Below are 72,089 nucleotides of genomic sequence, written 5' to 3' on the forward strand. Positions count from 1 at the left end.
GCGCGCTGAAGGAGGAGCCGGCGCTGGAGGGCGCGCTGAAGGAGGAGCCGACTCTGGAGGGCGCGCTGGAGGGAGGAGCCGACTCTGGAGGGCGCGCTGAAGGAGGAGCCGAGGGCTCTGGAGGGCGCGCTGGAAGGAGGAGCCGACTCTGGAGGGCGCGCTGAAGGAGGAGCCGACTCTGGAGGGCGCGCTGAAGGAGGAGCCGACTCTGGAGGGCGCGCTGAAGGAGGAGCCGACTCTGGAGGGCGCGCTGAAGGAGGAGCCGACTCTGGAGGGCGCGCTGAAGGAGGAGCCGACTCTGGAGGGCGCGCTGAAGGAGGAGCCGACTCTGGAGGGCGCGCTGAAGGAGGAGCCGACTCTGGAGGGCGCGCTGAAGGAGGAGCCGACTCTGGAGGGCGCGCTGAAGGAGGAGCCGACTCTGGAGGGCGCGCTGAAGGAGGAGCCGACTCTGGAGGGCGCGCTGAAGGAGGAGCCGACTCTGGAGGAACAGACTCTGGAGGGCGCACCGGAGGGCGCGCTGAAGGAGGAGCCGACTCTGGAGGGCGCGCAGGAGGAGGAGCAGACCCTGGAGGGCGCGCAGGAGGGCGCGCTGAAGGAGGAACAGACTCTGGAGGGCACACTGGAGGGCGCACTGGAGGGCGCACCGGAGGGCGCGCGGGACAGAGCTCCGGCTCTGGAGGGCGAGCTGGACAGGGCCCCGGCTCTGGACGGTGGGCTGGACAGAGCTCCGGCTCTGGAAGGCGGGCTGGACAAAGCTCCGGCTCTGGAGGGCGAGCTGGACAGGGCCCCGGCTCTGGACGGTGGGCTGGACAGAGCTCCGGCTCTGGAGGGCGAGCTGGCCAGGGCCCCGGCTCTGGAAGGCGGGCTGGACAGGGCTCCGGCTCTGGAAGGCGGGCTGGACAAAGCTCCGGCTCTGGAGGGCGAGCTGGACAGGGCTCCGGCTCTAGAGGGCGAGCTGGACAGAGCTCCAGCTCTGGAGGGCGAGCTGGACCCCTCCCGGGCTGAGCGTGCCACTGCGTCAAGGACAGGGACCTGGGGAGAGCAGGGATAGAGGAGGTGGACAGAGAAAGGGGATAAGCAGAGAGTTCTGGAGTTAACGCCGCCTCCCTATGAGGTTCTACAGCCTGGGCTGACACCTCAGGAGGCATTGGTGCGGCTTCTCCGGCGGACGAGGTCTCTGGGAAGAGTTGGAGCTTAGACAAGAGCTCTAACTCTGGAGGGTACATGGGGGAGAACTTCATCTCTGGAGGATGTACTGGAGGTTGCTCGGGCTCTGGAGTGTGTGTTGGGTCTTGACTTGATTCTGTTACAGCAGTTGGCACTTTAATTGACACTGGAACAACAGCAGCAGCTTGACTTGATACTGGGACCGCATCTGCAACTTGACCTGACACAGGAAATGCAGCTGTAACTTGACTTGCCTCAGTAGACGCAGCAGCAGCAAGACTTGACTTTGGAAACGCAGCTGTAACGTGACTCGACTCAATACACACAACTGCAACTTGATTTGACGCCGAAACTTGACTGGACTCAGTAGGCGCAGCCACAGAGTGACTTGACTCAGGAGATGCACCAGGAACTTGACTTGGCTTGACTGGAGATGTGGCCGTGACGTGACTTGACTCGACTCAGCCGTGGCGGGATTTGACTCAGCCGTGACGGGACTTGACTCGGAAGTTTGACCGGACTCTGGAGCTTGACCGGACTCTGGAGCTTGACTTGACTTGGAAGCCTGACTGGACTTGGGAGCTACAGCCGTAACTTGACTTGATTCAGGAAACGCATCTGAAATTTGACTTAACTCAGGAGATGTGGCCGCAGCTTGACTTGACTCAGCGGAAGCAGTTGAAGTTTTATTCAACACAGGAGACGCAGCTGCAACTTGACTTGACGCAGCTGCAATCTGACTTGACTCGGGAAACTCAGCTGCAACTTGACTTGACTCTGTAGATGCAGCTGAAACTTGACGTGCCTCAGGAAACGCAGCGGAAATTTGACTTGACTTATGAAACACAGCTGCAACATGATTGGACTCAGGAGACGCACTAGGAGCTTGACGTGACTCAGGAGACGCACTAGGAGCTTGATGTGACCCAGAAAACGCACTGACCGCTTGACTTGACTCAGATTCGGCCGCTTGACTTGACTCAGATTCGGCCGCTTGACTTGACTCAGATTCGGCCACTTGACTTGACTCAGATTCGGCCGCTTGACTTGACTTGGTTCAGGGAATGCAGCTGCAATTATACTTGACACGGGAAACGCAGCTGCACCTTGACTTGACTCGGGAAATGCAGCCGTAACTTGACTAGACTCAGAAGACGCTGACTCTGGCGTGGCAGCCATCTTGTGTGCAGACTCTGGCGTGGCAGCCATCTTGCATGCAGACTCTGGCGTGGCAGCCATCTTGCGTGCAGACTCTGGCGTGGCAGCCATCTTGCGTGCAGACTCCGGCGTGGCAGCCATCTTGCGTGCAGACTCCGGCGTGGCAGCCATCTTGCGTGCAGACTTTGATAAGGCCGGAGGTACTGGGCTGAGGACCATCGTGGAGCTATGGATGACTTGAGGACACGCGGGAGACAAGGAGGGTGTGAGGTCGCTGGAGTGATATGCGGAGGGCCCTGGCTGTTGGTGAGATGGGGCGACTGCATGTTTCCAGTTGGGAGGAGAATTTCCATCCTCCACCATGACTTGGAACGGGGAACCACATAAATCGAGAACAAAATTTATAAAATCAGCTACAGGACGGTAGCAATCATTAGGACTTCATTTGACAGACTATCATCTTTGAGTCCCATCTGGAAACATGCGTTAACCATCTTGTCACTCCATCTCACCAGATGGTAAACGCTCAGAAACTCCTCCACATACTCCTCCAGCGAACGCTCACCTTGTTGCAGGTTCAATAGGAGGTCCTCAGCCCAGGTCATCTTCTGTTTTGGTTGGTGTTTCTGTCACGGTTGTCGTTGTGGTGTGCGTGGAATGAGCAGGAGGAGAGCGGAAATCCAATAACTGCAGTTTATTAAAGTAATCCAAAATGTACATGAACCAAACACAGGGAAAAAACAGCAGGGAACTAGCAATGACGACAAAACGAACTGAATGACAATATAAACACCGACAAGACACCAAGGGGACAACCAAACTTAAATACAAGAAACAGACCAATCAGAACAGGACAGGTGACAATGACGTAACAACGAGGACAGGAAGAGGAAAACCAAATATGGGCAAACACTGGGAAAAAAAAACAAAAACAGTCAAAATGGCACACACAGGTCTGACAGCCATATTTGCCAAAAAACATTAAAATCTGCACAAAAAACAGCATCTTGTAACAGTTTCTTATTAAAATGCCAATATGAACCCACTCTACATTGCTTTGACAATACACAATCTACAGTAATCATTTTATGATCTGAAATAATAGTAGGCGTTATACCAGCATTACAGATTCTATTCCTTGAATTATTTGAAACATAGAATCTGTCTAATCTTGCTGCATAAACCTGTCCTTCAGCGACTTTCACCCACGTATACTGTTTTAATGATGGATTTTCCATTCTCTATCTCTATTTCTTCTATCTCTAAGGCCATTTACATTTAAAGATGCTATACGCAATGGCTCCATGAGACAGAAAAGCAAGAAAGAACAGAACAGAGTCTTTTGTGGCCAATATCACCACACTCAAAGCACCGTAAGCTTTCGGTGCTCCCATATAACACATAGGAACTATCTCCATCGCTAACTCTGAAAGATACATCCAGAGTTTTATCCTGAGAATTTAAAAACATGTGAACTTGTCTTCTGAATGACAATACATGTTTCAGTGCTGGATTTTTACACCCTAAGGGTACCATCTTTACCGGACTAACTACTTTCCCGAAATGAGACAATTCTTTAACGATTACTTCATTTTTGATAAACGGAGGAACGTTTGAAATCGTGACTTTAGTTGCCGGTGCAAACAACGGAGTCACCGGCACAAACATTCCTTTCACCCAAAGTCCACTTTCAATTATTTGATTAGCAAGCTGTTCAGTTTTTAAAAAAACCACAACGGCTTTATTAATTCGCGATGCTGAATTTATATTTTCATGCCCAACCTGATTGCCAACTACAACTAGCACGTCCTCAATCGAAGCGGTGGCCTCCGGTACACACCTAAACCCATTCCGGAGGGAAAACGGCATGGTTCCCCCCGTGGGAGAGGCCATGCGGACGCCAAAAAAGCCACACGCGAACCCCTCCTCTAACTAATTAAAGTTCTCAAACTAACAAAAGTAAATAAATAAAACGTAAGAAAAAAGAAACACACTTTCAGTATGTTCTGAAAATAGAATTAAAGTAAAAAAAAACAAATATATAACAAGTAGAAACGCTCTCACACACATGCACTCACGCAAACCCACTCCATCAGAGAGAGAGAGAGAGATTAAAATATTTAATCAATCTGAATGCTCTGATTACACCAACAGTGATTATTTATAAGACTGCTCATTTCTTGAGGTAACTGCACATTTTCACTTTATACAGGCAACAAAAATCATTATAATCTGCTCTAGAGCCGGAGCTCTGCCCAGCTCGCCCTCCAGAGCCGGAGCTCTGCCCAGCTCGCCCTCCAGAGCCGGAGCTCTGCCCAGCTCGCCCTCCAGAGCCGGAGCTCTGCCCAGCTCGCCCTCCAGAGCCGGAGCTCTGCCCAGCTCGCCCTCCAGAGCCGGAGCTCTGCCCAGCTCGCCCTCCAGAGCCGGAGCTCTGCCCAGCTCGCCCTCCAGAGCCGGAGCTCTGCCCAGCTCGCCCTCCAGAGCCGGAGCTCTGCCCAGCTCGCCCTCCAGAGCCGGAGCTCTGCCCAGCTCGCCCTCCAGAGCCGGAGCTCTGCCCAGCTCGCCCTCCAGAGCCGGAGCTCTGCCCAGCTCGCCCTCCAGAGCCGGAGCTCTGCCCAGCTCGCCCTCCAGAGCCGGAGCTCTGCCCAGCTCGCCCTCCAGAGCCGGAGCTCTGCCCAGCTCGCCCTCCAGAGCCGGAGCTCTGCCCAGCTCGCCCTCCAGAGCCGGAGCTCTGCCCAGCTCGCCCTCCAGAGCCGGAGCTCTGCCCAGCTCGCCCTCCAGAGCCGGAGCTCTGCCCAGCTCGCCCTCCAGAGCCGGAGCTCTGCCCAGCTCGCCCTCCAGCCCCAGCTCCAGAGCCGGAGCTCTGCCCAGCTCGCCCTCCAGAGCCGGAGCTCTGCCCAGCTCGCCCTCCAGAGCCGGAGCTCTGCCCAGCTCGCCCTCCAGAGCCGGAGCTCTGCCCAGCTCGCCCTCCAGAGCCGGAGCTCTGCCCAGCTCGCCCTCCAGAGCCGGAGCTCTGCCCAGCTCGCCCTCCAGAGCCGGAGCTCTGCCCAGCTCGCCCTCCAGAGCCGGAGCTCTGCCCAGCTCGCCCTCCAGAGCCGGAGCTCTGCCCAGCTCGCCCTCCAGAGCCGGGGCTCCTCCTTCAGCGCGCCCTCCAGAGCCGGCTCCTCCTTCAGCGCGCCCTCCTGAGCCGGCTCCTCCTTCAGCGCGCCCTCCTGAGCCGGCTCCTCCTTCAGCGCGCCCTCCTGAGCCGGCTCCTCCTCCAGCGCGCCCTCCTGAGCCGGCTCCTCCTCCAGCGCGCCCTCCTGAGCCGGCTCCTCCTCCAGCGCGCCCTCCTGAGCCGGCTCCTCCTCCAGCGCGCCCTCCTGAGCCGGCTCCTCCTCCAGCGCGCCCTCCTGAGCCGGCTCCTCCTCCAGCGCGCCCTCCTGAGCCGGCTCCTCCTTCAGCGCGCCCTCCTGAGCCGGCTCCTCCTTCAGCGCGCCCTCCTGAGCCGGCTCCTCCTTCAGCGCGCCCCTCCTGAGCCGGCTCCTCCTTCAGCGCGCCCTCCTGAGCCGGCTCCTCCTTCAGCGCGCCCTCCTGAGCCGGCTCCTCCTTCAGCGCGCCCTCCTGAGCCGGCTCCTCCTTCAGCGCGCCCTCCTGAGCCGGCTCCTCCTTCAGCGCGCCCTCCTGAGCCGGCTCCTCCTTCAGCGCGCCCTCCTGAGCCGGCTCCTCCTTCAGCGCGCCCTCCTGAGCCGGCTCCTCCTTCAGCGCGCCCTCCTGAGCCGGCGCTTCATCCAGCGCTCTCTAGGGCTGGCAGTACTGTAAATTCCCCCAAGAAAATTTTGGGGGGGGGCTACTCCCCTGTTCAGCCATGGCCTCCTGGACTATCTGCCCGGCCATGGCCTCCTGAGCCCCCAGACCCGCCATGGCCACCTGAACTGTTTACCCGGCCATGGCCTCCTGAGCCCCCAGATCCACCATGGCCTCCTGGACTATCTGCCCGGCCATGGCCTTCTGAGCCCCCAGACCTGCCATGGCCACCTGAACTGTTTACCCGGCCATGGCCTCCTGAGCCCCCAGATCCGCCATGGCCTCCTGAACTGTCTGTCCGGCCATGGCCTCCTGAACTCCCTGATTCACCATGGCCTCCTGAACTGTCTGTCCAGCCATGGCCTCCTGAACTCCCTGATCCGCCATGGCTCCCTGATCCGCCCTGGAGGCTTTCCCTAGCTACTATGTTCCTGTCCCGTATCAGCCTCCAGGGCGCCCGCCCTCCCTCCCCAGTTGTATTGTTACGGTGCGGGACGCACATAAATTGCTGTCTGTTTGTCATCTGTATTTCGTCTCGCCCATCCAGCACGCAGCAACCTTAACATTACTATTTCTGTCTGTTTGTCATCTGTATTTATATATCCTTTATCAAGTTTTTTCACTCTTTCAAGGTTCAAGAGTCTCTCCATGTTTTATTACATTTGTTATGTTGAGCACCTCCTGGAGGAATATAATCTATATTTATTTTTTATAAATTTTAATTTATATTTAATTTATATAAATTTTAGGATGTTGTTTACATTTTTAAAAAATATTTTAAACATTATTATTAAATGTTTACAATATTATTAGCTTATTAATTTTATTTTTGTTTTTCTATACACATGACTAAACAAACGTCCCCCCAGCTTCTCCTTTAACCTGAGAAAATACTGAATTGTGAGATGTTATAATATACTTTGAGAACACAGTAAAATACATAAACACAACAAGGACAACTGGAGCTCACAACACAGTCCAGAGGCGTTACAACATTTTTTTGTACATACCGTAACGTATATATCAACACAAGAGAGTGTTGTCGTTCAGCAAGCAAAATCAACATGTAGTGAAACTACTGTCAGCTAAAATAACTGCACATCTTTAAACGCTAATGTATGTGACTGTCTAGCTCTTTCTTTGTTGATTATTTCACACTCTGAACATTAACACTTTGAGTTCCAGTAGGCCTCAACCTCCAGTAGATCAGTGTCGTCTCTTTCAACAGAAATAAACTCACCCATAACATTTAGGTAAATCATCTAGTGTGCACTCAGAGGATTGCAATGTTAAAAATCAACTGAAACTGTCATTAGGTCTGTGGTCTCCCATGGTTGTAAAGTCAGTTAAGATTTGAAAATTGTCTAGTGTGTCCCAGGCCTTACTCCGGGGATTTTGCTCCATGAAAATATCTGAGGACACTTTCATAAACAGTTCTAGCAGGTGAGCAGCTCCATCAGTCTGAGAGGAGAAACAACTGAGACATTTGATAAGAAATGAAGAACAAATTAGCTGAAGACGGTTACTGAAGAGAGCAGAGCCAAACACTCTCAGGATGAACAGATCAAATGACTGCTTTAAGACACTTTTAACATGTTATGGGTGAGTTTATTTCTGTTGACAGAGACACCATTGATCTGCTGGAAGTTGAGGCTTATTGGAACTTAAAGTGTCAATGTTCAGAGTGTGAAATAATCAGCAAAGAATGTGCTAGATGGTCACACCCATTAACACTTGTGCACAGTTATTTTAGCGGACAGTAGTTTCACTGTATTTTACTACAAAGCAGCTTCACATCAGCTCATCTGTCATTTTATTACTGAACCAGTTTTGAAGAGTTTGTCTTTTCATATTTGTGGACTGAAACCGTTGAAGATGTTTCAAAGATTTTCATTCTGTTTGTGTTTGTGGCGTCTGGTTGGTGAGTCTGAAATGTGTTTTTGACTTCAGTTGTTTCTGTTCTGGTACCATGTAATAAATTACTGGTTGAATTAGTTAAGATTGATATTCACTGTGAACTGTGATTTTACATCAAGTTTAAATTCAGGTCTAATTAGTGATGGATCTCTGTCATTTATTTATATCTTAGTCTTTGTGGTGCTGCAGAATAGTATTCGCCTACCACTTAAATGATTAAAAGTAATTTAGTAAGCTTCATCAAACCAAAATAAAGCTTTAATCTGTGATAAACTCTGATCTTCAGGAGTATTTGCTTTTAGTATGCGGTCAGTGTCCATCCACAAGGGAAATTCAGTCACTCTAAATCCTCATACTGAAATAAGGGATGATGATCTGATTCGGTGGTGGTTTTATAACACGCAAATTGCTAAAATCAACATAACAGCTGACAGCATCACTGTATATGATGATGTTCTTGATGGGAGATTCAGAGACAGACTGATCCTGGACAAACAAACTGGATCTCTGACCATCACAAACACTGCAAATGAAGATGCTGGATTTTATCATGTACAGACCAACAGTGTGAGTCTGTACATGATGTCACTGGTGCGTAATTATTTTTAACTTGTTTTATATTGTGGTCATCACAAAGATACAATTATTAATCCTAACAACATTTTGCTTCTGTTGTTTTATGATATTCATTTTAAATGTAAACATTAAACTATTTATTTTTGTTTGCTCACTGTGTGTTTGGTCTTACAGGAGTGGAGACAATATCAGTAAAGAAGGGAGATTCAGTCACTCTACACAATGATCTTACTGAAATCAAGCATCGTAGTCTGATTCAGTGGACTTTTGAACATGGTCCTAAAATAGCTGAAATCAATAAACAGACCGACAGCATCACTGTATATGATGATCACGTTTATGGGAGATTCAGAGACAGACTGAAGCTGGACAATCAAACTGGATCTCTGACCATCACAAACATCAAAAACAGAGATTCTGGAGTTTATACACTAAAGATCAGCTTTTTAGTGACAATTTTCATTTTCTGTGTCTTTGGTGGGTTAAACATCACTTTTTGTGTTTTATATTTTAACTGAAAGTTGCAATTATTAATCCTCACAACACTTTGCTTCTTGTTTGCTTCTTTTTTGTCATCATATTATTTATTTGAACACATTCTGTGTCTGTTTGATGATACAGATGAAATATCAGTGATGGAGGGAGATGGAATGGTGGATGATGATCGAATTCAGTGGGAGTTTTTAGGTGCTTTAATAGCTGAAATCAATAAACGAGCCAACAGATTCAGTGTATATGATTATGTTTTTGATGTGAGATTCAGAGACAGACTGAAGCTGGACAATCAAACTGGATCTCTGACCATCACAAACAACTGGACATGCTGGAGATTATCAACTACAGATCAATGCTTTCATCACACTTTCTGTACGTCTTACTGTTTCACCTTTTTTATTAATTACAGATAAAGTTAGACAATAGTTAAAATGACTAATTAGCTTAATTTATGTTACATTGATTGCATACTGGTTTTTATTTAACTTTCTGTATCAGATTTTTTAAAAATGTTTTTAATCAGTCTTGGTTCCTAAATTTCTTCATTTATCCTAATTTCTTTATTCCAGTGCCTATTCCTGTAATCAGCACAGACTGGCCTTCATCATCATCATCATCATCATCATCATCAGGACCTTATCCCAATCCCATCAGAAACCACACTCAACATCTGAACATCACTCAGTTCTGTCACACATGTTCAGGTATGACAGCTCTTATAATAGCGGAGCTGATATTAAAGGAGAAGTTCACTTCCAGAACAAAAACAATTACAGATAATTTACTCACCCCCTTGTAATCCAAGATGTTCATGTCTTTTTTTCTTAAGTTGATAAGAAATTATGTTTCTTGAGGAAAACATTTCAGGAATTATCTCCATAGTGGACTTTAATGGTGCCCCCAAGTTTGAACTTCCAAAATGCAGTTTAAATGCAGCTTAAAATGGCTCTAAATGATCCCAGCCGAGGAATAAGGGTCTTATCTAGTGAAACTAAAAAAAAAAAAAAGTGTATATATATATACAGTACTGTGCAAAAGTTTTAGGCCACTAGTATTTTCACCAGCTAAAAAATGGTTTAAAGTAAGTTATTTCTATCTTTTGCTGTAGTGTGTCAGTAGGAAACATCAGTTTACATTTCCAAACATTCTATTTGCCATTAATTGTAATAATCTAGTGAGATTTTTGTTTGCACAAGGAGTCTGACAACAGCCAGTGCTCCACACAGAGATTTGATCTCACCATCATCCAGTCTGTCTTTGGAATGACATGAAGAAACAGAAAAACTGAGACAGACTAAATCCAGAAGAACTGTGGCAACATCTCCAAGATGTTTCAGTTACTTGGTTACCTACCTGCAAAGCTACCTGAAAAACTATGCACAAGTGCACATAGGGCAAAAGCTGCTTTAAATGCAAAGAATGGTCATATCAAATACTGATTTATGTTAGTTAATAGTTCTTTGATAAAGAAAATCTATTTATGACATTGTTTTTGACAGCATCCTCATTTTATGTGTCTAACTGCCTAAAAAATTTAACAGTACTGTAGCTCAGTAGGTATAGGTCTCTTAAAGCATCTTGGAGATGTTGCCACAGTTCTTCTGGATTTAGTCTGTCTCCATTTTTTCTGTTTCTTAAGACAGACTGGATTGAATGATGAAGAGATCAGATCTCTGTTTGCACAAGGAGTCTGACAACAGCCTGTGCTCCATACAAAAATCTCACTGGATTATTATAATTAATGGCAAAATGAATGCTTAGAAATGTAAACTGTTATTACTGACACACTACAGCAAAAGACCGACTTTAACTGACTTTAAACCATTTTTTAGCTGATGAAAATACTAGTGGCCTAGGACTTTTGCACAGTACTGTATATATATATATATATATATATATATATATAATTTTCAAAACAAATATACATTTCATATACTTTTTAATCTCAAATGCTTGTCTTGTCTCATCTCTGCGATGCGCATTCATAGTCTGTGTAATCTGCCGAGAAATAAGGGTCGTATATACACTTTTTAACCTCAAATGCGCATGCGTAATCTGTGTAATCTGGGTCAATACAGTTAGGGTATGTCGAAAAACTCTTGGCTCGTTTTCTTCTTTAACGTCAAAATCGTCCTACATCGCTGTTTTATATTTTTTTTTTTTTGTAAAGGCTGTTTGATCTACTTTGCATGTTCACTTTGTAAAATGGGTCGGTACTTCTGCAGTGATGTAGTATAATTTTGAAGTTTGGGGAATAAAACAAGATGGGAGTTTTTCGACATACCCTAATTGTATTGACCACAATGACCCGGAAAAAAAAAAAAAAAAAAAACAAAAAAACAGAGTTCACGCAGACCTAGACAAGACAAGCATTTGAGGTTAAAAAGTATATAAATTGTCAATTTGTTTCAAAAATAGCTGATCATTTTGCTAAATAAGACCCTTCTTCCTTGCATTTAAACAACATTTTGGAATTTCAACTTGGGGGCACCATTGAAGTCCACTATATGGAGATAATTCCTAAAATGTTTTTATATATTCATTTGCTGGTATTTATGTGGCTCATTTTCAAATCCTCATATACATTTAAAGTATCAAATGTAATTGTTTGTCATGATAAATACTGAAGAGTATCAAAGATGCTCACATTAGATTCAGTATAACAGGCTTTACTTTTTAACTCTTTTTAACCTTTTAATGCATTTGCTTGCTTTTATCAATAATTTGTGAAAAAAAAAGTCTGCGGAAGCGTGTCATCACAGTCTGTGAATGTTTCTCTTCTCGATGGTTTATCCAACAGGAGGCACTACAGAGGCTTTTGTTGGCTTATTGAAGACATTTGTGCACTTGAAGGATGACTGTTATGAGTGTATTTTATTTAAAATCCTTGTTGTTGTTACGTACTGAACAGTTAAAATATGAGAATTATTGTGTAAACCCATCATAAATTAAACTTGAATTTCAGGAAACATTTCTCCAGGCCTTTACACTTCTGTTTTACACTTTCCAGAAAAAAAGACCAAGGTAAAACTCTTGTGTTCCACGTGTTTAATTACAGATTTACCAAAATACCAAAGTCTGCAAGCAAAATCCAATGTTATTGCTAATGTTATTGTAAAGTCAAACTGGAGTTTTGGTTTCACAAAACCAGCTAAAAGCCATCTCGGTCAAAAATGAGATAATGATACTGAGTGACCGCTCCTGACACATATTATAGGCCTCAGCCCCAGGGGCGGATCTAGAAAATATTTTTTAGGGTCACAAAGGGGTGGCATAGGGTCTATGAGGGGTGGCAACACCAAAGAAAGCCCTCATGCATAGTTTTTGGGGATTTACTGACATACACAGTTGTGTTCACAAATATTGCATTACAATTAAGTAATCATCTATACCAGGGGTGCTCAACCCTGTTCCTGGAGAACTACATTCCTGCAGAGTTTAGCTCCAACCCTGATCAAACACACCTGTCTGTAATTATCAAGTGCTCCTTCAGATCCTAATTATTTTGTTCAGGTGTCCTTGATCAGGGTTGGAGCTGAACTCTGCAGGAAGGAAGATCTCCAGGAACAGGGCTGAGCACCCCTACACTGTCTTGTTTAAAATTAAAAATAAATAATAACATTTCAATGTCCATCATGGCACCAAGTCAATAAACAATATAAAAAAAACTTCAACAGGTTATACAGTAAATGTTTCTGAGCTTGTATCACTAAAGAAGACATGCAATTCTATTTAATCATTACTTAGATGGTATAAATCACATTTTAGTGCAAGTTTAAGATGTTAATGTCGATGATTTAATGTTAATTTCCTAACATTCGAAGGAAATATTATAATATCAAAGCACTGAAACTGGATCAGTTTTGGAAACAATGTTTGATTTTCTGTTATTAACAGAATTGGGAATGTCTGAAATCATAACACGCTATCGACCATATAATCTAGCAACACCCCAGCAACTGGATAGCAAGAGCCTAGCAACCACCCAGAATATCCTAGCAACCAACTAGCAACACTTCACCAAACATCTAGAACATCTTACTGAACAAACTATTTAAACTATGTTTTTAAACAAGTCTTAAAACAAGCCAGCATAAATTTCTTTCATACATTTCAATCTAGTTATTACAGGTTGTAATGATTACACACAATTCAAATACAACGATGGCTCTCCCACCCAGTGAACACTCGGCAGAACAATAACACTAACAAAAAACTCTTATTAGGAATTAATTTGCAACTCATTGTCTATTACAGTAAACAATGTAAACTAAATTACAGATTGCTAATTCAGCAATTAACTTTTGGGAAAAAAAAAAAAATAAAAAATCATTTTACTACTGTAAAGTAATCTTGCAGCAGATGAAAAGCACTAGAAAAGTTAAAATAACAAAGAACTCTATATGAACTTGGTATGCACCACAATACATTACAGTACAAAATAAAAATTATTAAATTCAGCATCCTCTGCACATGTGGATGATTTCATTACAGTATACAGTACTATTTGGTCTGCTGACACAAGACCAGTGGTGGGCAGTAACGAAGTAGTTGTACTTCGTTACTGTACTTAAGTACATTTTTCAAGTATCTGTACTTTACTGGAGTAGTTTTATTTTGAGTAACTACATTCCAAAGCGTAAGATCGTACTTTTTACTTCACTACATTTCATAAACATATCGTTACTCCTTATAATATATCACGTGCTCTGAGATGCACAAGCAGTGTCTGATTCATGAACAAACTGATTCTTTTCAATGAACCTGTTAAATTGATTCGCCAGTCGCACTAAACGACTCATTCACGAATTGGAATGATCCGATTGCAGCTGCTCTCGAGTCGACAACCCATTGATTCAAATGATCCATTTAGAACAAGTCTCCAGTCAACTGAATTCACAAGTAAGAACCGGGAGATCTTGTGCGCGCACGACTGATGCTGCGAAAAGTAAGCTACTAATGTCGAATTTTAGTTTTAATTAATTATTAGGTAACGCTTTAGATTACAACCCGCAAAGAACTACGTAAGTAAACTGAATTTACGGTGTATGTTTCTGTAATTATAGTGTACCTATAAAGTACGTACATGTAGGTATAAGGGAACAATATGTTATATTTGGGTAATAAGGGGATAACAAACCAGATATGCAACCTGCAAAGAACTACATAAGTATACTGAATTTACGGTGTACGTTTCTGTAATTATAGTGTACCTATTCAAGAACGTACATGTAGGTATACGGGAACAATATGTTACGTTTTAGTAATAGAGAGTAACAACCAGATATACAACCTGCAAAGAACTGCGTAAGCAAACTAAAGTTAGGGTGAATGTTTCGTATTTATATTGTACCTACGTGTAAGTATAAGGGAACAATAGGTTACGTTTGGGTAATAAGGGGGTAGCAAACAGATATACAAATAATTCATAATGGATTAATTAAAAAAAAAAAAAAAAAAAAAAAACTTAACAGGTACCTATTCTATTAAATAGTACGTCTGGTGTATCTATACGTAAGCTTTTTAAAATTACTGGGAAATTATACTCTTGTTCCATGTAGTTACAGGGTAATTGTGCCCTCTGCGGGCTGTAAATTAAAGTGGCGATTGTTCCCCTCTTGTTCAACGAAGTTACAGGGTAGGTTCAATACATAAACAAACAAACTGAAAATATATCTAAAAATATTTTTTATAGTCGCTAATCCCACTTCTACCTCTAAACCCAACGTTAACTATGACTGAACAGTAATAAAAATATAAAAAACAGGAAAGTGCAATCACAATCATTTATTTATTGCAAGAATGTCAGCAGCCATACAAAAAAGTAATCCAAATAACGATGCGTTTGCAGCCGCAGTCCTCTCTGGCGAATACAGTAGGTTTGAGGTGCTGTAGGATGAGAGCAGAATTTAAATTGTTAATCGCTGAAAATATTATCCAGATTATTGTCTTGATCCACTCCTCGAAGGCGCCCGCGCGTCATTCCAACACATCTCACCAGAAACACCCCAGCAAACACAACAACGTTATAAAAACGTTTTTTTCACGTTGTAAAAAGGTTGTAATAACGTTTTTTTCCGACGTATTTAATACGACAAATGTCGGGTTTTTTAAACGTTATAAATACGTTTTTTCACAACGTTGCAAAAACGTTTTTATAACGTTTTTAAAACGTTGGAAGGAGACGTTGTAAAAACGTTTTTGCAACGTTGTGAAAAAACGTATTTATAACGTACTTACCACGTCCAAACTGGTACTTTACATGCTGCCATCAAAATGTTTTCTTTACAGTGTTAAATCTGACTATTGATCCTAAAAGCACTTATTTACATTTCACCTTACCTTGTAGCATTGCTGACTTTGTTGTTTTATAAGGCTAGGTTAACATATGTAGGCCTAATAATTTATACTACACAAAAATTATCACTCGTCGTATTTATTCACAAAATATAAAAAGTAATGTGATATGGGTAGTTCACAAAAATAAATAAATAAGCCAATAAACAAGACAAATGCATGAACATATACCAATAAAGCATAATGGTTTCAAATAAAGTATAACATATGAAAATTATGCAATGACTGGCAAAGTTGAATATGAGTACGAAGTCCAAGAAATTTCAATGCATATTTTAACAGAAAAAAGCAACATTTCATTTGTAAAATGTATTCAATTTCAGCTAGTTACAAATTATTTTATTGCAGTTATAATAATAATCACACTGCAATCTTATTACTCGTTTGCACTAAAACTAATGATTATATTGTTAGAGATTTATTAGCACAAATTACAGGTATATGGCATCCAATTTAGAACTTGTTTAAATAATATATAATACATACAGTTTATAATGGCTATTGTTGTTCAATTAATAATATTTTATAATACTGGAATACCTGAGATTTTGAAAAATGTATTTAGGTAGCGATTATTCAGTGCTTTAATTGTAAGTTACATTGTTTTGCCACTAGGTGGCAGCAAGAGACCGTCTTAATGACTTAGTTAGAAAACCATTCTTTTAGTGCTGATTCATTCAGTTGCTGAATTCTGTGACACACCAAATTATATGACTCTAGTGCCGAGGGTAGTTTAGAAACATTTAAAAAATTTTATGGTAACCACAAATTAATAATGGTTTTGCTACAAAAACATAGTTTTAACTATGGTTATACAAATGGTAATCAATATGGCAAAAAATGGTAGGACTAGAGGGTTGGGTTTAGTAGTAGGTCAGATTAGCTCACTGCAGTGCCTAGGTTCACAAAATTAGGTGGGTCACAGAATTCAGTACAACCCCAAAAAGAAACAAGGTTGTAAAGAAGTGAATTATCTAAACCAGGGGCCGGTTGCATAAAACTGTTTTAGACTGGTCTTACAAGTTAGTCATCTATTTTTTTTCTTTAAGACTGGTCTTTACTTTGTAAGCCAGTTGCATAAAATCTTAGACTGGTCTAATTTAAGACCAAAAAGTTAGACTGATTACCCCATGGCTAACTTTTCCTTACAATCTATGTTGCCATGGAAACCAACTGTCAGCTGTGACAGATTTTTAAACAGCGTAGACTTTTGTTTGTCTTGTGCTATGGCAAATTTTAATCTTTGGGTTTATGAACATGCAATAAGAAGAGAAAGGTTTTTCAAAGACCGATCAAATCCACTGGAAGTTCTCTCTGAAAAGGAACTGTTTGAAAAACTGAGATTTCCAAGACATGCGATTCAACAATTAGCATTTGACTTGGAGGAGCAGCTGAGGCCTGAAACTTCAAGAAATTGTAGCATCCCTCCACTGCTACAAATATGTCTAGCGCTACGCTTCTTTGCCACGGGATGTTTCATTAACGCAGCTGCAGACATAATCGGCGTACACAAGTCTACAGCATCAAGAATCATTCATAGAGTTTCCTGTGTGCTGTCAGGCAGACTCCCACTGTTTCCGACTGATGTCTCTACCTTGAATAAGGTAAAGGTGGATTTTTCAACATTGCCGGATTTCCTAATGTAATAGGGGCCATTGATGGAACACACATTAGGACTCAAGCACCTTCAACCCATGAGCCACTGTTTGTCAATAGGAAAGGCTACCACAGTATTAATGTGCAGGCAATCTGTGATGCCAAACTCAGGGTGCTCAACTGTGTCGCTCGCTGGCCAGGATCAACCCATGACTCAAGAATCTTGTTGAATTCCCAAATTCATGATGCATTTGAGAGAGGAGAATTGCAAGGGGTGCTTTTAGGTGACTCTGGTTATCCACTAAAACCCTGGCTTCTCACACCCTTCTTGAATCCAGTCACTGCAGCTCAAACTCGGTATAACACAGCCCATGCCAAAACAAGGAATGTCATTGAAAGGTGTTTCGGAGTCCTGAAACGAAGGTTTCATTGTTTGCATGGAGAGCTCAAAATGAAACCAGAGAGGGTTTGCAACATAATCTGTGCATGTGTTGTTTTACACAACTTAGCAAGGTAATAAATAGAAATTTAGGCATAGTTTAAACTCCTAGCTACATTTATCCAATAATTTTAAATAATAGGATTAATAAATCACTTTATTTTAATAGAGATCTTGCACTCCCAGACCTGGAAGAAGACCAAATGCTTGAGGAACCTGCTATGGAGATCAATGAGGCAAGAGATGAAGATGGATGTGGGCGTTACATTCGCCAAATGATTGTAGAAAACATTTTCTCTGTTTGATTGAGAAAAGTGAAAGAATGAATTTTGAAATGCACTTGACAAATTTTAATTTAATCAAACCAATATTTAATAAAAAAAAAAAAAAATACACAGGATCAGTAGTAACTTCTGAAATACAATATAATCTTCAAATCACTTAAATAGAACTACACTAATATTTACTTAAATACATGTCAAATCTATTAAATACACCTAAAGTTATTTGTATAGAAACATTGCTTTCATTTACCTGTATAAGTCAGCTAGAAAATCTCAGGAATTAAGTAGTTAACTGATTAATACTTCAGTCAATGAGATCTAAAGTTCATGTCCAAGCTTCTGTATCTCCAGTGTTAGCTTAGTTTTCTCTAATTCCAGTTTTTGTATTTCTAATTTTAGTTTTGCTTCCTCCAGTGTTAATACTTCATATTGTTTTTCCAGTATATGGTTCATGGTTATTTTGCTTGCAGTGCCTTTCTGTGACTCTGTGTCTGAGCCACTTCCTGCAGGTGCCACTTGGGTGCTGTCCAAATCTTCTCCTTAAAAAAAAACAAAAAAAAAACAAAACAATATTAGCAATGTTAATGAGTGACATTTTAGAGCAAAAAATACATTCTGTTTTTTATTTATTTTATTTTATTTTATATGGGAATGGTGGGTGACGATGCATTTTGTGGCATCGACTATATGTACACAGACAAACACTGTAAACATGATTCGAAAAGGCTAGGTTACAGGTAACAAAATGTTTTGTTTTGCTTGGTTTAAGATAAACTGTAACAGAAATACAAAGGCTGAAACATCAAATTAAAAAAAAAAAAAAAAAAAAAAAGGTTATAACTCGTAAAATTGTCAAGTTTTTCAAAGTTTTTACATACACCTCAAAGAATATGAAAAATTATTAATTATTTTACCAAGATACGAGGGATCATACAAAATGCATGTTATTGTTTATTTAATACTGACCTGAATAAAGGTATTTCAAATAAAATACATTTACATATAGACCACAAGAAAAATAATAGCTGAATGTTAAAAAATTCAAAACGGTCAACAAAACTGCTGAAAAATCAAAGAATTTGAGCTGAAGGATTTTTTCTGAAGAACAGTGGGCTGTTTAACTGTTTAGGACAAACAAGGGACTCATGAACAACTATCAACAAACTAAAACACAGCTGTGGATTACTCTGGTAAGAATCAAGTGAATGTAAACTTTTGAATATGATCATTCTTATAAATTCTAGTGGACTATATGTAAATGTATTTAATGTGAAATATTATGTTTAGGTCAGTACTAAATAAAAAACAACATGCATTTTGTAAGATCCCTCTTATTTTAGTCAAATAATTAACATTTTGCAGAAACTGCAAGGTGTATGTAAAAATGTTACTTTAACTGTAAAGGCCCGTTCACACCAAGCACGAAAACTATAACTATAAAGATAACGTTCTAAAAATCGATTTTTTTTTTTTTTTTTTTACAGCTGATGAACGATAAAACACTGACAGCTAATTAGACTTCATTCACATTTAAAGGGATTGCGCATTTGAAATAGCAATGTAACAGAAGCAAACAGACAGCAAACAGAGTAACATAAAACATAAAATTACCTCAGACATTCGGCACAGGGTTGGACAACATTGTCTTGCCTCATTTGAAGGTGCAGTAGAAAAATAATCTGTATTATTTATATATTTATAAATTATATATTATAATTTATATATTTATAAATTATATATTATATTATTATGTTATAGATCAGATAGTTTATGCTAGATTCACTGTTTAGATGCACTTGAAATGTGCTGAGGACTTGAAGTGGTGTAAGTGCAACAAAAACATACAGTTATCGTTCTCTGGTGTGGACGCAAATATAGTTATCGTTGTATTTATAGTTATCGTGCTTGGTGTGAACGGGCCTTAACTGTTATGTTTTACCTTGTGTTGTTTGGTCCTGACTTGTCACTGGCGCTTCTTCAGTGACCAACGTTAACGTTACCTCGCAATCAGCTAAAAAAAAAAAAAAAAAAAAAAACACAACACATGGTACTCAATCCAAGACAGCAGAATAGTATACAGAATAGCAGACTTAAAAATCAATCACTTTCAAAAACACTACTACTTACGAGACTGTCCAAGCGACGCTGATGCAACAGCTGTGTGAGGCGATGTATTTTCCCCAGCAGCAGGTGAAGTCACGCAGGAAACTCCGCTCTCCCTCCCTCCAGGGATTCCCCAAAACATTGGTGATTCATCGCCATATATTTCAATGATAATTTCTGTTGTTTTTTTTTAATTTTGCACTTGGTCCTCCTCCCGTTGCTGGTTTTTTTTCGTTTGAATATTTCCTTCTTTGCTTCCTGCACCATGTTTTTAAACCGTTTCTGTACATCTTTGACGGTCCGCGGGACAGAAGGATTTATACTATTAACTTTATCCGTTATTGTGGACCAAGCCTTGTGTTTTTTATTGTTGGCATTGTAATCGCTAAATTTGTTCATTAAAATCGATTTTGCAGCATTGTATTCCTCCAATATGCAAATATTTTCAGCAAAGGAAAACTGCGACGAGCGCCCACTGTCGGCCATTTTGTTTAAGCTGTTTAGCGTCTTACTTTTCCCACAATGCAGTGCAAATTAGACTGTCTTACTAAAGACAACCATGAACTTGTTTTATGCAACAGTCTTTGCCCACTGACTTTAGTTGGTCAGGCTTATTCTTAGACACAGTCTTAAGATAATGGCTATGTTTATGCAACCGGCCAATACAATTTTAACATCAACAATGATTGTTATAAATATAAAATGAGTCTCTTACATTCACAGTGCTCAGTACTTTTTTTTTTTTCTGTTATTATTATTAGCTGTGTCTTGTTTTCTCATTACGTTGGGCCCCTCTGTAGGTTGCTGTATACCAAGTGTCCTTAATGAGTTAAACGAGATGGCCTTGTAGGACATACAAGATAAAAAAGTATATTTAATGGATATATACTTAAAAAAAAAACAAATAAATGATAATGTATGTTTGAGGTTTTACTTTCTAGTCAGATGGTTCATAGCACATTGGAGATGCTCTTCAACAGGAGGTCTGCTCCAACTCTACTGCAGTACTGCCATCAGCATGGAAGAATCTAATGTTAGAAACATAAACAATTTGTCACAGAGCCAACAATATGTAATATACAAAGTCAGCATTATTAGAAATAAACAAACTGGAATATGTGAAATAGGTAAAATGCAGAAAAGAGAACAATATGAAGAATTTTTCAATCTAGTAATCCTTATACAGTATCACATTACAGTTTGTTTGGAAGTCAAATCCTTCTTACATAATACATAACTTACTGACGCTCCTGAAAGGAACTATAACTATAAAAAAACTGTCATCTACACATAATATGTGACTAAAAGCGAAAACTTTATGAAATAAGAGCTAAACTCTACAGTTAGCCTACATCTTATAGTTAGCCTGAGGATTGAGATGCTAACGGACTTTTCCCGAAGACACTAAACCATTTCTATGAAGTAAATATTCAACAGAAACGTGTCTATTATATGTAAGAAAGTGTTAGGAACCGTTGTATGTATTATTTTTGTCTTATTAGGGACAAAACTTACCATAAAGCAGTGTGACAGACGGAGACTCGCCGCTTGTCAGTTAAGCTGCTTCCCCGTTTCCATGGTAACTCTCTCCGCTCCAGTTTAAATACAACTCGAATGTTCAAAGCGCGTGCCCGTTTAAAATGTAGCGTTTACATAAATATATACATGAACTACAACAACGTACAGATGTAGGTAATCAAACTGTAAATGTAATGAGAATATAAAATCATATTAGCAGAGAATGTAAAACATTTTTTGAAGTCAGTTTATAACAGGTTATAATATATAATATAATATAATATAATATAATATAATATAATATAATAATAGGTTTGGAAATTTTATTTATTTACTTTAACTACCTAACGAAAAAACATACCAGGAATTGTAAACAAAGTGTAGAATAAAAGTAATCTATCTATAGCAAAACACATTAAAAACAAACATCACGTACAATGGGAGTTTTGGCATGGTTGCATACTGTCATGACGTTTGTAATAAATAAATAAATATTTTTACCAACCAATCATTTCTGTTCATCTGTTAATACCTCTCTCCCACCTTTCCATAGACTGGTTTACACACTGAGCTGTTAGCTCCTGATATATGAATATACGGTATTATTAAATGAGCAAAGACAACTGAAAGTAAGGATTACATATTACTTCTAAGTCCTTTTGATATTGCTCAGACTATCTGGTACTCAGTCACTAAATCGAGTTAATGTTAAAATATCACTTATTTTACTGATATTTTTACACAAACAGAACAGTTTTGCAAGGTTGTATTTTGGGTACTTTTATGACGTTTTTAAAAGGTCTTATTCCAACGTGCATATTACGTTATTTTAACACCTGAATAAAACGTCCCCCGAAAGTTGTAGTTTGGTCTGGTTTCATTTTCGTAGTAGACGAACGTGATATTTACGTTTTTTGAAAGTAAGACTACTTAAAGAAAAGATTGTTCCAGGTTGGTATTTTTATAACGTTTCTAAAACGTTTTATTTTGGTTACATATTTTTTTATTTAAAAAAAAAACGTTTTTAAAACGTTTTTAAAACGTTGTACTACAACATTACCTAATTGCAACCAAAATACAACGTTGTGAAAAGTTGTAAAAACGTTTTGTGTTTGCTGGGACGGCATGTCGTAATCTGTGACGAATGCAGGCGAGAGCCAATGAACGTCCGATTTTCCTGTCGCAAAATGCACTTTAGCATGGATCGCGGAACCGGGGGGGCCGCCCGGGCCTGGGCCCGGGTAACTTTTGAGGTCTAGTACAAATTATGACATACAAAAATACATAGGCTATAGATTCATATGGATCAATCATTAAAAGATTGCCATCTCGATTCAAACACACGTAATCTTATTGCTATATGATGATAATTTCTCCACGTCTATAAAACATTTGAAATCACAATCACATCGGAATATTTAAACCTGCTTTCGCGCAACCGCTGATTCAGATAGAGCTCTAAACTCCCAAGTTAACACATATTGAACGAACATTGGTCAGGACCCCTTGAAACGCTTTTACATAGGGTACCCCTTCAGCGTAATTTTTCGACGCACAGGGTTCTCCATTGTTTTCAGTTGTTTGTCTTAATTTAATGGTTTGCATGCATTTGTAAAAATATAAATTATTTTATATAAATATATACGTACATTGGAGCACCTAACCCCACCCCTACCCTAAACCTACCCACTTCTGAACAATATGAAACACGCAACAGGCAAATATAAGTAAAGTCACAGGTATTTATTGCAAAACTGACCATAAACAAGCAGTATAAAAACATTACAAACAAGTCCTGTTGCATTCCGAGTCTTCTGAAGCCTTACGATATCTTTATGCGAATAACAGAAGGTTTTAATCGCTGAAAATGATCCCGCTCCGTTAACGCGCTCACATCTCATTCAAGAAGATACACCTTAGCATGACACAATCAGTCACGAGACACATACGAGCCAATGGCATTTCACAACAGCATGACACAATAGGTCACGAGACACCCAAGAGCCAATAGCAGTTCACAACCAAGGCTCGCTTCTTCTGGCGGCATTTTTTTGAATTCGCGCACAGACTGAAGCAGCACAGAACGGCGATCCCGTCTATTCTTCTCACAAATCAATCGTTTTGCTTCGGAAACCTTGGAATATTAATACTTTTTGAATAAATTATGAATATAGTTGTAATTGCCTTTAGGAGCAGAGGTTGGGTTCGGTGTGTTAATAGTGTAATATAAATTAAACTGTTTTGACAGTTCGCATTGAAAAAAAAAAAAAATTACACCCCAACATATATATGCAATAATAGCAATATTATTACCCAATATATAATTTAATCATGACGATAAAATTCCCCGTGCCTTTCGCGTCAGCACATTGACGCCAAGGGTTTCTTATGTTAAGTACTGGAGGACCCTGCACGTAGAAAAATGACGCTAAAGGGTTACCCTGAGCGTCCAGAAGTGACGCCAAAGGGGCCCTGCCCGATCGTCAATATGTGACGAGTTGGGAGTGAGAACGTGTTGGAACCGAAACTCAGCAAATACATACCTCACAGACATGATACACATATCTATAGAAAGCTTGAAATTATTACATAACGAAATAAATCAAATACTCTTTCACAAAAACAAAAATTCTTTCAATATGTAATCTGTAAAGAGGCGAGGCGAGGCGCATCCAAAGAGAAGATAACTTCATCTTTGCGACACTGACTCAGAAAACACTGGTTTATTAAGAAATAATTGAAATATCTCCGTACTATTTCCCCCCGACATTGTAATTACTTTTGCCAGTGCTTTGTGGCAAGTTTCAGCCTTTTGAAACTTCAGCCTATAGCGCTTGAACACGGATCTCTTCTAGCTGCGCTGATTTGCTGCTGCTGCTGGCAGAGACACTAAACGCTTTCCAAGCCGGTCTCGAAAATGAAAGCGAAAGTCTCATGTTGTTTCCACCAGCGCTGAAATTTGTTTTCATCACCATAATTGGTGTATGTAATAACGTAATGAAAAAAATTATAAGGAGAAGCCTAAAACAGGCCCGAAGCCCTGCCTGTCTTAACTATGACGTGAAAATTAAGCTCGGACTCATTTATAACATTTTAGACATTTATAAACGGATTCATTTATAATGTTAACAAAATAATTATAACTAATAACTATACTATTAAAATTAAAATAGTTTTTAATATTAAAATGTAGACTAGCATGTAAAATGTATAATCTTACATATTTTATAGACCCCCCCCACACACTTCCCGGGCCCCCCCCCTTCTTTTGGTACGTTCCGCGATCCATGCACTTTAGCACGGGTTTATGGCTGTTGCTGCTGGACTCGCTGCTGGAGATGGAGATGAAGATCGCCGGACAAAGCCTTGAATTTGGTTCTGGTCCTCGCAAATCGTGTGGATTCTGAAGATCTGGGTTACAGCACACAAATAAAATTGTTTAATTTGTAATTTTGATGCGTGTTCGGTGTATTTTATGGTTCCATTGTTAGTCACATCATGTTAGAGAAAAGGCCTTTGTGTTCCACCACGGCAAACGAAGTTAATATTACATGAATGATTAAACGATTGCAGAAATATTATTTATTTTAAGGGTTTACCGTGTAGTCATGATAACATTATGTAGACCTATTCTTGGAAACGAGCTGGCAACAGAAATGACACAGAACAGAATGAAATGTTATAATTTCATATTAAGTAAACGTTAAATGTTTAGATGATGTAAATATGTCAGTATTGTACATTTAGTGTCTGTAAAAATGTAAATAAATGTACATTTTGTAGAACCACATTTTACGTCGCGTTGTTATGTTTTGTACCTAACCTGTAACTTCGTTGAACAAGAGGGGAACAATCGACACTTTACAGCCCGCAGAGGGCATAATTACCCTGTAATTACATGGAACAAGAGTATATTTTCCCAGTAATTTTAAAAAGCTTACGTATAGATACGGTCGCCATGATTTTGCCAAGTAAGACATGTTCCTGGATCAACATGTTTTGTTGATCCTGGATCAACATTACTGTACAAAAATACAGACTTAACCCAATCCCTACCCCTAAACCTAACCATAACCACAATTTATTCCTAAAATCAGAAGGAAATGATAGCTAATTAAAAAAAGGTGTAGCATCAAACTGTTATTCTAAGTCTAAAACTAATATTTCCTGAAAAGTTATATCTCAATTGTTGATCCAGAACCATGGTGTACTTGGCGAAATCACGTTCACCGTATAGATACACCAAACGTACGATTTAATAGAATAGGTACCTGTTAAGTTTTTTTAATTAATCCATTATAAATTATTTGTAGGATATCTGTTTGCTACCCCCTTATTACCCAAACGTAACCTATTGTTCCCTTATACTTACACGTAGGTACAATATAAATACGAAACATTCACCCTAACTTTAGTTTACTTACGCAGTTCTTTGCAGGTTGAATATCTGGTTGTTACTCTCTATTACTAAAACGTAACATATTGTTCCCGTATACCTACATGTACGTTCTTGAATAGGTACACTATAATTACAGAAACGTACACCGTAAATTCAGTATACTTATGTAGTTCTTTGCAGGTTGAATATCTGGTTTGTTTACTCTCTATTACTAAAACGTAACATATTGTTCCCTTATACCTACATGTACGTTCTTTATAGGTACACTATAATTACAGAAACATACACCGTAAATTCAGTTTACTTACGTAGTTCTTTGCTGGTTGTAATCTAAAGCGTTACCAATTATTATAACTGAAAATCATATTTAGGTCAAAGCTGTCCGTTGTTTGTGATTTACATCTGCTGTAAAAGGTGATCTGTTTAAGCGTACTGAAATGCTTGAATTCAGACACATCGAAAACGAAAAAAATAAATAAACAGCTTTATTTAATCAGCTTAAATAAAATAGCTCATGCACGTTCATATTCCTCGCTGATGTAACCTTAGCAGTTTTATTAAAATGCTACGCATGTAGCCGTACTTGACGTCTGTTTTTATACTGTTTAGCAACAGTATACATTTCTTATATTGTTTGGATCAGCTAGAGTAGACAGATAAGAATGTTTATTCAACTATACTGAAAATAAGTAAATATTGTTAGCTGATGTTAACTGTCCAGCTACTTGCTGGTGCTAAGTTGAGATAATTTTTAGATATAAAGTCCACATATTTTTATTCAACCACCTAGATAGATTACATCTGAGGGAAAAAGGAAAGGATGTGATGTTCAGATCATGGTAACAAAGTGGAAAGTGATGCCCTCTGGGGCATTGCCATTTGGCCAGGGGTGTTTTTACACAGACATATTTGAAAGGAAAAAATCATTATGTAAATATTTCCTTAAAATGTTCTTGCTAACTTCAGGCCTTATTCTCATGTCATATATAACTGTGATGTTATGCAAAACAAGCTTTAAAACACCTTTTTCTTACTGTTGAAAATATGATTGTCAAATCTGTTTTCTCTCAGGTACATTGCAGTGTAAGCTTCACATTGAATATTACTATATCACTCTCGTCAACATAGTCCATATCAACAACAAAAATGTATTTTTTGGGAAAATCCCAGGTATTTTGAGCAGTAGAATTATAAAAAAATATGTGCTAAAATAAAATTAAATTAGCCTTAAGTAGCCTATATAAAATTGCTAAATAAATCTATCAGTAATTTTTTACTTAAGCACTTAAAAAATCGGGTACTATTGTACTTTCACTCAAGTACAATTGAAAGAGGAGCACTTTTACTTTTACTGGAGTATTATTTTATTATACATATCTGTACTTTTACTCAAGTACTCAACTTGTGTACTTCGTCCACCACAGCACAAAACTATATCTCTAGGTAGTAATTTCTCAGTTCTGCAAAAATGCAGTAGGCTACACATAAAAAAATGGTTACAAATAAAATTTGACAGTCACACTTTTGAAGGTGTACAACATGTACTACAGTTTACTGTACATATACACTGCCCTTCAAAAGTTTGGAAATGCCCTAGAAAGTGGACAATATTGGCATGAATCCTTTTTAATTTGTGATAATTTTACACTAAGGGACAACACAAACTACAAAAACATATTTTATTACATAAACATTTTATACACAGAAAAAAAAAAAAAAAAAAATTATCAAAATATCCAGCATTAGCAGCTATTACAGCTCTGCATAATGTGGGCATAAATTCATTGTATTCTAAACTTAATTGACAATCAATTGTTGAAGCTATTAAGATGTGCTGACCCAAAAATCTTTTAAAAACCCGGATCAAGTTTCAACCAGTAACCAGCCATCACAGCTGGCAAAGGGGCATGTCTGACTTGTATGTATGTGTATGTACATGTATATATTGCCATTATTATGTAATCAAAATGAAAATTATTATTGCTGGTCTTCAATGATAGTGTCAAGTTACTTTAATGTATTTGCACCAAAAAAATTATAAGGATTTTTGATGATATTGTCCAAAACCACACTTTGCCAGGGGTGTTTCCAAACTTTTGGAGGGCAGTGTAGAATAGTGAAATTTCCATCATCTAATGTACTGGTACTGTACTATGTAATTATACTGTATGTGTAAGTATAATACCTATGTAAAAGATTAGTTAATTTCTCTCCTCTCTCCGTTGTTGGATGCAGAGATTCTGATTGGTGTGTCATCAGTTTTGCTACTTAATGTTTAACTTACTTATTGTTAAACTTTTTGAGAAATGTGTCTTGTTTTTAGCTCTAAATGAATGGTTTGGGAATATAAGCCAACTAACATAAGTCACGTGGTGTTAATCGAGAAATCTGCAATACGACCAGATGCTAACTCTGTCACTCCGTGATCGGCATCTTCTTATTAATTTCAAGCTATTGTTGTTTCGTCGGATATGGCAAAAGGGCCTATATCCATGATGAACATGGTGTGAGTGGTCAGAGAATCGGATCACCAAACAATTACGCGATAAATCTCAGACGGGATTAGATTTCTCAGAGGACTTCTGAGTTAGCCGAGAAGCAGTAATCATCTGATTCACGAACAAATGTAAAACAATTCGTCAGTGAACTGATTTTGTTTACTCATTATTTTGTTTCAGCCTTGTGTTTTTTACTCTGAAAAGAACCAGTTCATAAGAGTCAATTGTCATGAAGTCGAATACACTGAGCGTGCTGCGTGCGCGTGCAACTATCGTGCACATTTTATTGAAAGACGTGTTTTTGCCATTATTTTGCGTTACGCTGTCAATGCTGCAGCTGAAAAGTAGCACGTGAAACACTGCTTACATTTATATTTTGTGCTGTGATAATTCTGGTGTGGCAGGTGGGGTGGCACAGCTTTTTCTTAGGGTGGCAGTTGCCACCCTGTGCCACCCCGGTGATCCGCCCCTGCTCAGCCCAATCAGAAGTACCGGTACTTAGAAACCTATACAAAGTAGCCAGAAATAAATGCTAATTTTAAAGAAATACATCTCTTCAACTTTTCTCATAAAATTGGCCCAAGGCAAAATATCACATCAAAATACTTATTTTACTCATTATTTTGTTTCAGATGAGTAAATCAGATTTACAGGCAACTTTTCACATTTACTTTTACTGTTTGTTGTAGCAGCACTGGCAAAAATGGTCATTTACTGAATGTAGTGTGAGAAGCTCAATTTGTGTGTTAAACCTGTTGTGGTCTGATTTTTCTACATCTAATATGGTTTGATCTGTTGGTGGACAAACAGCTTCTGCATCAGTGTGTCTATTTTGAGATAAATGAGGTCAGTGGTTTGTGGCTGAAAGCATTTCTTTATTTTGTTCTCCTGCTTATATGAACCAAACAATCTGAATTTCACTACATACAAAACATATTTACAGTTACAAAATATGAATCCATTAACAATCAATTACGAAATCAAATGTTATTCTTATCATGCATCTAAAGGTAAAAATCAGTTTATCTTTTGTGATGTTAAAGGAGACGGATATGTGAACGGAAACTAACTGAGGTTTGGGGAGGATTCAACCAGATAAAACCACGGTTCACTCTTGAGTCTTTTCAAACATGTTAAACATCACTATTGAGGACTTTTCAGTGAACCGATGAAGAAAATGTTTCTCAAATTAGTTTTGTTCTGTTTGTGGCGTCTGGTTGGTGAGTTTGAAATGTGTTTTTATGGCTTCAATTGCTTCTGTTCTGGTACCATGTAATAAATTACTGGTTAAATTAGCTATAGAGGATTAACATTCACTGTTATTCTCATGTAGAAATAATTTAATTGTGATTTAACTGTGAGAACATGTTTGAATTCATCTCTATTCAGTGTGGGGCATTATAGCAGTAGATTCATTCATTCAGCCTGTTTTATGACTTTTAAAATTGTTGTTTGTGTTTCATCAGTCAATGAATGTTTCCCAACCATAAGAGTTTTCATTTCAGGTACACAAAAAAAAACACCACACAGATCCAGTTACTGATGTGTATAAATTTCTCCTTAATTTTAGCATTTTTGTTTCTGTACCACTGAAGAACATTATTCAGATACTTTTAACTAGATCTAGTGCTAGTAACGGCTTTCTTAAACCAGCATAGAATAATTACATTGAGGCTTTAATCTGTGAAAAACTGTTCTTTAGGTGTGTTTGGTGAAGAAGTGAAGTTTGTGAAAATAGGAAATTCAGTCACTCTAAACTCTGATCTTACTGAAATAATGGATGGTGATTGGATTCTGTGGAGATTTAAATATAAACAGACTTTAATAGCTGACATCAATGTAACGGACAACATCATGACTGTATATGATGATGTTCTTGATGGGAGATTCAGAGACAGACTGAAGCTGGACAAACAAACTGGATCTCTGACCATCACAAACACGAGAATAAAACATGCTGGATATTATGATCTACAGAGCAACAATGTGAGCAAGGCTTTCTTTCTGTATGTCTATGGTGAGTTACAGTAAATATTTGCATTTGAAATTCCTAATTACACTGAACAAAAGAGAGTTCACAAAAACAGAAACCATGCAATAAAACAATAAAGCTAAAATCTCTAGACAAAATCATGAAGCAGAAACACAGGAAATCATCTGCTCACCTTTCAGTCTGAATCTTTAAAATCCTTGAAACTGAAGGACCACAAATGAACAGAGCCTAAACAAAACTAAAATTATTAATAATATCAGTTTAAATTTTAGAGGTATTTGAAATTGGCCTCAGATTAACAATGGAATTATAGTCAAATTGAAACGTCTCGGTTACGTATGGTAACCCTCGTTCCCTGATGGAGGGAACGGAGACGTTGTGTCTCCCATGCCACAACTCTGGACCGCCTCTGAGTGAGTTGAGACGCTCGGCTCCTCAGATCAGAACGAGTGAGCAGATGCACAGGCTGCCCTACTTGTACCCGGATGGCCGGGGCGTGGCCAGCTGTGAAATCTGCACACCCAATTTCATTGGCCTGTTTTCTATACTGTCAGAGGTGTTTGGGCTCTCAAGAGCGACCCCTAGTGTCGTACACTACTCGACACAACGTCTCCGTTCCCTCCATCAGGGAACGAGGGTTACCATACGTAACCGAGACGTTCCCTATCTGTCGTACATGTCGTACCTGATGTGGGGAGACTCACGCTAGGGGGAGACTACCAAATTCAGATCCTAGAGACAAACCTGTCATTAGGGGAAACACCGCACCATAGAGAGTTATAGGTGGAATTACACATATGGGGCCACATAAGGAGCCACTACATACGGGGCACAAATCCGACCAAGAGTTAGTAAAGTAACCATACCTTGTGTTGGGATTTTGCAGCGAGTTCCTCCGCCGAACTCCGCCACGTCCAGAAGTGCCAAGTGATGGAGAAGGTGTCCAGGGTTCGCGTCAGGAAACCTACTGAACTTAGAAGCGTAATCACCATTTTAGGGGAAGCGCTTAAGCAAGCTCTACACCCGACCAGAGCTTGCGATTGAAACTCTAGCTGACACTGGTTCCATGCGCAAACTGGCAAGTAATAGGTGTAGCCCAACCTGTAGCTCTTGAAGATGTCTGTTAATGAGGCTGCAAGGTAAGCCTCATTAACAGTGGCTGTACACGGACCCTGATGTAGAAGCAGAAAGGTGCCTATTCAGGCCTCCTTGGAGGAGGGATAGCACAGATTTGATGCCGCAACTCCGTGGGTTCTACCCTTAGGAAGAACCTCTGCGCCAACCCCAGGGCATGCCACCGTCTGGCTCAATCCTGTATAGGGTGCTTCCCACTGTGGGTGGAAGGTTTCTGGAGGCTTCCTGGTCGAATTTAGGGACCAAAGAAGAAGCTCCAGAAATCTGGGCGCAGGTGCCAGATTGTGCCCCTCCCCTGAGGAAGGAGGTTCCTTCTCAGGGGGGTGTGTCAGGAAGGCAACGATGGTAGGAGCACGCGCTCCGAGAACCAAGTTCCGTTGGGCCACACCGAGCTACCAAGAGAATCCATTTCGAAACCTTCCTGACATTGCACCGTGTCTGTGCAACAAGGCTTACTGGGGAGTAAGCCGTACGGTCTGCTGAGTATTAACGGACCTGAACCGAGGGAGTCCTTGGTCAGGCCGTATACCCTACTGCAATGAGTGGATTCCGGTGAGACACAGAACCCCTGTGCCTGGCCGAATCGACTCTAAAACAGCCGGACCGTCTGAGGGTGGAGACCCCCCACTCACCTCGGGGCGAACCTGTCACCCGGACAGTGAGTGGCGCACCACAGCCTGAGGCTCCAGGGCAAGAGATGGCGGGTGAGTTGTGATATGTGAAAGTAGCGTACACCATCCTAGTGTATGCCACAGTCACTGTGTTGTCAGCGCCGACCAACACACGTTTGTCATGACCGAGGCCGAATCCCTTCAGGGCCCAAGTATTGTCAACAACTCCAGGCGATAGAATGCCCAAGCAGCCGAGGGCCCAACCGAACCCTGAGGCTGCATACCCGTTGCACACGGCACCCCAGCTTGACTTGGAAGCAACTGTTGCGACACAGCGCGTCTAGACACCTGTCCCAGGGGCAACCTGCCCGCAGGACTAGCTTGTCCCCAAGGGCTGAAGGTTTGCAACACAAAGTGTGACGTACACACGATGTGAGCTTAGTGCCGCGTCCATCTCGGGACTCGGTATGAAGTCAGTGCTACAGCGGTTTCATATGGATCAGGTCAGCGGCGTAACTGCGGCTGAAGCTGCCATATGTCCCAGGAGCCCTGGTACATGAGGGAGACCGCTGTGGTGAACCCGGAGTGCACCCACGCACAACAGCACTGACTGTACACAGTCCTAGGCAAACGCGTAGAACAGTGACCGAGTCTATATGGAGAAAAAGGCAACCCGCGTCCTTCAGGTCTATGGCCACAAACCAATCTTGAACCTCAGATCCAAGATTGGTCTGAGACCGCCACCTTTCTTGGGTACAATGAAGTAGGGGCTGTAGAACCCCTTCTTCATCTCGGCTGAGGGGACAGCCTCTATCGCACCCTTCGCCAGAAGGACTGCGATTTTTTGCTCGAAGAACCGTGGTGTTGGGGCCCTGAACTGACATAGTGAGAACACCACGGAACTTGGGTGGACGCCATCCCAGAAGACCTGAAGTCCCAATCCAGCCAGGTGGTTGAGAACCACATCCCTGAGAGTGCAAACCGCACCTCGTGAGTGTGCTAAGACAGCCAGTCACAGAGATAACTGAGAAAGCACATGCCCCCTGACCTTCGTAAAGGTGCGGGACGATAGGGATAGGCTGCAGGGGGAACCTTGTACTGATGAGCCCGCCCTTGAAGACAGAGTCTTGGAGGGAAAGGCATGACAGTACGCGTCCTTCAGGTCCAATGCCACCGACCAATCTTAAACCCTGACCACACAAGAGCTATGCTAGCCCTATATCCAGGGCTAACATTTGAATGGGCGCCTGAAGGGGGCCCGATTCAAAAACTCTTGTTTCAGATTGGCATGCGTTGACCACCCATCCTGGTACAATGAAGTAGGGGCTAGAACCCCTACCCTCATTTTGGCTGCCGGGGTAGGCTCTATCGCACCCTTCCCAGGGGGGCTGCGATTCCTGCTTAAGAACCACAACATTCTCGCCCTTCTCTGAGTCGATATTGAGAGAATGCCATAGACTTCAGCGGGTGCCTTGCAACCTGAGTTGCTTAGCCAAGTCAGTTAGTTCTTGAGAAGCTAAGGGAGGGATCACACCCACGTAGGGACTCAGCTAGCAGTCTCAGTGAACTATACCCGACGTACCAGGAATGGGGATGTCGCTGAATAAGGCAAGGAGCATCGTGCTTGGAGAAGAAGCCCCAAGGACACGGTGTGTCTTTGCCAACACGCAGAAACCAGGTAAGTGCCCAACGGACAATCAATGGAGGGCTATTGCTGCAAAATCACCGGGATAACCGGGCCTAAATGACCTTTATGCTGAATACCTTTTGGTTGTGTTGTTGGGTCAGTGGTTGATCCTTACAGAATCAGTACAAAGACATTGTTGTTAATCCAAATGTTGTCATTAATTTCATATTTAAATAACTAAATATTTACTTTGGTAAAACATGAAATAACACTGTGATGAACCCTCTTTCGTGTGTGTTTGGTGATACAGATGAAATACCAATGATGGAGGGGGATTCATTCACTCTAAACTCTGGTCTTACTGAAATAATGGATGATGATTAGGTTCGGTGGAGTTTTTTTAACACTTTAATAGCTGAAATCAATAAACGAGTCAGTAGATTCACTGTATATGATGATGTTCTTGGTAGGAAATTCAGAGACAGACTGAAACTGGACAATCAAACTGGATCTCTGACCATCACAAACACCACACCTGAACATGCTGGAGTTTATCATGTACTGATGAAGCATATGAGCATGTTTTTCCTTCTCACTGTCTATGGTGAGTTAAATATTTGTTCCGCCTGTTTTATTTTTTCATCACCAGATACAATATTAATCCACCCACTATTTTCCTTCTTTTTTGTTTGTTCTGTTATTTTGTATTATTATTCATTTGAAACTTATTTTTTAAACTAATTACTTAAGTAAACAGACATGAAGTATTTAAACAGTATTCAATTGTGACAAACCCTATTCTGTTTGTTCTCTGTGTGTTTTTGGTGGTCCAGATGAGATATCAGTGTTGGAGGGAGATTCAATCACTCTAAACTCTGATCTTACTAAAATAACACAGCATGAGATTCAGTGGAGGTTTGGAACTGAAATTACTTTAATAGCTACAAACTCTAAATGGGTCAACAGCATGAATGTATATGATGATGTTCTTGATGGGAAATTCAGAGACAGACTGAAGCTGGACAATCAAACTGGATCTCTGACCATCACAAACATAAGAATAGAAGATGCTGAATATTATAAACTACTGATAACTGGATCAAAATCGTCACTAAAATCCTTCTGTATTTCTGTCTATGGTGAGTTGAGGTCTTTTGTCTTGCCTTTCAAATATTCGATGGACTGTATAAACACTTTCTCAACACATTAAACATTTTCTGCCTGTTCCTGTCATCAGCAGTAACTCTTCAAACTGTTCATCTTCATCATATTGTTCACTGGTGTGTTCAGTGGTGAATGTGAGTGATGTGACTCTCTCCTGGTACAAAGGAAACAGTTTATTGTCCAGCATCAGTGTGTCTGATCTCAGCATCAGTCTCTCTCTACCTCTGGAGATTGAGTGTCTGGATGATTCCTACAGCTGTGTTGTGGCTTATTCATTCACCAAAAGACCACACATCTCAACACTGAACTCTGTCACACATGTTCAGGTACAGCAGCGCTGATATTAGTTGATGTCGGTGCTCATGTTAACGTTTATTGACTGAGCAGTTTGATGTGTTTATTCCGCAGACTCTGTCCACTGTTGTGGTTCTACTGAAGCTGTGATCCGACTGGTCCTCTCTGCTCTGGTGGGCGTGGCTACTGTCATTCTTCTGATTTGTGACATCAGATCCAGAGGAGCTAAACAAGATCAAGCACAAGTTGACACATGAGGCATCTGATGATATAATTTCTCATAAAGCTGTTTCATCTATTGTTTATTAATCTTCATTTATTTGTAATCGTTTTGTATTTTCACATATTGGCATATATGTTTACTTTAGGTGGCTTATTTCCATTCCAGAAGATGATCTGATGATGATCCAACACCAATGTATTCTCTCATTACCTTTAAAAAGTAAATGTGAGTGCTTGTCATAATAAATACTAATGATAACCAAATATTTAATTTCTTATGCTAGATTAGTTAATATAGGCTAACATGTTTTCCTTTTCTTTTTTTTTTTTTCTTTTCTACAATATAATCTTTCGTATTTGATTGGAGACTTTTAAAATCACCTCAAATCATATTTAAGGGTAGTGTAATGTTGTTCATATTATTGTGTATATCAGACGTCTCTAATATTGATGCTCTTCTACTGGCTGAATAAGAATACAAATAAGAATTCAGAAATCCAGTTTGAAAAACATATTGTTCATATTTTCTTAGATAAGACACAAAGATGTCACGTCACTACTGTGTCCATTTGCTGTTTGTATTTGCTTGCATTTATCAATCAAGTTTTCTCACTCTGAGGTTCAAGAGTCTCTCCATGTTTTATTACATTTATTATGTTGAGCGCCTCCTGGAGGAATACTAACTAATATGTTTGATAGTTTTGCAGTGCACCACATATAAAGATTTACATTGCTAAAACATCATTTGCAAATGTTTGTAAATGTGTAAATGTTGTGTAGACAGAATTTCCGTTTTTGGACACAATAATGTCTGGAACTCGAGTTAAATTGAGTTGCAACTCTCAGGATCTCATGACGAGATCAAACAGCTGCTTTAAGACACTTTTCACATGTTACACAGTAGGTCAGTTTATTACTGTTGAAAATGTAATAAACACCACTGACGAACAGGAAGTTGAGGCTTAGTGGAGCTGAAACTGACTGAATTGTTCAGAGTGTGAAATATTCAGCAAAGTAGATGGTCACATGCATTAACACTTAAAGATGTGCAGATATTTTAGATGAAGGTTGAGTTTCACTTCATTTTACAACAGAGCAGCTTCACATCAGCTCATTTGCTCATCATTATTACTGAACCAGTTTTGAAGAGTTTGTATTTTCGTATGATCGCTGAAGATGTTTTGCACTGTTTTGTTCTGTTTGTGTTTCCGACGTCTTGATGGTGAGTCTGAAATGTGTTTTTATGGCTTCAGTTGCTTCTGTTCTGGTACTGCCTGGTTAAATTAGTCAGAGAGAATCAACATTCACTGTTACAGGCCAGTATTGATTGGGGCATTAAAATTCTAAGGGTGGGCAAATGCAAACTGACAGGGAATCCAAACTCGGCAGGTGACAAACTTATTTAAATATGCTATTTATATGAGAAAATCATGCAGTCCTGGAAACATTTGCTATACAGTGCACAACAACATTTCTGGGATTAGCATGTTAATGTACATGACAATGTTAATGTATTCAGAATAGATATACTATGCTGCTACTCCTGGGCCGTTATTTCACAGCCGAAAAAGAAATGGAAGACACTTAACAATAACAATCTACTGAAGACAGCAACATTAATTGACGGAAACAAGCACTAAATATATCTGCAACTCTAGTTTAAACAAGTATAAAGACGGTGTTATTGGTTATAACTTCTGGTGAGAAATAGCTTAGACATTGGACGACGGTGATTATCAAATGGAGTATAGTTTGAAAGTTTGCACGTTCAGCTGTCTACATACACTGAGCTCCTTCAGACAGGGCGCCAGTATAGCTTCAATGGACAAAAACACACAATTATGTCAAAATGCCAGCTTTTGGCGAGTGATCTCATAAACACGGTCTTAATTGAGTTATGAAGTCCTAAATGACCATAAAGAGTTAGGAAAAAAACTAATATGTGTCAGATCCAAGTCATGTGCATCAGGTTTTAAAGAAACACCACTGATTTTAAAGTGAAACCTAATGAAGTGTGAAAGGTGAATGTGATTTCACCAAGTACAATATCTTCATGTATCTTCTTGTAACATCTTCCTGTTGATCTGAAACAACATTTCAATCAAGCAAGCATAATTGAGGGATATGGGTACCGGAAACGCAAGTTTTAGCCTTACAACCAGAGTTAGGTGCTTCTAAACCCTTGTTATTCAACTGTCATTTCCCTTTGATTTTAGGGATAAATTACAGATAGGGTTAGGTTTAGTGGTAGAGATCGGGTTAGGTCAGAGTTTTTGGACAGTAATGTTGATGCAAGATCTACAAAAGATGTTGATCCAGGAAACTGTCCTACTTGAGAGCTGCTTCACAGACAGCGTGTCACTACCGTGTTTGATAACGTGTTCTTATAGTACTGTAATGGTAGCCAAAGGATTCTAGGAAAAAATGGATAAACAATGGCACAATTAACACATTATTTTTGACAACCCTAATGAACACTAAAGCTCAAACAGCAGCAGCTTTAGTTTCAGTCGTGACGTGATTCTCATCTGAAGTAAAAGTGTTTTTTGTGTATGATGTGGTGCTCAAATTAACTTTAGTTCCTTCATCAGGAAATCAGAGTTTTATTCAAAATCACCACAAAGATGTGATTATTAATTGGTTTTGTTATTTGAAAATCATTGATTTCAATTTGTTTACTTTATTAAACCTTTATTAAACTTAAAAGTCTGTTAATTTTTGTAAAGAGAAAAATGGTTATCTCTTTGTTCTTTAGGTGTGTTTAGGGATGAAGAAGTGAAGTCAATGATGGAGGGGGCATCTGTTACTCTGAACATTATTGTTACGGAAATAAAGAACATTAAAATTATCCTGTGGAAGTTTGGATCTAACGAATCGCTCATAGCTAAAATAAGTAGAGAGTTCAGTGCGATCACTGTATATGATGTTCCTGATGGGAGATTCAGAGACAGACTGAATTTGTACAGTCAGACTGGATCTCTGACCATCATAAACACCAGAACCACAGACTCTGGACTTTATGAAGTGATCATCGTCAGCAGCAGCAGAAAGACCACATACACATTCAGTGTTACTGTCTATGGTGAGTCACAATTACAGTGTCATTTATGATGCCAGATTCATAATAATAATTGTGTAGTAAGTATTTCTACAGAAATAATAATTTAAGCACTGTATTTATAAAACAAACAAACTTTGTTTAATTTAAGAAAAGATCCAGGCTACAAATTTAAGATCACAGGCTACTAATTTAAGATCACTTACACAATTATTGTGTTAAATACAATAATTAATCTTGTAATGTTACAGTTAAAAAATAGTTAAAAAAAGATGAATCTGTTAAATATTAATCTGTTATAAATCTTATTAAATTAATTAAGATGAAGACTAATTATATTAGCATTATACAGCAATTCTTTTTAGCTGCAACAACACCAAACCCACTTCTTTCACATCCTCCAGTCTCAGGATCTGTGATAATAGTGCAGACTCAATCACATCCTCTAGTCTCAGGATCTCTGATAATGTCATGTGCCTGGTCTTTGTCTTCTGTATTCGTGTTTAAGGACTTTTATTTTGTAGTTTTTGTGTCTTATTGTTCCCTGCTTCCCTGTACCTCTGTTCCCTTGTTTGTTGCCATGGATCTTCATTGAACCACACCCACTCCCTCATCAGTTACCCCGGTTACCAATTAGATCATTACCTCACCCTGTGTATAAATAGTCCTTGTCTTTCCCCTGTATTTTGTCAGTTGTTAATGTCTGTGATGGTTGCTCCCTGTTCTTGCCTGGATTCTAAGGGTTCCCCGTTCTGGATAATTTGTTGTTTTCTTTGGATGTACAATAAACTCTTGCACATAGATCCTCGTCTCATCTCCGCTTCGTTACAGAACAACTGACCAACTATGGATCTAGCAGGAGTTTATCGCGACCCTCTGAGCACTCTTTGCTCAATTTTTCAAAACGGCCGACCGATCGAATATTATGTGGAGGAGTTCCTTTATTACAGCCAGCTAGTGCCTGGAGATGACACCAAAATAAAGGACTGTTTCTGGAGTGGACTCGATCCAGAGGTTAGTTTAAACTTACCGGATGAGGACCCCAGCTGGACCCTGTCACAGTATATAGACTTTGTTTTGCTGTTCTGTGAATCCCCTTTTTCTGTTAAGGAAGTAGAAAGGGTAATTCACAGCATGGTCGCCACTCCTGAGTCTCCTTGCAAGATGGCCGCCAGCCCAGACCCACTGCACAAGATGGCCGCCACGCCAGAGCCAGTCGCAAAGATGGCCGCCACGCCAGAGCCAGTCGCAAAGATGGCCGCCACGCCAGAGCCTGTCGCAAAGATGGCCGCCACGCCAGAGCCTGTCGCAAAGATGGCCGCCACGCCAGAGCCTGTCGCAAAGATGGCCGCCACGCCAGAGCCTGTCGCAAAGATGGCCGCCACGCCAGAGCCTGTCGCAAAGATGGCCGCCACGCCAAAGCCAGTCCACAAGATGGTCGCTGTCTCCAAGTCACGCCACATGATGACCCACGTGTTGGACTCACCCCTAATGGCTGTACGGACAGCTAAGATGGCGCTCCCTCTTGTTGCGGCAGCTACCCCTGATTCAAGTCAAGCTACAGGGCCGAGTCAAGCTACAGCAGCTGTTCCCCACGAGTCAAGCCAAGTCAATGTTGTTCCCGAGTCAAGCCATGTTGTTCCCGAGTCAAGCCATGTTGTTCCCGAGTCAAGCCATGTTGTTCCCGAGTCAAGCCATGTTGTTCCCGAGTCAAGCCATGTTGTTCCCGAGTCAAGCCACGTTACAGCAGATCTTCACAAGCCAAGTGACGTTATCGCTGCTGCTCTTCCCTTAATGGCAGTGGCCATGTGGTGTGTGTGGGCTACACACTGTGCTCCTGAGGTCACGCCTGTTCACAGGTCAGCCTCTGAGCTCTCGTCTGATCACAAGCCTGCACCAGAGCTCTCGTCTGGTCTCAAGTCTGCCCCAGAGGCCCCGTCTGGTCTCAAGTCTGCTCCAGAGGCCTTCCCCGTCGGAGAAGCTGCGCCAATGCCTCCAGAGGTGTCGGCGCCAGCCGTAGAACCTCTTACGGAGGGGGCGTTAACCACCAAACTCTCTGCTTCTCCCTTTTCCCTGTCTACATCCTCTGTCACTGTTCTCCCCAGGTCCCAGTCGATGACGCAGCCTCCTGTTCCGCCCGGAGGGCTGCTCCGCCTCCTGTTCCGCCCCGGAGGGCTGCTCCGCCTCCTGTTCCGCCCGGAGGGCTGCTCCGCCTCCTGTTCCGCCCGGAGGGTTGCTCCGCCTCCTGTTCCGCCCTGGAGGGCTGCTGCGCCTTCTCCCTCTATTCTGTCTGCCTCCTCTGTCCCTGCTCTCCCCAGGTCCCAGAGCGTGATGCAGATTCCTGTTCCGCCCCGCAGGGCTGCTCCGCCTCCTGCTCCGCCTCCTGCTCCGCCTCCTGTTCCGCCTCCTGTTCCGCCTGGGAGGGCTGTTGTGCCTCCGGCTCTGCCCTTGGGGGCTCTAGTGTCGCTGGCTCTGCCTCCGGCTCCGACCTGGAGGGCTGTAGCGCCGTCTGTTCTGCCTCCGGCTCCTCCCTGGAGGGCTCTAGTGCCACCTGTTCTGCCTCCGGCTCCGCCCTGGAGGGCTCTAGCGCCGCCTGCTCTGCCTCCGGCTCCACCCTGGAGGGCTCTAGTGCCACCTGCTCTGCCTCCGGCTCCGCCCTGGAGGGCTCCTGAGCCTCCTGCTCCGCCCTGCTGGGTACCGCCTGCTCCGCCGTGGAGGTCTTCTCTCATGATCTGGTGGTCCTCAGCTCCTCCCATCTGGCCGACTCCACCCTGGCCTCTTGCTCTGCTTCAGTCCCTTGTTTATCTCCCCTTACATGGACCTGGCCCTCCATCCCTTCCCCAGTTCTGCCTGAGCTCCTCCCCCTTCCTGGACTGGTATTTCTGTTTGGAGCGTCTGGAAGCCACTCTTTTGAGGGGGGGTTATGTCATGTGCCTGGTCTTTGTCTTCTGTATTCGTGTTTAAGGACTTTTATTTTGTAGTTTTTGTGTCTTATTGTTCCCTGCTTCCCTGTACCTCTGTTCCCTTGTTTGTTGCCATGGATCTTCATTGAACCACACCCACTCCCTCATCAGTTACCCCGGTTACCAATTAGATCATTACCTCACCCTGTGTATAAATAGTCCTTGTCTTTCCCCTGTATTTTGTCAGTTGTTAATGTCTGTGATGGTTGCTCCCTGTTCTTGCCTGGATTCTAAGGGTTCCCCGTTCTGGATAATTTGTTGTTTTCTTTGGATGTACAATAAACTCTTGCACATAGATCCTCGTCTCATCTCCGCTTCGTTACAGATAACAAGGCTGATCTTGCATTTGTGTTATAGGAATCTGAACTGACGGAGGTGATTTACACAAGTTTCATCACAGAACAATGATCAATTCTGTGATTGTGTTTCCTCACAAATCATGTACTGATTACAATAACTGCATCTGCATGTTTCTGATTCTGAATGATAAATACTGCAGATTAACAAAGATTGCTTTGCTCACACTGGATTACTATCATGCTTTTTTTCTGTTTGTCTGACTTTATAAATAAAGCTTAGTTGTGTGTCTGAGCCGTGTGACAAATTGTTGTCTCAAGTTTTTTTTTTTTTTTTTTTCTTTTTCAATTTCTACTCAGTTGAGTAGAAACAATTGAGACATTTGATAAGAAATGAAGAACAAATGAGCTGAAGACATTTACAGGAGAGAGCAGAGCCAAACACTTACAAGATCTCATGAGAAGATCAAACAGCAGCTTTAAGACACTTTTAACTTCTCTAGTCACTGATCACCATGATGGGGCAGTTTATTTCTGTTGAAATCACTGAACAGAAGAGAAAGCTATGGCTAACTGGAGCCAGTCAAGTTAGCATGATGTGAAATGAGCAAAAAAAAAAAAAAAAAGAGCTAGATGTTCACACACATCAACACATAAAGATGTGGAGTTATTTTAGCTGACAGCTGAGTTTCTCATGACTTTACTACAGGTCAGCTTCACATCAGATCATCTGTCATTTTATTACTGAACCAGTTTTGAAGCGGTTGTCTTTTCATATTTGGGACTGAAACTGTTGAAGATGTTTGACAGATTTTGGTTCTGTTTGTGCCTGTGGCGTCTGATTGAAATGTGCTTTTATCATTCCAGTTGTTTCAATTCAGTGTTTGTTGTTTTTTCGAAATGCCCTTTATATGAAAACACTGAAGCTCAAACAGCAGAAGCTTTCATTTCAGTCGTGGAGTGATTCTCATCTGAAGTAAAAGCGTTTTCTTTGTATGATGTTGTGTGTTTGGATGGTATTCATTTTAAATGTACAACTGTTTACTTAAACTGCCTTTAAGTTATTTTAAAACACTTTTTTTCTTTATGTTCTTCAGGTGTGTTTGGTGATGCAGTGAAGTCACTGTCAGTGATGGAGGGAGATTCAGTCACTCTAGAATCTGGTGTTACTGAAATAAAGATAGATGATCTGATTACGTGGTCATTTGAACATCCAGAGACTCATATAGCTCATATCAATAAAGAGGCTGGATACTTCAGCACGTACAATGATGTTCTTGATGGGAGATTCAGAGACAGACTGAAGCTGGATCATCAGACTGGATCTCTGACCATCACAAATACCAGAATCACAGACTCTGGACTTTATCAAATAACCATCAGCAGCGGGAAAGAGAAAACGTACACATTTATTGTAACTGTCTTTGGTGAGTCACAATTACAGTGTCATTTGTGCTTTCAGATTCATAACAATAATTGTAACTAATCTAACTCAAAAATGCACAAAAGCTCACAATGAATGAAATGAATGAAAAAACAAAAAAATATCTTTAAAAACATTTATTTAGAAGCCATAAAATGGCATAAAATGAAAATCAGATTTCCACTTTTCTTTAAGAGTATTTAACAAGTCAGACTTAGGCTGAAAGAATATACTGAATACACGTTTCACAACAAATTTAGTCTGTTTGTCAATTGCTAATAAGAATTCAATAGGTGAGGTTCCAAAGCCACCTGGGTATTCTTTTAATTTAGCCAAAATAAAATTCTGGGCCTGCGAGTACTTAAAAAAGTTCAAATCAATTAACTCATATTTACTGTTCATCTGTTGGAACGTGAGAATAGAGTATTTTTGTATAATATCTCCCACTACTAAAATACCCTTGTTCTTCCAGCCAACCAGGTCGAAATCAAGGCCGGGTGGAAGTCAAGGTTATCATGCAGAGGGGTTAACAATATATTCCATATCCCTCACGCTTCCAAATTTGTCTTATTACATTTACAATGTTCCTATTGTGTATTCTCAAAATATATTATGCTATTTTACTCAATATGATATTATTTTACTTAAACATATAATGTATGGTCACAACAGCAATCAATAGACTGATCAAAATGTTGATTGTTATAATACTGCATGTCTTAACATAGATTGAGAGTCTCATGTTATTCTGTTGGGCATTACTGGTGATCTGTTGGATCATATCAGTGAGAATGAACTCATGAACTTTGGGTAACTAATTTATGATGTAATTTGTGACTTCCAACCATTTGGAGATGGTGAAGTAAGGGTCATTTTTAATTGGGTGGAGGAGTCAAGATATCGTGACCGAGATAACCAAACTCCACCACTGAAGATGGGCCATATCTCACCAAAACAGATAGGAGTAACCGGAATTACCAATTTTGTCATGGATTATATTAGGGATACCCGAACAGACGGAGACTAATGATGCAGCTGCTGTCATCTCGGCTTTGTTGCTTTGTTCAATAAAGTCTTATTTTGACATCTGGAACTCTGCTTTTCATTTATTGACTTCATTGAGAAAATTCATCAACTTTGCTCCACAACATTCCAAACCAAATGGAATCTGGATCATTTATGAACCATTCCCAAAGAAATCTAGTCTGAGCAGCCAGCAAATAAGTCAAAAAGCACAGAACTGCTAGGGCGCCCTCTTTGACAACACACCATTTTGTAGCCTGGGTCTTTTCTTTGGCCCATATGAATGAATCTTTAACATGTTTAGCAACAAATGTTAATAATTAAAGAAATTAACACATTATTTTCCCTAATTCTAATAACAAACACTGAAGCTCAAACTGTTTTCATTTTTATGACACTCTGACATTGTAACCAATCTTGTTAAATGTGAATCTGTTATAAATCTTACTGTTCATTTATTCTTTCATGGTTTCATCTCATCTATCCATTCCGATCATTCTTATAGACTGTTTTTCATCATCACACATCATCATATTGTTCATTGGTGTTGGGTGTGGGTGATGTGACTCTCTCCTGGCACAATTAGTGTGTCTGATCTCAGCATCAGTCTCTCTCTACCTCCCGAGGTGGAATATCAGGATAAAAACACCAACAGCTGTGTGATCAACAATCCCATCAGCAACCAGACTCAACATCTGGACATCAGCAAACTCTGTCACACATGTTCAGGTAGAACAGCACAATTAAATGTGTTTAATGTTTGTAGATCAGACTGACACATTCATTCACACTAATGACTGTCATTCACACTAATGACTTACACCACCATTCCCACAGACTCCATCACAGTCTCCAACACCTCATATTTTACATCTTACTTCACTTCCTCCTTCACAGACTCAGTATGTCTGATACCAGTGCTGATCTTTGCTGCTGCTGGATCTCTGATAATTGTGGCTGTAATTGTCATGTTTTGTATCTGCAAGAAACACAGAGGTGCAGGTCAAGTGAATCTACAGCTCACACATCTGTAAAAACAATTTAGTTATGTTATTTGTAAATCAACACTATTTTCCCTGTTTTGATTGAACGGGTTTGTCATTTCAGTTCATGAAGATGAGACTCAAGCTGCTGAAAAACTCTGCAAACACACTGGACTAATGACAGTAAAAGTTTTTGTGTTGTTTCAATGACATTTACATTTATTGTTACAGTTCAAAATAACTATAGCACATAAAAGTGTATTCCTGTTTAAAAATGTGTATCACTGGATACTGCGAACTACTTCACAAACTCATTACACATATATGCAGTCTGTGGTATATTGTGTTGAACATGTTTTGTGGTTTCAACAGTCAATCATGTTGCTAAGTTTTATTTTTTTGCTCTTGTGTTCTAAAATGTCATAATAAAAGTCCTTAAAAAGACACAAAACAGTCATTCAGTGCAAGAAACACTGACTCATATCCCATAATATTCACTCATTCTATTCTATAATACTCCATTTAATGCTCCGGTACAGTGTATTATCAATCCTCATGATGAATCTGCAGAACATTTCTGTTATCTATTTATTATGAATGCCTTTATTAATTTGTGTTTGCATTTGTGTTACAGGAATCTGAACTGACGGAGGTGATTTACACGAGTTTCACCACAGAACAATGATCAAACTATCTGCGATTTATTTATGCGATTTATGTGCTCAAATTAACGAGAGAAAGACGAAGAGAAATATGTCAAATTTACTGTCACTTTCTTGTCAGCTGTATTACAGACACACTCACAGTGGTGTTTACTATGTTATTTTGTAATTTAATATCAAGTTAATAAAGAACTTAGATGTAGAAAGCACCTCAGTCTGAATATTTCTCCTCTCGTCTGTTCATCCAGCAGGAGGCGCTTCAAAGGACGTCTGTGCATTAAATGGTGAGTATATTTTTCCGACCTTTGCTTTGTCAAATTCACCTATAATGCATGTCTTTGTCTTTGGATTGCGGGGGAAACTGGCACCTGGAGGAAACCCACACTCTCAAAAACGCTTAGTTATTTTTTTAATCCAATTGTAGGGTTATGCATGTTGGGTTATTTTTCCAGTGTTGGATAGTTTTTCGTGTAACCCATCTGTAGGGTTAGTGGCTGGGTCAATCTCACTGACTGCTGAAACTATACACCCCTCTCCCTCCCTCCGATGAGATAACCCAGCTGTTGAGTTACAGTCGGAGCGTGGGCTTTTCGATTCTTTCCCCTCAGGTGAGAGCGAATCCTCAGTGTTGCTAAATTAGCAGATTTCTTAAGTGAAATTAAGGTTTGTATACGTTTTATTCCATCTATAAAGTCTTTTTTGTGCTGAAAATGTTTTTTTTTTTTTTTTACGCAAAGCAACATACAGATGAGATGTCAGTCAGCTAAATGCGCCAGGAATTGTCTTTTCACATGATGGAAACGCCTTGCCTTGCATAACATTATAATACTGCTTCTAATGAATTGGGTTTCAAATATTTTAAAATATGTTCTCAGAACTCTGTAGTGTTATCTTTCAGCTAGGAGTGAAACACGAGGCCGCGGTCTGAAGTTCGCAGTTTCCACAGGGGAATAGTAGCCCATCGCCGTCTCAAGCCCCGTTCACACTAGCAGCGACTTCTGTCACTGCATGTCGCCAGAGGGCTGGCGATAAATAAGGTTGCTAGTGGGCATTCTCACTACTGGTTGCCTTGACAGCGAATCAGGTTTCTTGCCGCTAAATTCATACATTTTGGAGGCAAAAGACTAAATATAATATACATATAAATTAAATCTGTACATACAAACAAAAAAGGATAAGAAGCATAGCCTATATTTTCCATTGCGTATGTTTATCTACAGCTGAGAGGAGATCACATGAGCTCTACCGTCTTCTTTCCTATTGGCTGTCGCTCCCAAAAGTTGCCCCATTCACACTACAAGCGACAGGCAGCGACAAAGTGACGCGATCCCATTCATTTCAACGGAGAGCTGGCGATTTCCGGCGACAAGAGCGACAGCGAGCTACAGCGACCATTGGCGACCAGATGGGACGTGTCCAGCAACGCGACAAAGATCAGAATCCGTCAACTTTATGCAAATGAAGAGTGACTTTCGGGAGCGACAGCCAATAGGAAAGAAGACGGTAGAGCTCATGTGATCGTTCTCCCCCCAGCCATAGATAAACATACGCAATGGGAAAAAGTAGGCTCTGTTTCTCATTCATTTTTGTTTGTATTAACAGATTTAATTTATATTTATATAATATTTAGTCTTTTGCCTCCTAAATGTTTGTATTAGTGGCAAGAAACCTGATTCGCTGTCAAGGCAACCAGTAGTGAGAATGCCCACTAGCAACCTCGTCGCCAGCCCTCTGGCGACATGCAGCGACAGAAGTCGCTGCTAGTGTGAACGCAGCTTTATATTTCAGCGACACACAGGCAGGAGAATCGGCACTATTTCGGTCAAAAGGGATAACAGAGAACAGTTTAATAAACTTGAAGTTAAATGTTACTTTTAAATGTTGTATTTTTTATTTCTAAAATGCTTGTTAAACAAGTTTAAATGTATACAGAGTTGAAAATTTGCTGCATAATTCAATTTGTCTTATATTTTGGTCCATGGGTGTTTTCACTTATTAATAATGTCCACGTTTTGATTATTACTGTTGCCTCTAGTAATTCTGTGTCTGCTTTTTAATTTCCAATCTATTTTTGGTTCATTATAAGCCAGCAATAGTAATTTCCATTAAATATTTGAGTTAAGGAAAACAACCCAGCATGTTGGGTCAAAGATTTAACTAAAAAAAAATAACCCAATGCTGGGTTTGTCCATATTTTACCTAGCGTTGGGTTATTAAAATAACTCAAATTGGGTTGTTTGGACCCAGTGTTTTTTTAGAGTGCACGCAAACATGGGGAGAACATGCAAACTCCATACAGAAAGAAATCCTGCCTCAGCCAGGACTCAAACCAGGGACTTTCTTGCTGGGACCAACAGTGCTACCCACTGAGCCACTGACATGACACCCATAAGAAAAAAAAACAAAAGGAGTGTGTCACATGACCCAACTAATTTCACTTGACTGTAATTTTCCAATCCTTGTTACTGTTGCCAGAAACATATGAAAGTTGTTATGTCATCATCATTTTAGAAATCACTGATCTGGGCCTCTAAACATCTCAGTTTCTCCAGTGGAAAAGACCAAGGCAAACTTTCAAAAGTTATTGTGCACAGATTTGCCAAAATACCTGCAATCAGAAGCCAGAGATCACATTATCAACTCAATCATTTATCAGCACATTTTCCGAAGACCAAATCTCAGAGGCTAATTGCATTTACAGATGTGTAATTTACTGGGTTTTGAGTCAAAATGGAGCCTGCAAGGTTTTTTTTTTTCTTATGTTTTATTTGTATAAACATCAGTGTCTGGTTTAATCTGTCGGTGGATAAACAGCTTTTGCAGAAATGCAACATTTCACTCATGCAGGGTCAGAATTTATTTTAAAATGTAAGATCAGCAAAAGCTTGATCGTTTTTATGACTTCCTCTGGTACAGGAAACTGAGAAAGAGTTTGAATCCTGTTAAGAAAAGATTCAACAGATAAATATCACAGTTCAGTTGTGTTTTCAGACATTCTATCGTGGGCTTTTCAGTGAACCAATGAAGAAAATGTTTCTCAAATTAGTTTTGTTCTGTTTGTGTTTCTGCCGTCTGATCGGTAAGTTTGAAATGTTTTTTTATGACTTCATCATTTCTGTTCTGTTAACATGTAATAAATTACTGGTTAAATTAGTTAGAGAGGATTTACACTGATCGTAAATATCGATTATGTATCAATTTAGATATTTGATTATTCTGGAAATCCCATACTTTCAATTATTAATTTATTGGGGACCTAATGCCTCATTTGAGTCTGGCATGGCCATTGTGCCGATCTCATGCTCACAAAAACTCCAGTCTGATGTTAGTCAAAGGTCTGTAGGTGACTAATACTCTTTTTGACAGCCGCCTACTGTTTGCCTTCACAAAAAGTGTAGTTTACTTTAGTTTTCTCCTGTACAACTTGCTAACATCAGTGATAGACAGAAATCAGGAGGTCTCAGGTGAAGTGCCTACTGCTCCATTCAGTCCTGAGCCTTTAGTTTGCTCTATCCTGGCCGTAATTTGCGGTAACAAAAGCCTCCTCACAATTTACTAGTAATAATGATTTCAGAAGAGATCAGAATAAATCAGATATAATGTTTAATTTGTCATGTAAAAATGTATTGTGCCAATTACATAATTAAACAATGACAATCCAATTCAGAATTAAATTCAGTTCCAATTCAAATAAATACATAACATCAATTACTCAAAGATAAATCTAAGAGTGGGAGATGCATACCTGACCGCAGAGAGATACACAGCAGCATGTGAGATACTTGGATGCAAAGCTCCAGAGACTCTCACACACAGTGTGGGGGTTCTTCTGAATACAGAATCCCCAAGTAGTATTTTGTCACTTCACTTATATAACCAGACCAAAATAAACAAATCGTCCAATCAGTTGTAAAAACATGAAGACCTTTTGGTTTGTCAGGAGATCTTGCGACCCAGGGTCACACCTGGCTGGAGATTCTCACCCAACCCTAAGGGGAAAACACACCCCCTCAGCAGCAAAACACAATTCTACAAAAGTGTTCAATCTTACTCATAATATAAATGACTGCTGTGAAATTGAAACCATTTTACCAATCGCACTGAGACCTTTAGAATGATACCAAACATGAAAGCTGCTCTTACTTTGCTGATTCGTATTCTGACGTCCGCTACTGTCCCCCTATGCCTGTCAATTATGCTGCCAGGGTAAGGGAAACTGTCCACTTCCTCTAGCACCTCCTCTCTCAGCATTATGGGTGTTTTACTGGCTGTGTTAATCTTTAACACCCTGCTCTTCTCTCTATTGATGTTAAGGCCCAAGCTTGCTGAAGCATCAACAACGATGTTGGTCTTTTCCTGAATTTATTGTTGGGTGTGTGAGAGAAGGACCAGGTCATCGGCAAAGTCAAGACCATCCAAATGTGTCCATAATGTCCACTGGATGCCATTTCGCTTCTGGGCTGTAAATGTCTTCATGATCCAGTCTATTGCCAAAAGAAACAGGAAGGATGATAGTAAACATCCTTGCCTTACAGAAGAGGGGATGGAGCAGCTCCAAACTGGCTTCCATATGTACTGTCTTGTATACTGTCTGGTCCTGGAGACTTTCCATTCTGTAACTGGTTAATTGCACATCGAATTTTGTCCTTCCTGGGAGCACTGCAATAATATGGTATAGGTCACTGGAGGCTGGTAGGATGTCCAGTGAGGGTGGGAGGTGGTCTATTCAGCAGCTCTTCAAAATGCTCCACCCATCTACTTTTTTGTCCTTCTTCATCTGGTATCATACTACTATCTCTGTCTTTTATCTTGTAACGCTTTATGTTCTTGTTTGCTTCTGTGTACTCTTCTTGTGTCTTTGCTTTTGTTACTCTCATTCTACTATTAATTATTGCTGCCTTTTTTTTATTTTCCCTCAGGGTCTCTGTCACTAGCCATTCCTTGTCACTGTGTGTTTTAGGGCCCAAGACTTCACGGCATGTTGTTTTGCAACCCTGCCTCTTAACCCTGAACATGTGTGACGAAGTTTAGTGATATTACGATGTCTGGTCTGGTTGCTGATGGGATTGGAATGAGATCCTGATGGTGAGGATGATGAAGGCCTTCATCAGTGTTGGGGGTAACGCATTACAAGTAACGTGAGTTATGTAATAATATTACTTTTTTCAAGTAACTAGTAAAGTAACGCACTACTTTTTAATTTCTATGAAAATATCTGAGTTACTTTTTCAAATAAGTAACGCCAGTTGCTTTTTTCCCCATTTATTGATTGGCAAGACTCCTGTCGGGAAACTGGGAGTTAACATGATGTTACTGTATTCTAGACTAAATGTGAACATGCATTAATTCATCTCACTCACAAAAAACTGATTCAGTATTCCTCAAAATGAATAAAAACAGTAAAATGCAAACTCAGAATGTGACACAACCCTGCAGTAAGTAAATATGTTAAATAAATATCGTTTAATCTTATTTTATTAAACAGTGTCTTTGCTGCTGACCTTCGATGATGCAATTTAACCATACTAATAAGCAAAAATTACTTTAGATAAACTAACATTTGTGCTTCATTTTTTTTATAGCTGAAGAGTTATCTCCTGCATAAATGTACTTTTCTTTCAGCCTGAGGTGAATTCATTTCACTTTTGGGGTAAAAGGGCTTTTACATTAGAATTGTTTTATATTAAAAACAAAGAAGCAAGCCCTGCCCAGATTTAAAAAGTAACGCAAAGTAACATAACACATTACTTGCCATAAAAGGAACTAAGTAACGTAATTAGCTACTTTTTCAGGGAGTAACGCAAAATTGTAATGCATTACTTTTAAAAGTAACTTTCCCTAATACTGGTCTTCATTCGTTGCTAAGATGCTTAAACAAGTCGTGTTCATCCACGTCTCTACTTTTCTCACACAGAACAACCTGGACATCTGGTTTTAAAAGTGGCCACTTAACTGAGACTGCCCTGGTTTCGGTTATTGAAGATCTGGCACTGACAAGAGCAGCTTCCGAATCCTCAGTACTCATCTTGCTGCTTTTGACACTCCAGTGGTTCAAGTCTTACTGCTCAGGTTGGTCATTAGAGTGCTGAGATGTCTAGCTCGCAAAATCTAGCTATTGGGGTTCCTCAGGGCTCAGTGCCTGGACCACTTCTCTTCTCAAACTACATGTCATCACTAGGATCCATCATCCAGATACATGGTTTTTCTTATCACTGCTATCCTGATGACACACAACTCTACCTCTCATTTCAGCTAGATGATCTGACAGTAGCTGCTCGCATCTCATCCTGCTGGCTGGTGGAAAAATCACCTTCAAATCAATCTAGCAAAGAAGAAAAGGTGAAAGTGATGTGATGTGTGGCCCAGTATGGTGTCCCATAATTTGTGGTCTGCATTGTACCCATCCAAGTGCACACAGACAGTAGTGAGTAGCGAACAAACACACACACACAGACACACACACACACGGAGGGAGTGGGTTGCCTTAAAAAAAAAAAAAAAAAAAAAAAAAAAATCTATACTTCTCCAGTGTGACTGATTATTCATATGTTCAATTCAGCAAAATCTTCTATTAGTAGGTAAAATATACTTCAGCTTGTTACTCAAGTCAGAGGAGCTTGCCAGAACTAGACAGCAGAACTAGACAGCTTTTTTTGATTTTCCTGTTTTTTTCCCAATAGTATTGTGGTCAATAGATCTGTATGCCCTGTTTTCAGTCTAGCCCCTCTGCCTCAGTTATTCATAGGTCTTTTAATATCACCTAATCATTTGCCTGTGCCCATTTTGATGTTGTCTTCACATGTACAGTGACATTTGCCTCAAAGAACTGTTGAAATTGAGCAGACATGAACTGAAAGCCACAGTCTGATCTGATGATAAGGGTCAGACCATGATGACTGAAAAACTTTCTCCTTCCTCACATACTCTAATAGCTTGGTCAGTCATGACATTCCAAGTTATGTTATTCCCCAATAACAACTGGTAATAGATAATAACTCAGACTCATCTGGGCAACTTAAATCGGCGCAAAACGCTTGATAGTTTTTCTTAGTGGAAGCTTTGCTTTTGGTTAACTAATAAAATATTAAAACTCAATTCAGTATTATGTGTACAATTTCTTAATTTTGTCAGTTTGCCACTTGCTAGCAACTGATTCTTCATGGAAACTTTGCGCTCAAATATTTCAACTCAGATCAGTGTTTTGTGTCTAATTATTTACTTTAATGCTGTGGTAAGCAGCTGTGTAATAAATGGGATAATGTACATCCAGCCAGTTGTTATTTTAAAATAAAGATGCGTATTATCAATTACTTATTATAATCTTAATTCAAGTGATAAAGGTATGAATCAGTAATCAGTGTTGAGTGCTACTGCAAAGTTAAAATCTGCCTGGTTTAAATGTTTCCAAAAAAAAAAAAAAATAAAAAAAATAAATAGAAATTTCAAAAAGTAATCAAAAGTAATACAAAAGTTACATTACTTTACTAAAGTAATTGAAAAGTTACACTACTTATTACATTTTAAATAGAGTAAGTTGTAATCTGTAACCTATAACATTTCCAAAGTAACCTTCCCAACACTGGTAACGAATGACTGGTTAAACGACAAAACACACTAATTTACACATATTTGTGAATCGGAACATCAGATAGTTCATGACATGGTAAGCAAGTGCGTGAATATTTTGAATAAAAAAGAAAAAAAACTAAATAAAAGGGATCCATCTGTCATACAGTGTTATTGTGGCTGTGGTGTGTCATGTGACAAGCATGACGTGTCGCCATGGAAACAATGGGGGCAAACGTTCTAAAATAACGGTCACCTAAAGAATGGAATATTTTAAACTCACCAGTGAAAGGGTTAACAATGTTCTTTGTCCAGGTGCTGGTGCACAATGGCTTTTCTCCCTTTTGCCCTATAGTGGACTGCATCAACGATCTTAGGCCCACTGCATGGTGCAGCCAGCACCTTTGAGTGCTGCTCAGTTAATTCACTGTTTTGGCAGATTTTAATCACTTTTGCAATAGTTAAATTACTTTCTCTGAGCAACACTCTTCTCACGCTCTCATTGTCTATGCCACACACCAGTTTGTCTCTGATTAATTCATCTGCGAGTACATCAAAGTGCTTTATTTCTTACCAAACTCACGTAAGCCTCCATGGTTTCTATTGGTTTTTGATTTCTGGTGTTAAACGAATGTCTCTCCATCGTCACGTTTGTCTCTGGATTGCATACTTCTCTGAATTTCACTTTAAATATTCTGGATCCTCTTTTGACTCTGTGTACACTGTATATGAAGCTATGTATATATGAACATAGCTTCTAAACACATCCTGAATATATCTTAACTAACTGGATTGCACATAATTGTTATCTACAGTAACCGTCGATATATCTCATGGGTACTGTAGAATATACTATTAGATTTGACACACCAAACCCATGAAAAAACTGTGTTTGTCAGAACACATTTAGAAGTGATGATCGGCCTTGTTAATTATCTAGGTGAAGATATTTACTATATTTTGGCTGGAAGGAACAACTGACGATGGTTTTCAATGGTTAAAGCCTACTGAATATAAAGCAATAAAAAAACAAGGATAGGATCTTCTGATTGCCAGTTGAGTAATGTAGCGCTTAAAGTTTTTTAAACAAAAATAACTACAAATGAGCAAAAAAACATAACAGCTTCTGTGCTCCTGAGTGCCAGAAGAAAAACATGCTTCAGGCACAAAAGATACTTCCTATTATTGAAATACATTAGATCGAGAGTCGTGCTGAGTGACACAAAAAAGGGAAATTCTTGTCCATGAACATGAATCAATAGACTGAATTTCATCACTATGTCACAAACTGCCGTAAGACTGGGTTGAACAGACACAAAAAACTAAATTTTTAAAAATGAACATAACTGTGAAAACAGGAAGTTGTGGTCAACAGAAGCGGAAACTTGCTGATGGTCAGGTACATCAACACACAATAAATAGGCACTTATTGACTTATTGTTACATTTTTAAATATAGATTAAATATAACTTTCTTTGCTCTGTATGTCAGATTGTTTTTAAAAGGTCTATTTTTGATCAGTCATGTGTGAAGACAGTTTTTTCCTCATCTGCTTGAATATCTTTGTCCATCCCTTATTTATATTTGTTTTCTCATGTTTTCAGCTCAGCTTCCTGTTTCTGTCATCAGCACAGACTGTCCATCATCATCATCAGGATCTCATCTCATCAGCAACCAGACTCAACTTCTGGACATCAGCAAATTCTGTCACACTTGTTCAGGTATGGCAGCACTTATATTAGTTGATGTCGGTGCTGATATTAACATTTATTGACTGAGCTGATCTCAGTTTGATGTTTTTGTTCCTCAGACTCTGTCCACTGTTGTGGTTCTACTGAAGCTGTGATTCGATTGGTCCTCTCTGCTCTGGTGGGTTTGGCCACTGTCATTGTTCTGGTTTATGACATCAGATCCAGAAGAGCTGAACAAGAGGTGTGTTCGACTCAGCCTGTCCAACAGGCGTCTATCGTCAAATAAATTTCTAGGTGTGTTTGATTTCAAGCGGCTTAGAGTGGTGTATGACTTTAAAGAACTGCAAGAGCTATGGAAAGAAGATAACTCTGCATGCTTTGCATGATACTTATGGTGTCATACAGTAGAGCAAACCTATTGACATTGTATTTGATGCACCAGGGCTGTACAGTCTGTCATAGCCCATATGTCAAACGTAGGACAAACATTGTCTGTGCACTGATTAAATTTACCACTGTAGCATGCGTGCATGGGTTTTGCATTGGTCCATATTTTTTTTTTTCCATTTCCAGTCTTTTATTGATTTGTTCTTGTGTTGTTTTCCCAAGACTTGTTTCGGTTTAAATAAATACTTTATCTTTATTGAAACCATTTTTTTATTGAAACCAAACCTCTTTATGAGCCAGGTCATAACAATCACTGATTGTTGTATAGCTCTTCCTACACTGTAAAAAAAACAATTTGTTGATTCAGCTTAAAATAATTTGTTAGCCAGCTGCCTTAAAATTTTAAGTTCAGTCAACTCAAAACGCTTAGTCAGCTTGAAATGTTAAGTTGTATTAAGTGACAACTTAGATATTTGAGTTCATGCAACTTAAAATTTTAAGGCAGCCGGGTAACAAGCCCAGCTTTTAAGTTTAACAAACCAAATAGTTTGTTTAGTCAACTCAAATATCTAAGTTTTCACTTAGTACAACTTAACGTTCCAAGTTGATTAAACTTATTTGAGTTGACTGAACTTAAAAATTTAAGTCTGCAGGGTAACAAATTATTTTAAGTTGACTCAACAAATTGTTTTTTTATTTATTTTTTAATTTTTTTTACAGTGTATTTCCTAGTTTCTGTATTTTCCTTTCTGTGTTTCCTAGTTTGCCTGTGTTTTTGACCCTGGACTGTTTCTTTGTTTCTTGATTGTTTGCTACCTGCCTTGACAATTGCCTATTCATTGGATTACCTTTTTGCCTTTGCCTTGGATTTCACAGTTTGCACCTTGTGTGTTTCGACCACATTTGTTAATAAAGACTTGCATTTGGATCCCCAACTCCATTGTGTCACGATTCCCAAGTTACATTTTGTCTAAAATCTTTTCTTATTACAGTTCTAATTTTTGTGCAGATTTTCTGTTGCAGTTTAGATTTTGAAAATGACTAAATATTGCCTCTCAGAATATTCTCTCATAATGAACGGGCGCATCATGGTGGCTGTTATAAATTAGAGATAAACATTTAGAGCAGGCCTTATTTTTGTGTTACTGTCTACGGTGAGTTAAATATCAGTTTCACCTGTTTTATTTTTTGCTGGCCCACACAACCCCTTTTTGGGCCACACATCCTCTTTTCCCTCAGCCCACATACCGCAAAGAATGACGGACCTGCAGTGGCCCAGATCTGGATTAAATACAAGGGCAACACATGGGCCATGACTGGCCCAAGTCTCACCCACTTAATAGCACATAAGTGGCACTTTACTTAGACTGAATAGCTTTTAGCATTGGTACTGATTGTCAGCCTTATGTAAAGCAGAATCCTCAAATATGGGCAACACCTCAGCCTATAATAGTCCAGACCCAGTACAGAATCGTTATATTTAATATTATTTCATTGTGTATTATATTTACCATTATTCATTTTGTGAAATGTTTTAGTAATGTAAACACAAACTATGCCAATAAATGACAGAAAGCAAAAAAAAAAAAAAAAATGGATTGCATTAAAGAGTGCTTTTCAGAGTCTTCTGAAGCCATACAATATGCGAATAATAGTGTAAAACAGAAGGTTTTAATATCTAAAAATGATTCCGGTCTGTTAGGGGCAGTCGATTCCCACACCGGCAGGAAGGTGGGGATTGTGAATGAACAGCGCTCTTTCCACCTTCAATACAATGACTGAGGCGCCCTTGAGCAAGGCACCGAACCCCCAATTGCTCCCCGGGTGCTGCCCACTGCTGCAGGTGTGTGTGTGTGTGTGTGTGTGTGTGTGTTTGTTCACTCCTCACTGCTGTGTGTGTGCACTTGTGAAGGGTTAAATGCAGAGAACCAATTTTGAGTATGGGTCACCATACCTGACAATACGTCATGACTTTCACTCACATCTCATTTAACATCTCATCTCATTTACTCCCGAACATCATTAGCATTATGCAATCAGTCACAAGACACACAAGAGCCAATGGTATTTTGCATTTAAAGCTGATGTAATGCTGCTTCTGGTGGCTTTTTTTTTTTTTTTTTTTTTTTTTTTTTGCACAGTCTGCAGAACACAGGATGAGATATTGCATATTTGTACTTTAATATTTTAATTATATACCTATTTAAAGCCCATTAATCTGTGTAAACTTCTGAAAATAGTTTTAAAAGTTTATGTAATAAATTCTGTTTAAATAAATGTGTTTCTTTTTAAACCTACCTTTGCCTATTTGCTCAAATAGTGAAAAAAATGTGGGGCTGCACCCATAAGAATGCCAAGAAGCAGGAGTGTAGCTGGGACCACGTCAGGTATACTTTGCCCCAGGGCTGTTTCCTATAATGACTTCTGGGATCAATATTTGCATGCACCCGCTTGTTTTGTTCACTTCAGAAGTCAACTGTGCCCCATGCTGTTTCCTTGAAACAAATTTTTTGTTGTAAATGGTTCATTTTTGTAATTTTACATTTCCTTCCTCTGACTGAACTCAAGATGCCAAGAAGGCCCAAAATATTTGGGTTTAATCGGCTTAAATGATTGTGAACACACATAGTGAATTTTACTACATTTACTTTTTTTGTTTTTATTTCCAATTCCCTAGCATCTCCCTGTGAAACTATTTCAGCCATGCAATACTTCAAAAATAATCTGTCAGCTTCAAGAGACTGGGTAATAGTCAAGAATATATAAGGACTTCACCACTGCCCATAGATAGTTATACCAGCATTGTTGTGTCTGCTATTCACTTTAATAGTTTATTATATTCCTGTGGTATATTCTCCAGAATGCTTCCACTCTCGCGGGTTTATCCCCAGGCAAAACCCGCAGCGCTGGTTTGCGGACCGGTAAGTGATGCCCCGGTATATTTCTGATGTACAGATATATTCAAAATGCTTGCGCTGTGTCTGACATGAAGGACAAGTGGATTTTGATGAGGTAAATAAAACAACCTCAACAGAATGCCACCAAAGAGGCCAGTACAGCAAATACAGTAGTATACAGCAATTTAAAAAAATACAGTAAGTCTCTGTATGTGGGTTCTGATGTCACAGAAAATTCTCATGATGCAATGGTTATTACAGTTATTTATTGTAAAGGGAATTTTCACTATACTGGGTGATATACAGTTAATAACTAGAAATTACAGAAATGTCAAACAGTGAAGCTTTATAATGGCTATGAATGAGTGTTGCTATTCAATAGTCCAATAGAAGTTCAATAAACTATGCCAGTCCATCATAAAAAGTTCTCCATGGCTTCAGGAGGTTAATAAAGGCACCCCCTCAATCAATGCAATTTCTTGAAAGAAAAATGTCCATATTAAAAACTTTATTAACCGTAATCTCTAGCTTTCACAAACTGTTCAACGTGTGTGCATGAGAGGGTGGTATTCAAGCAGATGATGTAGGCTGTGGTATTCAAGTGACAAATGATGCAGAGGAGAGATCAAAACAAATGGCTGTTTCAGGAAATCAACTTAAGAGTGTTAGATCTGGTTTTGGAATCAGAAGTGACAAATGTGGAAGTGCAGAAGAGATATCAAAACAAGTGCCTTGCCCGTGTCCTTGCTTGGTGAAGTCACGCAGGTAGAGTCGCTGGTCTTTACACAACTCCCTTCATAAATTTGCACTGGCTGCCAACAGCAACTAACATCAAATTCAATGCAAATGTTTGAAGACAAGCTTGTGTTCTATGAGTGAACGGCACCTTATAGTCCCATCCCAAAGAGGCACAAAATCACTTTCACAGACCTTTACCTTGTCTGTTCTTTGCTGGTGGAATGACCTGTCTAACTCCATCTGTGATGATTAGTCTTTAGTCATCTTCAAGAAATGGCTGAAGGTGCATCTTTAACAGCAGACCCATTATTACTGACATTTTCTATTCTGTCTCAATAAAATAAAAAAAAAAAAAAAAAACACCTATTGTTCTACTTATTTGTAAGTTGCTTTGGATAAAAGTGTCTGCCTGCTAAATTATCAAATTTAAATTTGCAAAACACCATTTAGATTTGCACATTTATGAAGACATTGGATTTTTTTTTTTTTTTTTTTTTTTTTTTTTGTTAATTAAATAAAGGTTAAAGAGAATGAACATATCACACATTCTTGACTTTACTGCATTAAAAAAAACATCCCAACTTTTACTGATTTGGGGATTGTAGAATAAGTGCATGGCAAAGATGACATGATTCATTACATTAATTTTTCTCAAATATCGTTGGCTCTCCATATGTTAAATTCAGCAAAACCTTATAGGCAGAAGATACTTCACCTTGCTACTCAAATCATGAGGTTAAATATATGGCAGCGGCTATTTGCACTAACTGTAAATAGCGATAGATGCTATTTACACTAAGTGCAAATACCAGTGGATTCTATTTACAGTGACATGGTATTTACACTAAGTCCAAATAACAACAAATTCTGTTTACACTGATATGATGTTTACACTAAGTGCAAATAGCAATAGATTCTATTTACACTATGTAAAAATAGCAGAATTTTCTGCTATTTGTACTACTTATTGCAAAAAGTGTCAAATATCTCCACCTCAGTTCTGCAGTACATTGTAAAACAGTATGCAATAATAATATATTGAGCATAAATTATCAGTTTAATTCAAATTATTAAATGGATGCCGGCCTATTGGGACAATAATAATAATAATAATAATTCCTTACATTTATATAGCGCTTTTCTGGGCACTCAAAGCGCTTTACATAGAAGGGGGAATCTCCTCAACCACCACCAGTGCGCAGCATCCACCTGGATGATGCGACGGCAGCCATATTGCGCCAGAACGCCCACCACACACCAGCTTATTGGTGGAGAGGAGATGTAAGTGATGAAGCCAATCAGAATATGGGGATGATTAGGAGGCCATGATGGTCGGAGGCCAATGGGCAAATTTGGCCAGGATGCCGGGGTTACACCCCTACTCTTTTTCGAAAGACATCCTGGGATTTTTAATGACCACAGAGAGTCAGGACCTCGGTTTAACGTCTCATCCGAAGGACGGTGCTCTTTTGACAGTATAGTATCCCCATCACTACACTGGGGCATTAGGACCCACACAGACCACAAGATGAGCACCCCCTGTTGGCCTCACTAACACCTCTTCCAGCAGCAACCTAGTTTTTTCAGGAGGTCTCCCATCCAGGTACTGACCAGGCTCAACCCTGCTTAGCTTTAGTGGGCAACCAGTCTTGGGCTGCAGGGTGATATGGCTGCTAGCCCTACTCCTACCCTAACCCTGGCCGATATTTTATTTTCACACTAGCACAATAACACATTTATCTTTCAAAAGCATATAAATATAATGCAAGGAAAAGGAATGTTAGTTATGATTATGCTCTACTTTTGATCAGTTGTGGTTTCTTTTGCTATTTCTTCCTCTTCTGCTTCAATATCTCTATTCATCCTCATTTATCTCTATTTTCTCATGTTTTCCAGCTTGTTTTCCTGTCATCAGGAAAATGTTTGCTGATCGCCTAGCTGAACTTTGCCTGTCCCTGGTTTTGAGTTTGAAAATGTAAGATCAACAAAAGCTTGTTGATTTCCGTGATGTAAAAGAGGACGGATGTCTGAAAGTAAACTGTGATGAAAGTTAAGGGAGGATTCACACACAACCAGATAAATATCACAGTTTGCTTGTGTTTAAGACATTTTAAGAATTACTACTGAGAATTTTTCAATGAACCGATAAAAAAAAAAAAAAAAAAAAAAAAAGTTTCTCAGGTTAGTTTTGTTCTGTCTGTGTTTGTGGCATCTGATTGGTGAGTTTGAAATATGTTTTTATGGTTTCTGTTGTTTCTTTTCTGGTAGCATGTAATACATTACTCATCAAATCATTCAGAGAGGACTAACATTCACTGTTATTCTCATGTAGAACTAATTTAATTATCAGATCAAATTTGAATTTTCAGGTATCATCTTTTGTCTTTTTACTGCTGCTAAATTATAATATATTTACATTTAAAATTTTTTAATAAGAAAAAAAATCATGATTTTTGTTTATCTAAAAATAAAAATGTTCTTCAGGTGTGTTTGGTGATGAAGTGGAGTCAGTATCAGTGAGGGAGGGAAATTCAATCACTCTAAACACTGGTCTTACTGAAATAAAGGATGATGATGTGATTTTGTGGAAGTTTGGAAATAAAAACACTTTAATAGCTGCAATCAATAAACCTGTTGACAACATAACGATAATAATGTTCTTGATTGGAGATTCAGAGACAGACTGAAGCTGGACAATCAAACTGGATCTCTGACCATCACAAACATCAGAACTTAACATAATGGACATTATATACTACATGTCAACAGTATGACAAAGCGTTTCAGACTCCCTGCCTATGGTGGTGAGTTGCTTTTGTTAATTCATGATGATATTCATTTCAAATTTAAACTTCAAACTATTTACTTTAGTAAACCAACAAATAACCACTTTTATTCATGTTTCTGATTGTTCTCTTTTTGTTTGGTTACAGTTACAGTACTGAAGTTATTGTTAGTGAAGGAGGGAGATTCATTCACTTTAAACTCTGGTCGTAGTGAAATAATGGATGATGATGTGATTCAGTGTGGGGTTGGAAAAGAAAACACTTTAATAGCTGAAATCAATGTAACGGCCAACAGATTCACTGTCTATGATGATGTTCTTGATGGAAGATTCAGAGACAGACTGAAGCTGGACAATCAAACTGGATCTTTGACCATCACAAACGCCAGAATCACAGACATTGGAGCTTATCAGCTACATAACAATATTTTGCGGAATATGTTCTTTCTCAATTTCATTAAATATCAGTTAAATATCAGTTTAATCTGTTTTAATTTTTAATGTAAAGACACAGCATGTTGCTTCTTTAGTGTCTGTTCTGTTGGATGATATTATTCATTTCAAATTTAAATATCCATTTAATTTCATAAACCATCAGAAAGTTGTTTAACAGTATTAATCTGTGACAAACCCTGTTTGTTTTGTGTGTGTTTTGATGATCCAGATGAAATATCAGTGATGGAGGGAGATTCAGTCATGCTAAACAATCATCTTACTGGAATCTTGTAAATGCATTAGCTCTGATTAGTAAAGTGATCAACATCATAATTGTACTTGATGATGTTCTTGATGGGACATTCAGAGACCGACTGAAGCTGGACAATCAAACTGGATCTCTGACCATCACAAACATCACAATGAAACACGCTGGGCGTTATAAAGTAGGTCTTGAGGAACTGTTTCAGAGTTTTACTGTCTGTGGTAAGTGTTTTATTGGTTTTATTTATTTTACTTATAGCAGCATTAAGTAAATATAAAGATTATTCAGAATTTAAAAAAAAAAAAAAAAAATCAGCTTTGTTTTCAGGTCTATATTTAACTTATTTTTAACCTCTGTAGTTTTGATCATTCTTGATTCCTCTCAATGTTTCTTCCTCATCTGATGGAATATATTTATTCATCCTCAATTATCTTTATTCTCTCATGTTTTCAAGCTTGTCTCCCCGTTCCTGTCGTCAGCAGTAATTCTGATAACACTTTACTTGAAGGGGTGTGCATAAGACTGACATAACACCTTCGTAATCATGACATGACACATGTCATGAATATGAAGGAGGTTTTATGCATGTTTATGACACATGTCATTAAGTGTCATTCGCTCAGTTATGTCATTTTAAATTCAAAGATGACATTGTTTGAGATGCCTTTGTTATGACAACTTGACATAAACCAATACATCACAACCTGTCAGTGTCTTTGTCATGACAACTTGACATTAACAAGACAATTTTGTACTATATGACAGCTATATATGTTGGAAATATGTGACCCTGGACCACAAAACAAGTCTTAAGTAGCACAGGTATATTTTTAACAGTAGCCAACAATACATTGTATGGGTCAAAATTATTGATTTTTTTTTTATGCCAAAATTCATTAGGATATTAAGTAAAGGTCATGTTCCATGAAAATATTTAGGAAATTTCCTACCGTTAATATATCTAAAAATTATTTTTGATTAGTGATATGCATTGCTAAGAACTTCATTTGGACAAATTTAAGGCGATTTTCTCAAAATTTTGATTTTTTTTTTTTTTTTTTTTTTTTTTTGCACTATTATGGTGGTGTCTTGGGTAGACTTTTCCATGATGTAAAAAAGGATGTCAAGAAAATATAAATGTGTGGGATGCTGTAATTAACTGTTTTTGCAGTGATATGGACCAAACTCTGCATGACATAACCCACCATTGTACTGTTTTCATTTTAATTTTTGGGTGAATCGCTCTCCAAATGCAATAAAATACAATTTTATTTATTTATTATTTTTATTATTACTATTATTATTATTAGATGACTAAATTTATTTCTCTAACACCAGTTAATCTTTTTTACAACATTTGAAATGGTCTGTTATCTGACCTTCTGTTGGAGGAAACTAAAAAAAAAAAAAAAAAGCTATAAAACGTTATGAAATGAAAAATATTCATGATGCTGTTATAAAATAATTTGACAGAGTATTAACACTTAATGACATTTTAATGACAAATTCATCTTGTACCACTGTAGTTGAGGTCAAGAAAAATATTAATGACACTGTTATAAAATTATTTGACAGAGTATTAGCACTTAATGACATTTTAATGATAAATTCAATTTGTACAACTGAAAAAAAAAAAGTGGTCAGAAAAATATTAATGACACAGTTATAATGGTCCCATGACCACATGACACATGACCAATGTAATGTTAACCCATAAAGCTAAGTAGTTTATTAGGTTTGATAACAAATCTGCTATGTTTATGACAAATTTATGACAGGTTATGTTGTCTTGGTAGTGTCAAGTTGTCATGACAAAGACACTGACAGGTTGTGATGTATTGGTTTATGTCAAGTTGTCATAACAAAGGCATCTCAAACAATGTCATCTTTACATTAAAAATTACATAACTGAGCAAATGACACTTAATGACGTGTCATAAACATGCATAAAACCTCCTTCATATTCATGACATGTGTCATGTCACAGTTATAAAGGTGTCATGTCAGTCTTATGCACACCCCTTCAGTGCAATATCAGGATAAAAACACCTGTGGTTCCTTTGTGTGTCTCACCACTGTACCTGATGTGCCTCATGTTTTCTCCTTATCCAATTTTAAAAGAAACTGATCTCCTGGGTTTAAGTGAGAAGTGTATGGGCTGAACGTGAAAGTGACATGACGTGTATGGTGTCCTATAGTCGGAAATTGTTCTCTGCATTTAGCCCATCCAAGTGTGTCCAATTAAACACACCCCGAGCAGTGGACAGGCATTTTTGCTGCAGTGCCCGAGGAGCAACTGAGGCCTTGCTCAATGGCACCTCGGTCATGTGTATTAAAAGATGGAAAAAAGTGCTGCCCATTCACTCTGCCCACCTACATTTCTTGCAGGTACTGGGAATCGAACCCACAACCTTAAGGTTTCAAGTCCAACTCTCAAAACCAGGGATCCTCAAATCTGGCCCACAAGATCTGCTTTCCTGCGGAGTTTAGCTCCTAATCAAACACATATGAGTATGCTAATCAGTGTCTTCAGGATCATTAGAAAATCACAGGAAGGTGAGTTTGATCAGGGTTGGAGCTAAATTCTGCAGCACATTGGCCCTTCAGGGCAAGATTTGAGGAACCCTGCTCTAAACATTAGACCACAGCCTGCATCCAGATACTACACTTGATTTTAGCTAAAAGGCAGAGAAGCAATTTCAATATCTCTAAAACAGAAATCCAAAAATACCAGATCGTTTTTACTTCGATGTTCAGACAAAATCCTTAACTATTGTGTGCCTGGGACATGGGGGAAGTGGAGTGGTGACTAAAGTCACTTTACTCTGAGTAGGTCTTTGTTTTTTGGCCAGGCCACCAGAGTGAAATTTTAGCTTGGTCTTTGCATAGCCCTTTGTGACCATCATGTAGTTGGTCAAGGATCTCTCGTTATTGTCCTGCAGGAATCACAATCTGGTTACTGTGTCAAAGCAGTCCCACTGCCTTAGACAATGATGCTTGTTTAGCATGGTAAGCCTTCATTTCTGATGACACATGGTGTGGCCAGCTTTTATTTATGAATCGCATTACATTCCTCATGATGGAATCATTGGATGTGGATTCACACATCATGTTTAACTTATTTTCTGACATTGACCTAATCTAAATCACAGCCTCAAGATTAGTTTGCACATCCTCTTCAGTATCTGAAATCTCTGGCTCTGAGATGGGGTTACATGACTGCATATTGGCCACAACTAATGACTTGCCTGGAACTGCTTTAACACTGAACCACATCAGCAGACATTAACAATGCAATGGCTCACAAGCCCAAAATGCAGCCAGGCATTTTATCTCAGTTTGAAAGTATTTCAACTCAGAGGGTTTTGGTCTTGTTGCCAAGAGTTTACAGCAGAGTGGCACCCAGCCTGAAACGACTGGCATTGACAGACATAAAAGTGGAAAATCACTAATGATTATCACACAGCCCTCTTGTCCCTCCAGTAGTCTGGCCATTTCCCTAAGGAAATTTTAGGAGCAAATGTGATCCCAAAAGGAACTCTCTGGAAACAAATTCTGTCTCATGAAGTGATGAAAGTTGTAAGCAATGAACTGCTGGAGTCAAAACACCATTTGCAAGAATTATGATGATGCATCAAGGGTTGAGAAAACTTTAGCTCCTTCCAGCTTTACATTGACTTCCTCCATATAGGCAGCATTAACTTCTCTATTCAGTGCTTTGTTATGGTTTTTAAGTCTACATATATCCCAACTTTCCCATATCTCTTGGCCAATGGGACCATAGTTGTGCACCATTCTGTGGACTTCATGTATTATCTGCATGGAATGCATCCTCTGTAGCTCTTTGTCAACTTTCTGCATTAACCCTTGTATGGTGTTCGGGTCTGTGGGACCTGTTTTCACTTTTTGTCAAAAAAAAAAAAAAAAACTGTTTTTTTTTTTTTTTTTCAAACTCATACTCACTGGCCTTTTTGTGAAGAACATGTATCAGAACAAATTTTCAATGATCACTCACTGTACACCCCCCTACACATTTATGTTACATGCAGGATGTTAGGGTCCACTGGACCCGGGGCCAATAAAAGAGTGGAAATTTTAGGTCCTGTGTAACCTCACTTTGTCCCCCTTTTGTCTAGGTCTGCTATTAGTATGTGTATGTGTGTTTATGTGTGTGTAATGTGTGAATATTTGAGAGAGAGTCTGTGGGTGTAAGTGAGTGTAAGTGTAAATGTGAGGTGTGTGCTTCTGCCCCTGCCATTCCCGCAGAAGGTTGTAGCACTTTAATTCATAAATGTGATCTAACAAAGGAAAAGGGCAAATATCAGCCAAACATGCTATTTATATTGTTTGTAATTGGGATGAAGTCAACATCTGTTGAGTATTTTGACTTTTTTTTTTTTAATTGTGTTGAATTAAAAACCCAAAAATGCAGCGGGTCCACCAGACCCACAAATACTGGCTGAGTAAAAAAATATGAACACCATACAAGGGTTAATGGAAAAGGCACTCTATGTGGTGTAGCTACACTGTAAGGTTGTGTGTCTTTCAGTTCAATTTTGATTGCCTTTCATACATCAGAACTCTCCCTGGTAACCAGCGTCACATGCCTTGATGTAACCCACCCCAATGCCTTCTGGGTAATGTAGTGTAAAAAAATTGTATGTATGTATATATAGGAACTCAAACATTTTTCATACAGAACAAATCTCACAGGGAGCCAAAAATAAAATTTTAATCAGATATTAAATCTACTATTTCCATTTAACATTCACTGTGTTCACTTTCACATTATGTGTCTATTCATATTCACTAACTTTGTGTAGCAACACTGGCAAACAATGCTAAATGTCATTCACTAAATATAGCTCAGTTTGTGAGTCAAAGTGAAACCTGCTGTGGTCTGATTTACCTTCATCTAATGTGTCCAGATATTATCACATGCATCACTTTACTATTCAGATTGACATATGATCATCTCACAACATCACTAGAAACTGTTATAATCTAACAATCAACAATAATCAGCAATATTTCACTCTTCTTAGTTTTCATAAAAGTTTAGAATTTATTTTAAAATGTAAGAAGGTTGGTCATTTTCATGACTTCCTGTGTTTAGGGAAATGGTTGTGTTAGAATAAACGGTGACAGAGGTTCAGTCTTGTTAAGGGAAGACCAGAAACACACATGGCATCAGTTCAGTTGTATGTGTTTATTTTAAAGGTTTCTGTCGTGGGGTTGGGTTTTCAGTGAACCGGTAAAGAAAAAAATGTTTCTCAAATTTGCCTTTTTCTGTTTGTGGCATCTGGTTGGTGAGTTTGAAATGTGTTTTTATGGCTTCAGTTGCTTCTGTTCTGGTAACATGTAAGATTAAATTTATTTTGAAGCTTTAATATATAACAAAGTCTTTTCTTCAACAGGTGTGTTTGGTGATAGAGAAGTGAAGTTAGTGTCAGTGATGGCGGGAGATTCAGTCACTCTAAACTCTGGTCTTACTGAATTAATGGATGATGATCTGATTCACTGGAAGTTTTGGATTAAAGATACTTTAATAGTTGAACTCAACAAGCAGGCTGTCAGCATGACTGTATATGATGATGTTCTTGATGGGAGATTCAGAGACAGACTGAAGATGGATGATCAAACTGGATCTCTGACCATCACAAACACCATAACTGAACACGCTGGACTTTATGAACTACTGTTAAACCGCATGAGCACAAATTTCATTCTCACAGTACAAGGTAAGTTAAATATTTGTCTCACCTCCACCTCCACCTCCTACCTCCTCCGTAACAAATACTGTTCATGTTTTGGTGATGCGTTTGTGTTTGGTGATGCAGATGGATCAATGTCAGTGAAGGAGGGTGATTCAATCAGTCTAAACTCTGATCTTACTGAAATAATGGATGATAATCAGATTGTGTGGATGTTTTTAAATGGAACCGCTTTAATAGCCGAAATCAGTAAATGGACCGATAGCATGACTGTATATGATGATGTTCTTGATGGGAGATTTAGAGACAGACTGAAGCTAAACAAACAAACTGGATCTCTGACTATTACAAACATCACAACTGAAGATTCTGGATATTATTTACTACTGATATATGGAGCAAACCCGTCATTAAAAACATTCAGTGTTTCTATCTATGGTGAGTAGAGATCATTTATCCTGCCTTTCAAATATTTTTGGTATTGACATTTATTGACTTTATTGGTGTTTATTTAGTATCTGGAACTGGACTGAATGGTATTTATTGGTCTTTTCTTGTTCTACAAGATCTTTGTCCTCAAGCAGTGAATCTCTTGAATATCTCATACTTAAAATAGCAGCTAATATAGACTCTCCTGTTAGTAGAGCTTGTTCATATTATATTATTTTGAGTGTCAATCCTCCAGAAGACTGCAATGGTCTCTTAATGTGTCTCTTAATATGGAGCAAATATAATAACATCATCACAGGTTTTCTCCATTCCCTCAATACCTGCGAGTACTGATGTGACTTCATGTTTATTTTGCCTGCTGATCAACGACACACTCTCTCAAATCGATATGTGCCATTATGTACAGCAGATGTTGTGATTTATCTGGACTGTGCTGTGAGCTCAGTTGATGGAAACCCATTTCAGATCAAGCTTACTAAACACAATAGAGCTATTCATTTCTTGAAGATCTTGTCTAGAGCTGAAATTGGGTACCAGTCCTAAATTACTGCTTTATTTGTCTGGCTCCAAGCAGAGCGGAGCATACTGGAGAAATGCCTCTTTTTTGAAATAAAGGTCTTAAATGCATCTGAAGTAAATTGTGGCCCATTGTCTGTAATTCTACCAGGAAACCATGCCAACTGAAAAGGTATCAGTTGGAGGGAGGGGACGGTGTAAGGATGGTTTCCCTACAATGGTTCAGGCTGTACAACACATTCTCCCCTTGGTAGATCCCTGATGTATACACATGTTGGCCTACAGGCCTTGATCACTATCAGCACCTCTACACCATCAGGAATGCCAAATGGCCCTTTTGTTACTGAAGATAGTTTTGGGACAGAAAAGCAGAAGTCTTTGATAATTTTCGACCTTACAGTGGTAACGGTCCTAGCTGATTTATTCAGCTTTTCACACAACTCGAAACCTGAATCTGGATCGTTTTGTCCATTCCAGGGAACCAGTACAGTTCACGTATGTGCTTAGTCCATACAACTCTTTTCTGACTTTCATGCAAGAGTGCTCTTATTTTGTGCCCGCGGTGCCACTGGAACAACTAGACGAGTGTCAAGACTGGAGAATTGACATAACTTGGTGTAACTTTCTAAACTGTGGACATAGCTTAAACGAGACCATGTGGAACATGACAAAAACGAATAATAAGCAGTTTCCAGATCAATGATGGTGAAAATTGTTGCACCTGACAGAGTCTTGTTCATGTGTCAGAGTGTAAGCATCCCAACCTAGGCTCATTGGAAATACGTGCCTCTATATACATTTCTGCAAACCTGAAAAAACGTACCTATATGTACGAATCACTGCAGTTGAACGCTAGAATAAACGCTAGATGCAGCAACTTTGATTCCTTTTCACACATAGTATGATTTACAAGCAGAGTTTTGATTAATAAAGCCTAATTTTCAGACGATTACTACTGCTGAATATTATATTATGGTTTTAAAACAATTTTAACATCCTGCGCGATATGAAAATGTATACTTTAGAACGTTGTCATCACATATACAGCTTCATATATACAGAGTTTTCTAACGCAATCAGTTTGCTCGCTAGCTCACGCGATACGGCAATGAAGAGCTTCGGTTTGAACCCATGAAACTATGATTTGACAAAACAGCTCAAATCTGAATGAGGAAGTTAAAATAGTTTTAAAAATAACATTTTTTAAACAGTTTTGCATTTGTTAACACTATCGGTTAGGTTTAGGGTTGGGTTTGGTGTAGGGGATATCTCCGATAAGACAGAGCATTAACCTTTAGCGAAACGCCCTGGATATTTGAATTCTGAACAGCTGGAATACGTACCTCAAGCAGCATAATAAAAATACAGCAATACGTACCTGTACCAACGTAATAAAAACGTGCCAAGGTCACGTATTGAACGTGTTTTAGCGCCACTCTCTGGACATTTAATTTGAAACGGCCACGAAACGTGCAGTAAGGTACGTAATTACGGAGTTGCAGAAATGTATGTAGAGGCACGTATTTCTAATGAGCCTGGGTTGAAGCATCCACTATAATAGCCGTATTAGGCTTCTGCAAGTGCAGAAGTAATTGTATTCCCTTCAGTTCCAAAAGGATTTTTGTGCGTGAGGTTTTGAAGCAGTTTCTACAGTGGATGTGGTTCTTTGCTGTTTGTGCTGATAAGCCTTGCATTGAATATCAACAGCTTGCACAATAAACAATAGCACACAAATTCCTTGGATAATCACACTTTGTTCCAGACTGAGCTCCTTTGTGTGTATCTCCATTGTTTCTACTCTTTTTCTCTCTCTAGTACTACATCCCCCTAGTGTTCATTCTTTGTATTTATAGACACAACACAAAGGCCAACAGAATGATGCTCTTAATGGAAGATTTAGAGACAGACTGAAGCAGGATCAACAGACTGGATCTCCAACCATCACAAACAGATTAAAACTAGACCTAAAAGAACCATCTTACCATGACTAATTTGTTAAATTGACTAATTAGCTTACTTTTTATGTATGCCAAGTTCTGTGCCAATGTTCATCTTTATCATCATCATATTGTTCACTGTTGTGTTTAGTGGTGAATGTGAGTGATGTGACTCTCTCCTGGTACAAAGGAAATTTTTTATTGTCCAGCATCAGTGCATCTGATCTTAGCATCAGTCTCTCTCTACCTCTGGAGGTGGAATATCAGGATAAAAACACCTACAGCTGTGTGAGCAATAATCCCATCAGCAACCAGACTCAACATCTGGACATCAGCAAACTCTGATACACTGATATTAGCGTTTATTGACTGAGCTGATCTCAGTTTGATGTTTTTATTCCTTAGACTCTGCCCACTGTTGTGGTTCTATTGGAGCTCTGATCCGATTGGTCCTCTCTGCTCTGGTGGGCGTGGCTACTGTCATTGTTCTGGTTTATGACATCAGATCCAGAAGAGCTGAACAAGATCAAGCACATATTCACAGATCAGGTACCTCACTGATTATAAAATTTCACATAAAACAGTTTAGCTTATTATTTATTAATCTTAATTAAGTGTAATGCTTTTCTATATTCACATTCTTATGTGTGTGTGTGTTTATTTTAGGTGGCTGATTTCCACTCTAGAAGATTATTTGAGAACAAACAGCAATGTATTCTCTCAATAATGGTTTAAAGTAAATGTGTTTGTCATGATAAATACTGATGTAAATACTGATGTACTGATACCAAATATTGCATTGCTTATGCTAGATTAGTTAACCCTTTAACTGTCCCTGTCCACCCTGTGGGACGCCTAAGTTTACTTCACCATTTTACAAAAAATCCTAATCTAATCATGACAAACTATACATCGTTGGAAAGGTCTAAGACTCCTAAATAGATATTTTACCATATTTTTGT

At 39.4% G+C, this 72,089-nt stretch overlaps 2 long non-coding RNA genes and 1 pseudogene across 2 annotated transcripts; 2 read left to right on the plus strand and 1 right to left on the minus strand.

Annotated features, from left to right (window-relative positions):
- Nucleotides 1–7,841: 7,841 nt before the first annotated feature.
- LOC127158898 (uncharacterized) lies at nucleotides 7,842–11,952 on the plus strand. Its single transcript, XR_007826303.1, has 4 exons — nucleotides 7,842–8,032; nucleotides 9,368–9,471; nucleotides 9,669–9,803; nucleotides 11,900–11,952. It is a non-coding gene; the product is annotated as an uncharacterized LOC127158898 (long non-coding RNA).
- An 8,687-nt stretch (nucleotides 11,953–20,639) lies between these two features.
- Nucleotides 20,640–21,524, minus strand: LOC127158899 (uncharacterized). The gene is made up of 3 exons (XR_007826304.1): nucleotides 21,394–21,524; nucleotides 20,813–20,906; nucleotides 20,640–20,721 (listed from the first exon to the last, which is right to left on the minus strand). It is a non-coding gene; the product is annotated as an uncharacterized LOC127158899 (long non-coding RNA).
- An 8,594-nt stretch (nucleotides 21,525–30,118) lies between these two features.
- On the plus strand, nucleotides 30,119–35,294 carry LOC127158895 (uncharacterized; annotated as a pseudogene).
- Nucleotides 35,295–72,089: the final 36,795 nt, after the last annotated feature.

This window comes from Labeo rohita, unplaced genomic scaffold, assembly GCF_022985175.1.
Source record: "Labeo rohita strain BAU-BD-2019 unplaced genomic scaffold, IGBB_LRoh.1.0 scaffold_177, whole genome shotgun sequence".
NCBI classification, from domain to species: domain Eukaryota; kingdom Metazoa; phylum Chordata; class Actinopteri; order Cypriniformes; family Cyprinidae; genus Labeo; species Labeo rohita.